The 61,175-nt window shown below is 31.9% G+C and overlaps 2 protein-coding genes and 1 long non-coding RNA gene across 5 annotated transcripts; 2 read left to right on the forward strand and 1 right to left on the reverse strand.

The window, feature by feature from the left end:
* Positions 1-9,887: 9,887 nt before the first annotated feature.
* LOC120070264 (probable indole-3-pyruvate monooxygenase YUCCA10) lies at positions 9,888-17,991 on the forward strand. Its single transcript, XM_039022160.1, has 4 exons — positions 9,888-10,581; positions 14,810-15,046; positions 16,351-16,476; positions 17,406-17,991. The coding sequence occupies exons 1-4, from the start codon at positions 9,970-9,972 to the stop codon at positions 17,580-17,582; spliced, it is 1,152 nt and encodes a 383-aa protein (XP_038878088.1). The 5' UTR covers positions 9,888-9,969; the 3' UTR covers positions 17,583-17,991.
* A 614-nt stretch (positions 17,992-18,605) lies between these two features.
* On the reverse strand, positions 18,606-19,205 carry LOC120077211 (secreted RxLR effector protein 161-like). Its single transcript, XM_039031116.1, has one exon. It carries the CDS (start codon positions 19,203-19,205, stop codon positions 18,606-18,608), a length of 600 nt encoding a protein of 199 aa, XP_038887044.1.
* A 25,660-nt stretch (positions 19,206-44,865) lies between these two features.
* Positions 44,866-48,407, forward strand: LOC120091387. 3 transcript variants are annotated; one of them, XR_005485709.1, is made up of 5 exons: positions 47,005-47,436; positions 47,553-47,580; positions 47,655-47,743; positions 47,831-48,092; positions 48,211-48,407. It is a non-coding gene; the product is annotated as an uncharacterized LOC120091387 (long non-coding RNA). The 3 variants fall into 3 exon arrangements; XR_005485708.1 differs by adding exons at positions 44,866-44,987; positions 45,126-45,168 and having other exon boundaries at positions 47,140-48,092; XR_005485707.1 differs by having other exon boundaries at positions 47,005-47,743.
* Positions 48,408-61,175: the final 12,768 nt, after the last annotated feature.

Here is a 61,175-nt window from a genome sequence, read left to right on the forward strand (position 1 = left end):
ATAGTATAGAGGGTAATGTTGTCGAAGAAAATGAGATGTTGAATCTTATAAACAATCTACAAGTTCCAATTGAAAACGAGATGTAAATGAAGAAGGGATTAAGAATGAAATGTCCTCTAATGGTCAAGAAAAGATACTACGAACTTATTCGAGGATTTAATGACCGAAGCACATAATGAATTATATCCTGGTTGTTCGTAATTTTCGTCCTTGAATTTTTTAGTGAAGTTGATGCATATCAAAGTTCTCAACAACTGGAATAACAAATCATTTAACATGTTGCTGAAATTGTTAAAAGCAGTGTTTCCAGCTGGCACCGCTATACCTACTTCCTTTTATGAAGTCAAGCGAAAATTGCATGATTTAGGCATAGGTTATGAGTCTATTCATGCATGCAAATATGATTGTGTATTGTATTGGAAAGAGTTTGCAAATTTGCAACAATGCCCCGTTTGTGGTGAGTCTCGGTACAAAGTTAATGATGGCAAGGGTAAAAAAATACCACATAAGGTATTGCGTCATTTTCCATTGATACCGAGATTAAAACGATTGTTTGCATAAAAAAAAGACGCTTCTGACATGAGATGGCATAAAGATAAGCGAGTTGAAACGGGGGATGTATTGCGATATCCAACTGATGCAGAGGGGTGGAAACATTTTATCGCCGTATATAATGCGTCGGCAGTTCGAGGAACTCCCGACACCCTATACGTGCATCGGGAGTTCTTCGACTAACTCTCGATGCCTTGTTTCATGCATCGGGAGTTCCTCTCCCGACGGATTTTTCCCGACCAAACTCCTGTCTCTTATACACATCTAGATGTGTATAAGAGACAGCTATATGTGCGTAGGGAGTTCCCCAACTAACTCCCGACGTTGTTTTAAAGTGCGTCGGGAGTTCCTCTCCCGACGGATTTTTTTCGACCAAACTCCCGACGATCCATTATTTTTCAGGAGAGGTTCTCCCGATGTATTTTCCATCCTTTTCTGTCGAATTGTGAGGTCAGAGAAGTGCGATTTCTTGTAGTGTAAGATAGTTTAAGTCGGAAAAATTGTCAAACGAGTTTGGTTTTAATTAATTACTAGTTATTAAATTACAAAAATATTCAAAATAGAATCTACAATTAATTTATTCCAAAAATACATATTTTTTAAAATCATAACAACCTTGATTTTATTGGTATTTATAATAGATTTTATAAGAAAGATACGTCCAACTTCCCAAAATAACTAAATAAAGATTTAAACATTTCAAAATAAAGAATTGAGCTATAATAAATTGCTCATTTAAGAGATGATTCTGAGGCTTCAAAATGTGGCGGCACACTCTCTCCTGGCCCGAGAGGGGTTTTAGTCATAGTTGGACTATGATCTATTGTTCATTAAAGGGATTAGTGGTACTTAAGGACTAACTCTAGGGGCATAATGGTAATTTCGGCCCAACTGTACTTATGATTTGTAAAGGGTCATCATACTATTGATTGGTTATATCCAATGGGCATAGAAATATATCTGTAGTGCGAAAAGTGCAGCCCAACAGTTAATGAATGGTGAATAATTTAATTAAAGAGTTTGATTAATTATTCATGTGTTGTTGGAGCTTCAAACTACAGATCTATGAGGTCCCCTTGATAGCTTAATAGGATTAAATGGGAATAAATTTTTGGATTAATTTGAATTGTTCAAACTAATTGAGAGATTTAATTATATATGATATAATTAAGTTATTTTAATTATATACGATATAATTATTATTATGTATTTGATACATTACAGTATTTGAGAGAGGAAATAAATATTTGAATAAGATTCAAATATTAATTATATGAATTGGATTCATAATTGTTAAATTTAATAGAAATGTAATTTATATTAAATATCATATAAGAGAGAAAAGAAACTATAGCTTCTATTGTATATGATACAATATTAAAACTATAGTTTATAAGTTATATTTGATATAACTTGTAGTTTAATATATATATTATGATAAGTTAGTTATCATATTTATATTAAATATTTTCATATAAATTAATTTTTTATTTTATTTATTTTAAAATTAATTTATTTGAATTAGGGATGGAGTTACAACTCTATCCTCTCTTTTTTCTCTCCACCCACGTAAGTAAGAGGTTATATTATATTTGACATTTTGAAAGGAGAGTTTCTTCTTCTTCACTAAGTAAGAGAAAGACAGAATTGTTTTGTGATTGTGTTGTTCTGAGAGATCAATCACAATCCCTAATCCTCCTCTCTACTCTCAATTCATTCCCTCATCCCAAAATATCAGAACCCACCACTCCTGAGTTCTCTACTTGAGAATACCAAGGTTGGCATTGTGGTAGTGCACGTTTTCAGTTTGAGGGAATCTTGAAGTTTTGACTTCAAAGTTAAGGGTTTGAAACCCTAAGTATTTTTTTTATGAGCATATTGTAATTATGTAAATGCATAATTTATGCTTTCTTTTCTATAAATTTTATTCTATAAAAAATGAGAATTAGGATGATCCCGCTTCTGCTCAAGGCTCTCTTCAATAAGATCCTTCATAGACAACATTTAGAAAGTTGGGAGGAAAGAAATCGAACAAGAAGTTAGGATCCTCGATTAACCTCTTACCTCCACTCTCAAATAAATTCTTCTTCAATTGAGCTTCATTATTTTTCAAGGAGTTGTTAAAATAGAAACTAACAATGCTCTCTAGAAGGTATCATCCCACTTACTATTTTAAATAAAAAATAAAAAAAAACTTAGTGGTTGGAAAACCATAGCAATATTAAAAAGTTCAAATGAAACAACAATAAAAGACTAGGGATACTTATTTGGAAGAACAACAAATATTAAAATCGATTCAAACATACTCAAAACAACAAGGTAATAATGTATGCTTATTTGAAATTGATTAGAAAAAAAATTGGTTTCAAAAGACCGATATATCAATTAAAATAAGGGTTTAAAGAGTTCTTCCTATGAAAGATATAAAACAACATAAAAATAGAGTGATAAATAATAAAATCACAAAATCGAAATACATACAAGAAGGGAACAGGGAAAAAATAATTAGATTAGTTATTAATTGATATTTGAAAATAGAGTCTAAAATACACACACACAAAAAATAATGTTGGTAAGATGGAACAATTAAATAAATTTAGAATCGAAAAATAAAAATTTCACTAAAATTCAAAAGACCGCTTGATCCCAAATTTTTTTTTGGGTTGAACCACCTTCATTATCAAATCTATAACCAATCAGATTTAGTTACACAATATTTACATATTATGGAAGGCATCTTGAGATTTCAAAAAAGTTTGATCACGTGGAAAATAGAAAGTTTGCTATATTTTTTAAGATTTTCTTATTTTGTTATATTTTCAAATGGAAGTGTAATTTGTGCTACATGACTCAATTTCCATACTTTTTTAGTTCAACAATTGTGGCATTGAGATTTTAAACTTTGGATAATATATGTCAATTTTTGCTAACATCTTCATTTAGGGGATATTTGGCTCACCAACATGAGATAGTTAAGTTGGTATAATATACCAACCCAGTGTTTGGTCCACCAACTTTAGGGTCTGACAACAAGCTCCCGCAACCAACTCCAAGATCACTTTCATGTGACCAATTTCTGAGTCTAACAATCACCTATGACTACAAAATCCGGCAAAAATCACCTTTGATAATAGACTTTGACGACCACCTTCAACTTCAGGCTCCAACAACCACCTCCGACGATAAACTCCAAAGACAATCACCTTTGATGATCAACTTTGATGACCACTGCCTCTAACATTAATACCAACATTTACCTCAAGCAATCATCGGCGAAGGCCACCTTTAACGATCAACTTCAGTGACGATCACATTTGGTATCCAACTCCGACAATCACCTTGGGCAACTAACTTCAACCACCAACTTTGTTGTTCATCTCCAACTATATATATGAATCACCCAAGTATGTTTTTATTTAGTTGAATTCACATATCAAATTAGTGTTACGAATTTGAAAAAATATGTATGTGATTGAAATGGTGGAACAAAAAGTTAAGCAAAAACAAATAAAAACAACAAATAACAAAGCAAAAACAAACAAAAATAACAAATAAAAAATAACGAAAGTATCCATAAAATAGAGGTTTGTTTTTTGAAACATTTTTTTGACAACAGTTAGTGAAAAATAGAAATATGTTCTATGATGATTCTCCAAATTTGGAGGAATTGAATATGAAATTTTTGAAGTAATTTGGTGACATTCCATTGGCTGCTAAGATAATATGGGAGATTTAATTCAAAAAAAAATTCATGACAAGGAAAATAAAGAACAGCAATAGAAAGAGAAAAAAGAAGAAGATGATTGTTGAATGAGAAATTTTAGACCAATCACAAGTTGCCACATCATTTACTAAATTAATGATGAAATTCCAAATCATTAAATTTAGGCTCAATTAGGAGTTGACATATGTCATGAATTGAAATTGAAGACAAATTTCGATGACGCCACGTGGTTTTATCATGACTGTTGAATCACATAAGATTAATTTGACCCAATTTGATATTATTATTTGGGTCAAAGTTCAACTAAGTCCAAAAATAGGCTGAATTTGACCCAAATGTCCAATCAGGCCTAAATCCAATTAATTGGGCTCAAAGGCCAACCCCATGAACCAACCAAGCCCAAGTCCAACTAATTGGGCCGAAAGGCCAGACCCATGGATCAACCAAGCCCAAGCCCACCTGTGAACTCTATAAATAGATAAGCTCTCCTCATTTGGAGGGGTCAGCAATTCTAAACTTCAAAGAGCTTAAAGAGAATTCTTTACAATCAGAAGACTCCTTGACTCTTGAAGTTGACCACACCTGAAGACTGAAGTCCTTCGAAGATACAAGCATCTAGAGACTGAAATCCTTTGAAGATACAAGCAATTCTATATTTAGAGAATCCAAAGAGAATTCATCAACAAGCAGAAGACTCCCAAGACTCCTAAAGCTACACTCTTAGAAGATAGAAGACCCTTAAAGACTGAAATCCTTCGGAGATACAAATATTCTTCCAAAACTTCAACTTCACAATCATCACATGCTTCGCTTCCTCAAATCAAGCGTACGCATTCAACTGAGAGAGAATCAGAGGATCAAGTACTAGAGATTGAACCACATCGCATCAAATCAACTTCAACATCAATACAAACTTAAGTTCAACTCCACGAAACAAGTTTCTTCAGAAGCCTCGTGCGGATAATAATCCTCCAAGAGGATCAATAAGCCCAAAGGCCGATCTTCCAAGAAAATCAACAAGTTCAAAGACCGATCATTCAAGAAGATCAATAAGCCCAAAGGCCGATCATCCAAGAAAATCAACAAGTCCAAAGACCGATCCTCCAAGAAGATCAATAAGCCTAAAGGTCGATCATCCAAGAAGATCATCAAGCCCAAAGGCCGATTATCCAAGAAGATATCACCCAAGAAGATCAACGAGCCCAAAGGCCGATCACCCAAGAAGATCAACGAGCCCAAAGGCCGATCACCCAAGAAGATCAACAAGCCCAAAGGCCGATCGTTGAAGAAGATCAACTAGCTTAAAGTTTATAGTTTATTTTGAAAGCATCAAAATACTGTGTACTAGAGATTGTACTCACTTTCCACAAAATTAATACAAATACAAAGTTCAAGTTCCATGAAATAAATTTCTCTTGAAATCTCGTGCGAACAATGATAATGATGAAATTTATGGTGAAAAATTAGGAATCAAAAGTTCTAATTTCTGTTTTGTTTCCAATTTTATTTATCCATGTTCGTGCAAGAAATATAATGCGTCAATTGTTGTTCATTACCAAAAAGAAAGAAAAAAAAAAGAAAAAAAGAAAAAAGTTAAAAGTTAAAAGAAAAAGAAATACAATCTATATTTTATTCAAACAAGGATAGATAGAATTATTTAATAAAAAAAAGTTTAAAAACAAAAATAGTCATCACAAAAGCAGATTATTTAGAATTCAAAAAACTACATCAGATACCCCTGACATATGAACTCATCTTTGCACCCCAAACACAGACATATGAACTCAGACAAAACAACTCTACACCCCAAACACAGACATGAACTCTCCAGACATATAAACTCCATAGACATATGAACTCCATAAAGGAACTCTTATCAAAGAGAACCTATGAGCAGAAGCAAGATCGTTAAAATTCATTATGACAAAATTACAAGCATTCACAAACATATAAGCCAGTTATGCATCTATTGACAAATTACGGCATGTTTCCATAAATAAATACAAAGGGACGAGAGACATACCTTTTGAAGAACTCTTCTTCAACTTTCTCTCGCTCTCGTGGAAGAACTAGGACCAGCAACCTCTCACTATCACTGCAATCGTCTACCCAAATCTCTCGTTGTCGCTTAGCACACGTACAATCTTCTCCACGAACAAGCAGCCTCTTGAACACCGCCACTCAGTGACCTTGGTATTCTTAGAGTGAGAATCTAGGAGGTGTGGGCTCTATTGGATTTGGTAGAGGGAAGGAGGAAACAACGATATCACTCAACGACCAAGCAAGTGGGTGTCTATCATGTAGACTGTGGTGCTTGATTGTTTAATAAAGGAACACGATCGTTTAGGAAAAATGGCTTGATCATTTACACGATCATTTAGTAAAGCTCACTTAGGCAGTAAATCTTTACACGACCATTTAGACAAAAGCGCGTGTACACGATCGTTTAGACAAACACTTGAAACTGTCATGTAGTCTCTCGTGAGCTAAACGATAGGTAGTATACTCAAATGATGCGATGCTACGATTATTTTTCAGAAAAATGAAAACATTTTTCATTTTATCCTTCAATTATGAAAACTGAATACAACTTCTCACTTTCACGCACGGTTAAGGAGAAATCACCAACAATTATCTCATAATTTTTTTAATTATAAATAAATATAATAACTAACTTATCATATTATATTTATAACCTATAGTTTTAATATCACATCATATGCAACATTTAAACTATAGTCTTTTTCTCCTTTACTTGATATAAATCATATTTATACCATTTTCCTCCAATAATGTATCTCATACATCATGTCAACTATATCATATATAATTAAACCAGCTTAATCATATCATATATAATCAAACTCCCTCTTGTCAATTTGAACACTTCAAACTGATCCAAAAACTAATTCTCAACTTGAATCCATTGAGCTATCGAGGGGACCTTATGGACCTGTAGCTTGAAGCTTTAACGGTACGTGAATAGCTGACTAAACACTTTACCACGAGATCTACCATCCGTTAACTGTCGGACACTCCACTAAAAATCGACAGTTGTACTCTTCTCACCACAGATATCTGTTTGTGTCCATCGGATATAACCAGTTAACAATACGATAATCCTTCATAGATACTCGTAAGTACAGCTGGACAAATTTACCATTTTGCCTCTGTAGTTACATCTAACTCCTTAAGTATCATTGATCCCTCTAATGAACAATACATCATAGTCATACTATGAGTGGACACCTCTCGAGCCATGAAAAGATGTGTAGCACCACATCGTTCAAGCCCCGGAATCAGCCCTTAAGGGAGCAATCTATCTACTTACCCCTACTTCGGGGAATGAGTGAATTCCATCTTGTGTAGCTAAGTTCCCAGCTCCCCAATCAGACGAATCCCCAAAGTGGTAGGTTTGAGTCGACAATCTGGCCACTTGCACCCATGCAAATCAAAAGACCACCCTCAAAGGCAAGAGTTTCCAACTCACTCAGGAATAAGGTCATGTTACCTATGGTCATCCTAGTGAAGTGAAGTCTCTATCTTGAACGACATTATATAACGAGACTAAAAAATTCGTGGTCCGGTCTTATACAAACTCCTTTGTATAGGACACCCTCGCTTGTATGTCTCCACATGAATGATCAGGATCAGACCATCTGTAGCACGTCACAACACTTGTAACTATCAACAAAACGGGTCGCATTCATACTGTCACTAGGATAAGGTTTCCCTCCTATATCCATATACTACAAACCATTTTGGTTATCATTTAAGGCATAATCCACCTATATGTCTTCACATACATGCTTAAGTTACAGCGACAACCAAGGATCTTAGTTTATTGGTTTGTGATAAAGCAATTAAAACATCGCATGTTTCATAGACAACAGTGAAGAAAATATCTCATATTATTACATCACAAGCGTTTGTTCAATACAGATGTCTATAAACTACAGGATCCAACAAGAGTTTAAGGCATCAACCCCAACACTTCAAACATTATATCTCAACTTAGTACCCCAAACATCTCCTTAGATAAAAATAAACTCTTAGAGGGTGTTTAAGGTTCCAAATTTGGGTAGGTTAAGTGAGTTATAATAACTCAATCAGTGTTTGAAGTGTGTATTAAACTAATGGGGAGTAAGGGTTATTTTAATGTTTGTTTTGCTACAGTAAAGCTATTTGCAACTCGGCGATTAAAATAGCCAACCATCACTCTCTCTAATGTTTTCAATAACTACACCTACCAACAACCAACTCCAACGATCACCTTTGATGATCAACTTGCGATCTTCTCCAGCGAAGACAATCTCTGACACCCAATTTCGACTACAACCACCTCTGATGACTAGCTTCGACAGCCAACTCAAGAAAAGACCACCTCTGACTCCCAACTTCAACGATGACCACTTTTGACGTCTAGCTCTGATGATTTCTTTCAACGACCGACTATAGTGATCACTCTGATGACTAGTTCATGGTGTTTAATAGTCTTTTTTTTATAGTAGTTTAATATTAATCGAAACACTTTAAGTGTAGAAAATCAAACAAACTTGTGTATAAAATTAAACAACTAAACCACCTATGATGTCCAATTCAGTGACAACTACCTTCGACAGCCAACTCCAATAATATCCTTCGATGAAAAACTATTCAACGAACTATATTGGCCAACTTTAGTTATCATTTTGGCAGTCAACTCAAATGAAGACTACTTCCTACCCCTAACTTTGACAACATATGTCCACCTCCAGCCATTAGCTCCCATGCCAACCTATGTGACCAACTTCGATTATCCCTCTAACGGGCAACTCTAGTGAAAACCACCTTCAGTCCCTAATTTCAGCGACTAGCCCCAATGTTCGACGACCAACATAGACGACTACCTTTGGTAACCAATTCATATTATTTAATGTCTTTTTTTTTATAGCAATTTAACACTAATATAGATGTTTTGAGCATAACAAATAAAAAAAACTCGTGTATAAAAGCACCTTTGAAACCAACTTGTATAACATTTTGAAACATAGGACTAGATGGAAACGAAACTCAAAACCTATGGACCAACAACATATTTTTCCCCTTCCTTTCTCATATTATTTTTTGTTTTTTATTTCTTTTTCAGTTTAATTTATGTTCTTAAGAAAATTAAACCAAACATGTAGGGAAATGATTATTTTTCAGATTTTTATTTAGATCTATAAATGAACAAAATAAATTCTTATACAAACAAAAAAAAGTTTAATTAAAAAAACAACACAACGTAGTTCCCGATTCCATCTCAAAATCAATTGACAATTAAAGGAGTAACTCTCTATCTTAGAAAAAGTGTGAGTCCCCTGTGGTTCCCGATTCCATCTCAAAATCAATTAACAATGAAAAGAGTAACTCATCTATCTTATAAAGAGAGTGAGTCCCCTTAATTTTTTCAATGTGGGATTCTCAACCAAAAAAAAGTTAAAAAATATTTAACGAAAAGGAGAAAGAAGAGTTTATTACGTGTGAATGTGACAAAAACTACTTAGTAGCATGCAAGTATTTTTTTGTGTTAGTTGCTAACTACCTCCTTTAGGCCTAGCATTGATTTTATAAAAGGCCTTCTAACGCACCTCTCTCCTCCATAATTCCCTTCCCTTTCTCCTTCTCTTCTTCTTCCCCCCTTCATTCCACCTTCAAACCCAAGAGTTTCCATGGCGGACACTACAGTGATAATCGTCGGAGCCGGTCCCTCCGGTCTCGCCACCGCTGCCTCTCTAAAACTCGCATCAATCCCATACATAATCCTCGAAAGAGAAGACTGTTCCGTTCCCCTTTGGCGAAAATACTCCTACGACCGCCTCCGCCTCCACCTTCCCAACCGTTTTTGCCACCTTCCAGGCATGCCCTTCCCTTCCTCCACACCAGACTACATCCCTAAGGCCAACTTCCTCGACTATTTAGACCGCTACGCCACCACTTTCGGAATCCGGCCGCTGTATCGCCGGAATGTGGAGGCGGCCGAGTTCCATCACGAGGAGAGGAAGTGGAAGGTTAGAGCTAAGAATTTGGACAACGGTGAAATTGAGGAGTTTTCCGGTGGGTATTTTGTGGTGGCGTCTGGTGAGACGGCGGAGCCTCATACGCCGGCGGTGGAGGGGATCCAAAGATTTGGCGGCGGTGTGATGCATTCCACCAAGTATAAATCGGGAAAAGGGTTTGAAGGGAAGAATGTGTTGGTGGTTGGGGCGGGAAATTCCGGGATGGAAATTGCTTTGGATCTTTCTCTTCATGCTGCTAATACTTCCATAATTATTCGAAGCCCGGTAATGTCATTTCTCCTAACATTGGTTTCAAATAGGGGTGTACATAGTTTGGATTTATAGGATTGGAAGATTTTTATGAATCAATCCAAAAATTTAGATTGGCTAATAATGAACCTCCTTTTTTGGAGGGTCAACCCAACTCAAAATTTTCGGGTTGGACCGGATTGGGTCACCGGTTCTGTTTTTTTTTATTTTGACTATTTTTTTAACTTTTTTTTTTATNACCCAACCCAACCCAAAATTTCTGGGTTGGGTCGAGTTGGGTCACCGGTTCTGTTTTTTTTTATTTTGACTATTTTTTTAACTTTTTTTTTTATATATATATATATATTCGAGTCAGGTCGGTTTGACCCGACCCTGAAATGGGGTAACCCGAGACCCAACCCGAATTTAATATTTTTAACATTTTTAATCCAATCCAACCCAAAATAAAATCTAACCGCGGTTTAGATTGGGTAGTCCGATCGGATTATCGGATTTTTTGAACATCACTAGTTTTAAATTCATTTTGTTCTCTCCACTTTCCACCTTTTATTTTCTCTATATTATTACCCATAATAAATGTGACTTTTGTTTTGTACACAGAAATAATGTTTAGTACAGGTACTTGAAGTTGTGTCATTAATTTGTTCAAATTAAAAGAAAGGTAAAACTTAAAGAATTTTATTTCTCAGATCTAAAACATATGTGTTTCGTCTCTGAATTTTTCGAATAGAACTTTTTAATTGATTTTTAAAGGAATAAATGTATTTGATCCTTAAATTTTTGAAATATACGGTCTTAGCCTATGAATTTATAATAATAGGTTTAAAAATCTTTTAGAGTAATTTTTTAAGATTTTAAATTGTTATATGACTTTCTAAATTACAACATTAATTTCTAAAAGTCATCTCTTTTTGTAATTATTTTTCTAATTTTGTTTAGGGACTTAAAAATAGATATTTTAAGAGGAATTTAAATTAAACAAATTAAATGAACATATGTCCAAAGTTCATTGATTAAATTATAAGTTTAGTATTTAAATTTTAAAACTTGTGTATAACAAATTCATGAAGTTCAAAAAGTTTATATTAGGTTTATGGAGATTCAATTTAGGAACGGTTTTAAAATTTTGTAGTTTAGAAAATATAGGATTAAAAGTTTTGACATCTATAAATTTAAATACTTCTTAAAATTTAATGATTTATTATTCATAAAGCTTAAAGTTGAGGATTCTAATAAGAAACGTTAAAAATGAATTATTGGTATTTTTAACATGAAGTCTATTCTCTTCCCATTTTTTATAATTATTGGCATCTTTCTTAAATACAAAAGCTGAATTCTTAACCAAATTCCAAATTCCAAAAACAAGTTTTTAAAAGCTATTTTTTCAGTTTTCTAAAATTGACTTGTTTTTTTAACCATGAGTAAAAAGAAATAACAAAGAAGAAATTTAAAGGTACAAACGTATCTATAAACTTAATTTTTAAAACTAAAAACTAAATGGTAATTACCAAACGGAACCGTAACGTTGTGAAGACTAAATTGAGAATGAAGTCACAACTTAAAGACTAAAAGTATAACATTATAAAACAGAAACTAAATGCAACTAAAAATGTATTTTCCCCTAATTTTTATCTACTTTCCCTGTCCTTTTCTTTACCTTCTCTCATTCATACGTCCATTTGCCACAATGTTCTCCATTTTCTTTGCATAGTTCGTTTACTTTTCTTTATTTTCCTTTGTCTTTTTCAACCTTAATAAATTTTGTTGTTCATACATTATAGAATGAGTTTCTATGTTCACACATTTTTTTTCTTGCGTTTTATCTTTCTATATTTTTCTTCATTCAAGTTTCATTTTATTTTTACCAATTTTTGTGGTTCATATTATAAATTCATTTTCTATCATTACAGGTTTTCCTCGTTTTATTTGCTTTTTCTATCTTTGTTCTCATTCTAGTTTCATTTTATTTTAGTAAATTTTTTGGTTCATATTTTAGGGTGATTTTCTATTGTTACACTTTTTCTTGTTTTATTTTTTCTATCTTTTTCTTCATTCTAGTTTTATTTTATTTTTGTTTATTTTCTCTTTTTGTCTTGTTTCTAAAATTTTGAAAATACAACTACACAAGCAAACTTTGAAAATAACAAAAACCAGTTTAGTATTTTTCTTTACGCTTTTTCATGTTCATTTTTTATTTCTTTAATCAAATACTTGTCCATTTTATTTTTTTATTTTTTTTTTTACTAAAAAAATTACCAATGCAATTATCCTATTCTTTTTTTTTTTTTAAAAAAAAAAGGAAATGGGAAAACTATTTATAATTAAATATAACATATATTTTAATATTAAAATTTCTTAAATTTAATTATGATGTAAACATTTATTTTTTCTGTTAAAATTTTGATTGAAAAAAAAAAAGAAACAAGGAAACAGGTAACAAATATATTTTTATTTTTTCTTCATTGAAAAAAGAAATAATATTATTTAGAAAAATTATTTCAAATAGTAAAACTATTGAAAATATTTACAAGATATAGCAAAATTTTAAATCAATAGCACTGATAGAAACGGCTAGAAATCTATCAGTGTCTATCAATGTCTATCATTGATAGTTTTAAAATTTTGTTATATTTTGTAAATATTTTAATTTATTTTTCTATATTTAAAAACAACCCTAGTATTTAACCTAAATTATATCTTTCTTTGAAAGAGTAAACAAGAAACAAAGGGGAAAAAAAAAAAAAAAAAAAAAGACATAATGAGAAACCATAAACAAAAACGTTATAATCGAATTTGGTTCCATTTTAAAAATATCTATCGTGACTTTTAGGGTTTACAAACACCTATTTTCCTCATTATTCTATTTTCAAAATTAACCAATTTGATACGTGTTCGCAAATTTTGAATACAAATTTTATATACAAAGAAAACTTGTTTCTTAATATGACGTTATCATGAAAATATTTCAAGAAATTTATTGTAGGTCATTGAGATGAAATTGATTAGATAAAAAAGAACACAAATGAACCAAATATTGCTACTTTGTATAAATTAAAAAAAAAATTGATATTTTGAAAGTTTAAAAACTAAAATGTACCAAAACCTAGGTATTGTTTGCTAACTATTTGGTCTTGATTTTGATTTTTGGTTTTCGAAAATTTAAACTTATAAATACTACTTCCATTTATTAATTTCTTTATTTTATTATCAACTTCTTAGAATAGTTCTCAAACACCGAGTTTCATGATTTGAAAATTAAAACAGTAGTTTTTAAAAAGCTTGTTAGAGTTTTAAAAAACTGCACCATATATCTCTGACATATGAACTCGACTATGTATCTCAAACACAGATATATAAACTTAGATAAATCTATTATGGACTCCAAATACAGACATGAACTCTAAAGATATATGAATTCCAAACATCATATCTCAACTCAATGCTTCAAACACCCTTAAGTGTTAAAGAAAGATTTAAAATATGTTCGAGAAATTAGGTAAGAAAATAAACATAATTTTCATAACACAAATTGTAATTAAAACGAGTCTAAACTAGGTCAAATTTGACGTTTTAAAAGTAGGGAGAGATTAAAATGTAATATAAATAACAAAAATAGGTTTTAAACATTTTTTAATTTAGATTTTTTTTCTCCTATTTACATTCGACGTTGACGTTGTACCACATGCTTGGTTTGTCCTTTTTGAACATGCAACGTGATCAGTGCCCCCCTCCCCAATAACATGGTCACAACTTTTCCACGTGAGTGAATTATGAATATACAAAACTAAAAAAAAGAAATTGGATGTGGCCTGACTATTACCATCTATTGTGCAGCTCCTATTATACCTAATTAAATACTACCACGTGGTAATTCATTTGTTTTAAAAAAATTATTAAAATGCATTTTTTTCGATGTATGTAAAGAAAGGGAAGCATGACCTAGACTGCACCAACGTATTGCTCAATACAAATATAGTCCTAAAGTTGTAACTTTCAATGTAAAATTTTACACTAATCAACCAAACACATTCCAAATAAGGATGTGTAATGTATAAATTAGTAAAGAAAAAAATATTTGGTATTTAAGAAGTTTATAATTTTTTTGTTGTTTGATGAGGTTTGTGTATATTTATGATATATATATGTGTGTGTGAGAGAGAGAGAAGAGTTTGAGAAAAATTAGAAAAAATAATTATTTTTTTTTTATAATTTTTTTTTCTTTTTTGGAATGAAAACACAACAGGTTCATCTTTTGTCAAGAGGAATGGTGAAGTTGGCATTGGATATGTTGAAGTATAATTTGCCAATTTGGTTTGTGGATTCATTGATGGGGATGTTGAGCAAACTAGTTTATGGAGACCTCACCAAATTTGGGATCAAAAAACCAGCTGAAGGCCCAATGTTCATGAAAGTCAAGTATGGAAAATATCCCATCATTGATGCAGGAGTCATTCAGCAAATTACATCTAGAAAAATTCAGGTGATACCTATACTTTATAATTCGATTTATTTTAGTTTATATACTTTTAAATATTTAATTTTAGTCTTTGTATTCTCAATAAATCTTAAATTTACTGTCTACTACTAATTTATTTTCGGTTTTTCCAAAAAGAAAATTTATAAATTTTGAAAACATATTCATGTTTTTTTTCCATAAAAATTATTATTATTATTATTATTTAACCAATTTCGATGAAAATTAACATCGATGTGCTAGATTAAAGATATATTGAAAGTACAAGGTCTAAAATCGAAAATATGAAAAGATACATGGACTAAAATTGAACAAAGTCTAAAGTATATGAACCAAAATAGTCTTTTATTGTAAGAAATAATCATGTTGGTAAATCTAGGTCAGTAAGTTAACAATCAATCATCTTTCTATTACTCAACTAATGATTCTTGAATCTTTTAGACCTATTTCGTAAATGTTAGGACATGTCCTTAAATCTTAGAGACCAAAAATGCATTTGACCTAAATAATAATATATGCAAATGAATGAATCCTCACTCGAGTCTCCAACCCCGACCTCGATTCCCCAAATAGCATAATGGGTGAGGATATATGGACCTAATAAATCAATTAGTAAGACCAACACTAATTTTATCATTTGCATTTATTGACCTTAAACCCTAAACCATATATATATATATATATATATATAAATAAAGGAGAGAACGTATAGTTGCTAAATCGGATGCTTTTAATACTGTCATTATATATATATTTAAATTTATTGGATGAGGATCAAAAGATCGACCTTTAAAATGATAATTATTGGTGTCTTATTCATTGAGCCATACTCGAATTGACTTTTCATACCTATGATTTCGTTGTATTACCAAAAAAAAAATATATGTGTGTGTGTGGATGCATGTGATCATATATATCAAATTTCTAATACATTATGACAAACAATATTTAGTAATATTTTGTTTAGGCCATTATTATTGTTTTAGCAAATTGTTATAGTAAATGACAAACAATATTTAGTAATATTTTGTCAAAATAAGTTTTCATATCACATAGTGTTTCTGCATAAATTGACATTTAATATGATTTGGAAAAATCAATCATCTAACCTTCCCTTTATTGATAATATTATATTCTTAAACATATAAAAATAGAAAGAAAAAAGTAATAGGAATTTGGAAAAATATATATATATTTATGCCACTTAGTATGTCATTGACATTAAACTTTTTTTTCCTTATACCTATATTATTATTCCATAGAGATATTAATCTTTATATTAATTTTTTCCTTCCCTCCTAATTTTGCAGGTCTTGCCTACAGAAATCTCAAACATAGAAGGTAATAATGTATTGTTTAAAAATGGAAAATCCTACCCATTTGACAACATCATATTTTGCACTGGCTTCAAAAGGTCAACAAATAAGTGGCTGAAGGTAAACTAGATTTACAAGTTCCAGTAATTATTTTTGGTTAAATTACACAAAATTTCCTTAAATTTTGAGGTAAGTTTTTAATTTCTGCTTCTAAACTTTGAAAATCTGAATTTTAATCATGAACTTTAAGTAAATGATGTTAAATGAATGTCACCTATCTTCCAATTTTTACACATTAGTTATTGCCTCTTCAATCATTGTCCTTTTAACAAAGAAAATTTCCCTATCTATTTTTTTAAACAATTTTGAACTTTCAAAAAATAAATGAAACTTTTCAAAATTTTCAAAAAATACAATTTTAGTCTCTAGGCCTTCGCATTTTTTAAAAATTAAAAATTTAGGTTCCATTTGATAATCATTTCAATTTTTATGTTTATTTTTTAAAGTTAAGCCTATTTCGTAGTATTTTATATTCATTTCTTACAATGATTTACATTTTATCAAATACAATTATTGAATTCTTAGTCAAATTCCAAAAACAAATGCAAGTTTTGAAAAAGTTACTTTTTTTATTTTCCATATTTTGGTTTTGTTTATTAAACTATTGGTAAAAAGTAGATCACCGAGAAAGAAATATGGAGGTGGAAATAATATCCATGGCCTTAAATTTCAAAAACAAAAAAAAAATCAAATGGTTATCAAAACATGCCTTAGTGTCGCATTAGACAAAACTCAAATTTATATCTAAAAGATCAATAAATTTAAATTTTAAAATTTCTCGAGGACGTATGTATCTATAAAGATACAAAATTGAAAGTTCACCAACTTTTATATTAGAAAAAAAATTGAAAGTTTAGAGACCAATTGAACCCTTTTGAAAGTTCAATAACCAAATTATAAAATACAAAACTTCAAAATTTAAGGTAATTTATTATTATTATGGAATTTATGAGGATTGAAATCAACTAATATAAATGATATTGATGTAGGGAGATGACTATCTTTTGAATGATGATGGACTACCCAAACCTAGTTTCCCAAATCATTGGAAAGGAAAGAATGGCTTATATTGTGTAGGACTATCAAGGAGAGGTCTCTATGGATCTAATTTAGATGCTCAAAATGTTGCTAAAGATATATCATCCCAAATCCATAAGTATGGGTAGGAGAAGGGGAAAAAAAAGGAGAAAAGAATAATGTATCTTCAACTCAAGCAGACTCTTATGGCTTTAAAGTTGAGATATTAAATTTATAACCATATGTCCAAATATGGGTCAACATGTTAAAAGCTAGCTACTTGAAGTTAAGTTTTTCTTTTCCTCCAATGTTAATTGACATTTTGTCAATCCTATATCTCGATATTTTGACGATATATATCAACGTCATTTGCCTTTATAACTTTCTATAATTCCTATTTGTCCTTCCTCAGTACTATTCGAATTGAGATGGTTACACTCGAAGTGGTGTATTCTTTTATGTAAAGGTGTGATCTAGACCATAACGGTAGGGACATGTTTGAATGAACGTCCTTTCTCCGTTATAACTATTCGAATTGAAGTGGTATATATTTTTATATATAGAGATGTGATGTAATCCATAGATATATCAACAGTAGGGACATGTTTTAATGAACAAAGACGTTCTTTCTCCGTTATGACTATCTAAATTGAAGTGGTATATATTTTCATATATGGGTGTGATGTAGTCTATAGATATGAATAGTTACGATATAATGATGGAAATGTTAGAAAAATTGTGGAGGACAAATATGAAAAATGAGAGATATATTTCCATTCAACTAAGCATGCCTTTATATAGGCTTACAAACATAACCATAGGAATGCCAATGGTTACAAAAATCTCATAACTCACATAACTCCTATAACTTAAAAATGTCATCAAATGCTTATAACTCACATAACTCCTAATAACTTAAAAATCACTATTTGTTACAAAAAACTAAAAGAAACCCAAAAGTCACACTAAATGCCACAAATAAAGTTTAATAATGACAAACGTTTTAACACCCCCCTCCCTCAAACTTGATTTGTTACACCAAGTAAACTCCTCATTTTGATAAAAGTCTCCAACTTGAGGGGCTTTGTGAAAATGTCCGCCGCTTGGTCTTGTGACTTGATATATTTGAGTTCCACTTCTTTCTTCGTAATGCAATCCCGAATGTAGTGAAATCAGGTATCAATGTGCTTGCTTCTCCCATGAAATACCGGATTTTTGGCTAAGGCAATGGCCGATTTGTTGTCCACAAAAATCTCCATTGGACCTTCCATTTGAAACTTCAACTCCTTCACTAAGTTTCTTAGCCAAATTGCATGACATACATATGAAGTTGTTACGACGTACTCTGCCTCGCATGTTGATAATGTGATTATGGGTTGCTTTTTTGACATCCATGTGAACGTCGTTTCACCAATAAAAAACACAAACCCCGTAGTGCTCTTTTGATCATCCAAATCACTACTCCAATCACTATCACAATAACCAACAATATCAAAATTGCTAGAAGAGACATAGGAAAGACCATACCCAATCGTCCTTTTGATGTAGAAAAATATCCTTTTTGCCATTTTACAATGTGTTGCTGTCGATTCCTCCATAAATCGACTAATAATTCTAATCGAATAAAGAATATCTGGTCTTGTACATGTCAAGTATCTCAAACTTCCAACTAAGCTTTTGAAATATATAGAATTTACCTTCTCTTCTCCATCTTGCTTGGTGATTTTGACTCCACATTCCATCGGTGTTCCAACTGGATTAGCATCATTCATATTGAACTTATTGAGCACTTCTTTAGCATAGCCCTCTTAGGATATAAAAATCCTATCTTCACCTTATTTGACCTCGATCCCAAGATAGTAACTCATGAGACCAATGTCCGTCATTTCAAACACCTTTGCCATCTCTCTTTTGAACTCATCAAACATGTTAGGATTGTTTCCGGTAAATACTAAATCATCAACATATAAATAAATGATTAGTATGCTTTCACCTTTCATTTTGATGTAGAGGGCATGCTCATAAGGACACTTCATATACTTCTTCTCTTGAAAGTACTTGTCAATCTTCGAATTCTATGCTTTTGGTGCTTGCTTTAAACCATAAAGTGTCTTCTTCAATCGAAGCACTTTATCTTCTTCACCCTTGACTTCATAATTCAATGGTTGTTCCACATAGACCTCTTCCTCAAGAATTCCATTCAAGAATGCCGATTTGACATCCATTTGATGTATCTTCCAATTATTATGGGCTGCCAAAGCAATAATCAAATGAATAGTTTCAAAGCGAACAACAGGGGCAAATACCTAATCATAGTCGATGCCATGTTGTTAGCTATACCCTTTCACCACTAGACTCGCCTTGTGCCTCTCAACATCGCCATTGAATTTTCTCTTTATCTTGTATACCCACTTCACTCCAATCAGTTTGTGCCCTTTTGGAAGCTTGGTCAACTCCCATGTGTCATTTTTCTCTATCGCTCGAATTTCTTCATCCATTGCATCCTTCCATTTCTTGCTTGCAATGGCTTCTTGGAAACTAATAGGCTCACTATCACCAAAAATATAATAGCGAATTATGTCATTTTGATTTTCACTTACCTCATTAAGTTCCCATAGACTTCGAGTTCCTCTTGGGCCAATTTCGTTCTCCGAATCGCTGGATGAACCTTCAGATAATGATCGATCGGTCGAATGAGGTGGCACTGGAATGGGCAAACCTTCACCCATTTCATCCCTGGTCGGCTCATTTTCATCGTCTTCTTCAAAATATGGAAGGAAATCATACTCCTCCTCTTGTATATTCCAATCCCAAGAGGCTTCCTCATCAAAAAGAATAATCACGACTAATAATTACCTTACCATTCAAAGGATTGTAAAGACGATAACCCTTTGAACTTGATCATAGCCGATGAAGATGAGTTTCTCGCTTCGATCATCGAGCTTGGCCCTTTTTTCTTCCGACACATGAGCATATGCAATACTCCCAAACACCTTAAAGTGACCAATCCTAGGCTTTCTTTCGTTCCATGCTTCTTAAGCATCTTGTCAAGTACACTTTGGTTGGTGCTCGATTTGTCAAATAAATCGCACAAGCTATGGCCTCCACCCAAAATTTCCTCGGCATCTTCTTTGTCTTTAGCATGCTTCTTGCCATGTTCAAGATTGTCTGATTCTTTCTCTCCACCACGCCATTTTGTTGCAGTGTCCTTGGGACTGTTAACGGACGTCAGATGTCTTTTTCATCATAAAATTGTTTGAACTCATTTGAGGTGAATTCACCACCTCGATCGGTTCTCATAGCCTTGATTGTAGGGTTGATTTCATTCTCCACACGTGCCTTAAATCTCTTGAAGATTTCAAATACTTCTGATTTTTCCTTCAAAAAGTACACCCATGTTTTTCTAGAAAAATCATCAATAAAGAGAAGGAAATATTTACTTTTACCATGAGATTCTGGTTTGATCATTCCACACACGTCGGCATGGATGAGTTCTAAAGGCTTCTTTGCTTTTGTCATAGACTCCTTCAGAAAACTACTTCGATGATGTTTGCCAAGCAAACATCCTTCACACACTTGGTTTGGTTTGTGAAGTGTGGTAAATCTCGCACCATCTTCTTCTTCGACAAATCTTCTAGACTTCCAAAATTGAGGTGCCCGAACCGTAGATGCCATAGCCAAGAGAGATCTTCATAACACGTCTTCAAGCATTTGGAACATCATTACATATATTCAAAGGAAACATTCGGTTTCATAGAGACTTTAGCAATAAGTCCTCATTGATTATCCCTCAAATACAAACAATTTTTTTTCATTTGAACTTCAAAACCTTTCTCTAACAATTGTCCTACACTCAATATATTATTTTTTACATTGAGAATGTAATAAACATTTGTGATATATTGATTTTCTCCATTTTTTTACCGAATGAGAATTTTATCTATTCCTTTGATGGCGACCAAAGAATTGTCTCCAAAGGCAATATTACCGTTCTCCATCTCGTTCAACTCTACAAACATCTCGTGTTTTCCACACATGTACTTCGAGGCTCTTGTGTCAAGATACCACATACTATCATGACTCTCTTCTTCTCCCTTTGAAACCATAAATAAGGTTCCATTCTCCTTTGCATAATTGGATTGCCCTTGATGGGCTTTTGATGTGCTAGCGGTTGATCGGTCCTGATGCTTTCGACCAATCGACTCTGTTTGAGATGAGTAACACTCATTCACATAATGTCCATATTTGTTACAATTATAACATTTTACCTGAGATTTATCTCTCCCGATCCTTCCACCACGTCTTCCACGACCTTGACCTCCTCTTCCTCTTGAGGATTCAAACGAGTTTTGAGAAACATCGGTGTTGGCTTCACCTCTTCCACCATGGCCTCAACCACCACGACCTCTTCCACGTCCACGACTATTCTCCTCCTTGATTTTGAGTTGGAGAAGTTGTTCAACGGTCTCTGTTTGCTCCATCCTTCTTTTCTTTTTCTCCTCATAGGCTTGTAACGAGCCTATAAATTGTTCAATTGTCATGTTCTCGAGATCCTGTGTCTCCTCGATCGTCGTGGCGATAATCTCGAACTTTGTATTTAGGCTTCATAGAACCTTCTCTATGACACGAACATCGGTGATTTCTTCACCATTCCGTCTCAATTGGTTGACGACAGCCAGTACTTTTGTGTGATATTCCGCTATCACCTCCGTCTCCTTCATTTGTAAAGATTCAAACTTACCACGTAAGGTCTGCAACCATACCTTTTTCACACGATCGGCTCCTCTATGAGTCGATTGGAGCTTGTCCCATGCCACCTTTGACGTCTCTGCATTGGCGATGGTCTCAAATGTATCTTCGTCCACAGATTGATACAAGATATAAAGGGCCTTCTTGTCCTTCTTTCTTGTCTCCTTTAACGCATCTCTTTGCGCTTAATTTGCTCTAGCTTCTGTCTCTTGGAAACCATTCTCCATGATCTCCCACACGTCTTGTGCTCCTAGTAACGCTTTTATCTTGATGCTCCAATTGTCATAGTTGAGTTTGGTAAGCATTGGTAGTTGAAGTGAACCTATCCCACCATTGGCCATTTTTCTCTCAATATTTTCTACTAGCTCTGATACCACTATGTTAGAAAAAAAACATGGAGGACAAATATGAAAAATGAGAGATATATTTCCATTCAACTAAGCATGCCTTTATATAAGCTTACAAACATAACCATAGGAATGCCAATGGTTACAAAAATCTCATAACTCACATAACTCCTATAACTTAAAAATGTCATCAAATGCTCATAACTCACATAACTCCTAATAACTTAAAAATCACTATTGGTTACAAAAAAACTAAAAGTTACAAAACCCAAAAGTCACACTAAATGCCACAAATAAAGTTTAATAATGACAAACGTTTCAACAGGAAATATGTTTTGAATGGGTTGTCCATAAATATATTTTCAATTTAAAAAAATTGAAAATGGGCCCTTCTTAGATTTGATTTTTTTTTCTTTTTAGTGAAACATGATTGTCCTCTCCTCTGTGATTGAAACCTAAATTTAGGTTTGGTTTTGCCTCTGATTCTTGCGTACAGTAGATTTGATAATGAATATCAACAGAAGTTCACAAATTTTAAGAAAATAGTAACATGTAAAGAAAAATGATCAACCAATGGATATTTATGATCGTAGATGGTATGTGTAATTGATTGACTCATGTATCTAAATGGCTTAAATCCGACCAGTTAAATAAATGGATTTAAGTAACCAATCTTTACAACTGCAAGCAAATTCATTCAAGTTTCAGCTAGCATTATGCTTTTGCCTTTCGGTCTATGAGCATGTGCATCTCTTGATTCTCAGTTAGAGTTCTATTGACCGCATGTGGCAGGGGTAGGTTCCATTCTCTATTCAGTATTTCCCTCGTTCTAAAAAAACTAACAAACTACGAGGACAATGTACTTGTATTACTCTTTATTCAAATGAGCTAACAAATAATGCATACGGGAAAAAGTTCCACACAGTGACCAGGACAATGTGACACTAACTAGGAATAAGGTAGTACCTTTCTCTGAGTTGCATGCTTCTATATGAGATGAAGAGCGGGAAGCACTGTTATTTACTTGCACAACTAGGAGGGCCATCTTCATTTGACCTTTTGGTACCAGAGGTAGGGGAGAATTCAAGAGCACATTGCTTGCCTTTCCAAAGATATAACAACCAATATAATTTTAAATTAAAGGAGAAGAATGCTACAAGACACAAAATATAGGGCCACTCTCAGAGCCCTTAACCACACCCTTTAGAAAAACTGAACAAGTATTATTGAATATTACAGTGAGGCAATTAATGATCTGAACATGAATGAAAGATATGAAACGTGGCTAATTGATAAATGATCGAAGCTACCTCCCGATTGCAGAAGGAGTCAAGGTGATGAAAGGTAACAAAAACTCATTTTCTAGTTCAACGTTATAGGACTTTGTCTTGTAACAGGATACAGAGAAAGATACTTCACCTATGAGCCTTTCCAGTCTTAAATTGAGCTGATGTTCTTCCTAGTAAAGTCTAAGGAAATATGAGTAAAATAACATCAATTTTAGACGAGGACAAAAAATATTTCAACCTAAACAGAAAAAATCACATCAAAGAATAGACAAGACCAAGTATTGAAAAAAAATAATTTAAAAAAACGAAAGGGACAAATTTTTAATGATATTCAAAAAGCTGCAAAGTAAACACTACTTTATGAATGAAATTAAAAGCTCATAAAGCGATAAGAACAACATGGTTTAAAAATCATCTACAGGTTACAAAAAGCTCACCAACAAGAATTGATCTCATAATTTCTCGAGCATGGATCTCACGGTGTGAACTAAAGAAGAAGACCGTAGAATACATTGACAGGTTACCTTCTCCCACTTACTCTAAACATTTCCTCTATTCACCTTGATATTGACCCATGAAAACACTTTTCGAAGGGAGGCTGCGCCCAGGGCGTCACAAAGCCGAGTATGGATCTCACGGTGTGAACTCTTAGGGACGTGAAAGCGTAAAAATGATATATCTTATATACCATTTTGTCCCATTAAAATATTCTAATTATTTTAGGATTTTGTTATACTTAGCTAAATTCCGGCTAATAAATCTATCTAGCTCTATGCTTATATTAACTCTTATAAAAAGGTTCCTAGTGGAGGTTACATAAACCGTCAACTTAAATACCTCAAGTCTAGATAGAAATGTATCGGTTGAGTTCCCTTATAAGCTTAATTATATTTGTCCTACTTAGTCAATTTTAAAACTATTTTTAAAAAAAAAAAAAAAAAACTAAGTAACTATTTTAATCTAATTAGAAATGTGTACTTAAGTCTAATTAATTTTATACAATTTAAAATGAATATATCTTTCCTAATATCCTATGTTTGCATGCAACTCTTTGTTAAAGGTTAATGGTTGCTAATCACTAAGTTTTATAATTATTATAAATTTTAGTGATTAGTTCTATAACATGCTCAATATGATTTGAATTAATTAACAATCATATTCTAGTTAAAAAAAATTAAACCATATTCCATGCATTTCATGACTTTAGTATAACCATTGTAATAAGTTATGGATGTGTCATGCTCAATGCATATTGATTTTCAATTAAATATAATACTTATATAATATTTCTTCTGTTGCTCTAGAACCAAACTAGACTAACCTGAATCGGCCTGAACTGGATCACCAACTTGCAAACCAAGCCAAGCCAAGCCAACCGAACCAGCAATTGAACCACAGTCGAACCAGACCCGCTTTGCTAACCCTAATTCTCTGCAGAATTGTGTAGGGATGCAGAATGTTGTCAAAATTGTGATTTTTGGCTAAATTGGTCTCGATCTTCATCGATATGAATTCTAATTCTAGACCCGGACTTACAGAGGAACGATTTACAATAATAATGCCCAAAGAACATAGGGACCTTTACATTGATCATATCAAAATTATAAATCTAAGGCCAAATATTGCAGAAACGTTCCATTACAAACAATAACATTCATAATGCAGTAAATCCCACCAAACCAATGCAAACAAAATTTAATGGCCAAATTGATAATACGATTTTAAACACTTGTAACATCTACAACGCGGGTCGTATTCGTAGTGTCACCAGTATAAGGTATCCAGCCTTATCCATCTACTACAGACCGTTTAGGCTATTATTTAAATAAGATCCATTTGTATGTCTCTACATACTTGTTTAAATTAGGATCTTTGTTTATTGAAATGAGTGTATGCTCATAAAATAACAATTATTTTATTAATAACAATTTGTTTATACAATGTTTACAAACTACGAGAGAATACAAGAGATTTAGGACACCTCTGATACAAATTGAAGGGATGAAAACCCTAAGACCCAACGAAAGCCAAAACACATAACCATTTCGTTTTATATATATATAAATTGGCATTTAAAATCAAAACAATTTTGCATTGGAACAAAAGGTAATAACGATTAAGCATGCTATTCCCAAAAAGACTAATTATACAGGGAAGAAACCCTACTTTGCAAACCTTTGGACAATCCTCACTACAACAATTTTGGGTTTTAATGTCGGTTGGAAAAAGTGAAATCGGATGTATAATGTCAGTTTTTTTTTTTAAAAAAAAAGCGGATCTTTAATGTCGGTTTTAAACCGACATTGAAGATGGGCTTTAATGTCGGTTTTAAACTGGCATTAAAGGTCTAATTATTATTATTTTTTCTTATTTTATTAAAAAAAAAAAACCCTTCTTCACACACACACTTTGATACTATCGCACGCACCGGCCCCCGATCCCATTTCTCTCTTACCCAAACCCTAACTGATCTCTTTCACCATGCGAATCATTCGTCCGTCCGTGGTTGTCCACCGGCCGCCCGTCGGTCTTCGTCAGTCTCCATCAAGTTTTTCGTCTGTCCTTTAGTCTCCAACCGTCAATCTCCATCGTGTCAGTGTTCAAATCTGTAGCCATGGGTACAAATCTGTCAATGGGTCATCGGTCGTCTGTCGTCTCTGTCGTTTAGATCTATAGCATTGCTCATCTCTGCCACAAATCAAAAGTTAATGTGTAGGTCTCTGCCACAATGAAAGTAACAATGGTATTTGATTTGTGTTTACAACAGAGTATGGTATAAAACTCAACAAATTATCGTTGATTTATGGATTAATAGGTTAATAATGTTAACTTGTTAATAGGTTAATGGTACACCTTGTATTGACATGTTATGGATTAAGAAAATCAAATACATACACCTTGTATTTGATTTGGGTTTACAACAGAGTATCGTTGTCACTATATCATGGTCTCTGCCACAATGAAAGTAACAATGGTAGCATAAAAGTTCAAGCAATCGGTTAATGTGTAGGTCTCTGCCACAATGGTATTTGATTTGTGTTTACAACCGAGTATTTGATTTGTGTTTTCTAAACTTCGAAAGGTTAATGTAGATCTTTCTTCCTTGATGGATGTTCGCATAGCATATCTAGATATCATGAGACCGTTTGCTGAATTTGTGAATTATTGACAAATACCATCATGATATACAAATTTGTGAAAAAAATAAAGGTTCTGGATTCTTATATGCAGGTTCATGACAGCAAATTATCCTCAAGACCTCCATTATTGGGCAAACATTACATGATAGTATAAATTCTTAGATTTTCTTTTTAGGATTGTTGATTCATTGTTTGAATATGTTAAATTGAGATAAGAATTAAACTATTTCAGAGTAAGGTTCTTTTGGAAAGTAGTTGAACTAGAATTTTTTAGTCAACCCATTTGAACAATAATGAAATGATTTTGAGTGAAGTTTTTCATTTGTTAGGTTCAAGTTTGACGTGTAAGGCTAAATTTTGATTCTTGAGGATTTGGAAGGAAGATAGGAAGATTGCATTGGACGTGTTTTAAGAAGGTTGACAAGTGGAGAAGGTGCACCCAAAACAAAAAGGACTTCATAACAACATTAATAACAAGTACAAGATAATACATAAGATGCTTATCTTAAAAGTCTATTTGTTCTAAATTTGTTGATGTTGCATATTTTACAATCATAATTTTATCCTTTTAAATTTTTCCTTGTTATTGTTTTTTTTTTCTTCTGTAGATTAAGTTGCATATTTTACAATCATGGATAAGTCATGGATGAAAATGAATAGAATGTCAGCTGAGTATGGTTTAGGGGTCGAGATCTTTATTAAAAATGGTCTACAACATTCAAATATACCGAATGTCATGAGTTGTCCATGTTTGAAGTGTGTGAATGCAAAGACTCTAGATGTGAACAAAATAAGAGACCACTTATTTTTTAATGGTGTAAATCAAAGTTATCAAACATAGATTTTTCACGGTGAATCATTACCGATTAAGAGAAACAATAAAAATGTGTCTACTAGTAAAAGAGATGAAGTTAATGAGGATGATGTTGATGTTGATGACACAATTGAAATGTTTGAGGCTGCATACAATAACTATTTTAGTGAAAAATCCGATAATTTTGAAGAATTATTAGATGATGTGAAGAAACCATTATACCCAAATTGTAAAACTTTTTCCAAAATATCTACATTGGTAAAGTTATATAATTTGAAAGCTAAATTTGGATGGAGCGATAAGAGTTTCACTGAGTTGTTGGAATTAATTCATGATATATTACTTAGTCCTAATGAAATTCCAACTTCTACTTATGAAGCAAAAAATATGTTGGGTACTCTTGGAATGAAGTACGAGAAGATTCATGCATGTAGAAATGATTGTTGTTTGTTTAGAAAAGAACTCTCTAATGCAAATGTATGCCCCATTTGTGGTACGTCAAGATGGAAGCTTCAAAAAAATTTAAACGAAAGGGCTAAGAATATCCCAGCAAAAGTCATGTGGTATTTTTCCCTAATTCCAAGATTTGAAAGAATATTTCGAAGTAAAGAAACGGCAAGTTTATTGGCATGGCATGTTAAAAAAAAAAAAAAGAAACAGATGGTTTATTAAAACATCCCAAAGATGCCCTATCGTGGAAAAAATAGATAATTTGTGGCCAAAGTTTGGGTCAGAACCTAGAAATCTTCATCTTGCTCTTTTTACAGATGGGATAAATCCACATGGAGATCTTAGTAGTAGATATAGTTGTTGGCCAGTGATATTAGTGACGTATAATCTACCTCCATGGTTGTGCATGAAGCGAAAATTTTTATGTTGACTACACTAATATTTGGTCCTAAACAACTGGAAAATGACATAAATGTTTATTTAGCTCCATTAGTAAATGACTTGAAAATACTTTTGAAAAATGGGGTAGAATGTTACAATTCATATGAAGAACAATGTTTCATGTTTAAAGTCATTTTATTATGGACCATTAATTATTTTCCTGCGTATGGTAACTTGTGTGGTTGTACGGTTAAAGGATATCATGCATGTCCAATTTGTGGAGAGAATACTTCATCCACTTATTTACCAAAAGGGAAGAAGATGGCATATCTCGGGCATTGCAAGTTTCTACCCCGATATCATCCATATAGGAAACAAAAGAAAGCTTTTAATGGCGCACAAGAATTAGAATTTGGTTCAGAACCATTGGGTGGGGAAGAAATTCTTGCAGAAACAAGTAAGTATCAATATTCATTTGGTAAGAAAACTATCAAGGAAAAGAACAGTGAAGATAGCACTTCAACTTATTGGAAGAAAAAATCTATTCTTTTCGAGTTAGAATACTTGAAGTATCTTGATGTGCGATATTGTTTAGACGTGATACACATTGAAAAAAATGTATGTGCAAATCTTATTGGCACATTGCTTGATATTCTTGGTAAAACAAAGAATAGAATAAAGACTCAATTAGATTTGGTGGAACTGGACAGTAGATCAAAGTTAGCCCCTCAAGTAGGAGAGAAAAAAGTCTTTTTACCTCCCGTATGTTATACATTAACACGAGCTGAGAAATTGAGCTTTTGTAAGGTACTATCAAAAATTAAAGTACCTGAAGGCTATTCATTGAACATTCAAAGTTTAGTGTCACTCACAGATTTGAAACTTTACGGACTTAAGTCGTATGACCATCATGTTCTTATGCAACAATTATTACCGGTAGCCATTCGTGATATTTTACCCAAACATGTAAGACTTGAAATTACTCGTTTATGCTTCTTCTTTAATACTATATGTTGCAAGGCGATCGATTCATCTCAATTAAAGGATATGCAAGAGGATATCGTTGTCACTCTATGCCTCTTAAAGAATTATTTTCCACCATCATTTTTCACAATAATGGTACACCTTGTAGTGCATCTCGTAAAAGAAGTTGAGTTTTGTGGACCTGTTTATTTGAGGTGGATGTATCCTTTTGAACGATACATGAAAGTGTTGGAAACTTATCTACGAAATAGAAATCGACGAGAATGATGTGTTGGAGAAAATTATATTGTGTAATACAAGAAATATGGGAGTTTGACTATCATGGATTATCATTTATTTTATTCAAATGTAATTGGGTTGAGAATAGAATTGGAGTCAAAATAGACGAGTTTGGGTTTACTATTGTGGACCTCAATCGTATTGGATATAAATCAGACCCATTTATTTTAGCCTCCCAAGCAAAACAAGTGTTCTATGTAAAAGACCCCGCAAATTCGGGTTAGTCAATTATTTTAACATCTCCACAACGAATAATTGAGGATGATTTTTATGAAGATGAAATAAGAGATATGCTACAAGAGTGTGGTCATGGAGGTATGTAAAGAATGCCCAATGTTGATACATCTATTGAGATTGATGATACAACATCCACATACATTAGAAATGATTGTGAGGGTAGATGAGTTGATAAATAATGTTTTAAATATGGTATGTCATTTACTATGGTTATATATATTTAAATATTAAGATTATATGTTTTTTGTGTGAGTAATGATTTTTTTTTTTTTTTTTTTTTGCAAATTGACATGGAAAATTCAACAAGTAGCAGCGAGGATGATAGAAATATGATCCCACAAAAATATAGCAAAATAAGTATTTCACGTGGCCCAACTACAATGTCTGAGTTGGCACAAATAAGAACATCTAAGTAATGGTTGATCAATGATTATAATGAACATGGACAATTGATTGGATTTGGAGCAAAGAAGATGTAAAGTTATATAGGAGTTTGTGTTCAACAACAAATACCTATAACATATAGTTCTTGGAAAGAAGTTCCAAACCATTTAAAAAAACAAACTTTTTTATTGTGTAGAGGTACGTTTTCTAAAATTTTAATTCATGTGCATAGTAGTTTATTAGTTTATTGTTTAACTACTTTTTTCATTGTGCAGATGTCATTCAATGTGGACTTTAAGTCCAAACATTGTATACTCATGTCTGCATCTAGGAAGTTTCGGACTTTCAAGACAACATTGACTCAAAAGTTTATACTTTCATTTAAGGATGAACCCTCAGTCTTACAATTTCTTCCTCAACAATATTCTCATACAAAGCAAGATCAGTGGACATCGTTCATCAATGAACGATTGAGTGAAGAATGGGATGTAAGTCATTCACAATAAATTAAATGTCAACATTATCATTGTTTTGATAGGTAACTTCAACTAGATTTGTTATACAGGAAATCAGTCATCTTCAAAAAGAAAGATGTGCGAAATGTGTATATAATCATCACATTTCTCAGAAGGGTTACGTGAATCTTGCCTAAGAATTAGTAAGTTTTTCGACTTAAATTAAATCTTTTATTCTAATATGTTTATGCTAATTAAATATGTATGTTCATGTAGAACCTATCGAATGATCCTTTTTATCAGGTGACTTTATGGAAAGAAGCAAGAAAAGGAAAAAATAATGATAAAGCTACTCGAGAATGTGCCAGTCGGATTGTAAGTTTATATTGTGTAAAGTTTAAAATGGCATATATATAATGTTTAGAACTTGTGATGATATAGATATTGTGTGAAAATTGTAATATGTTTTACAGGATAAATTGGCTGAAGTCTATGAAGGTGAAGATATTCTGACCAAAGCATTAGGTACAGAGGAACATTGGGGACATGTTAGAGGAATGGGTGATTTTATTTCCTATTCCCAATATTTCAAATTAGTAAAACCAAAGTCCTCAATGAGCCAAGAAATTGAAGGAGGCTCTAGTGAAAAAAATGTTCGACATGGTAAAGTGTCAAAAGAAAGAACTCACAGCAGACAATCTCATCAGTCCAAATCATCTGTTGGAAGTGTTGCACTAAGTGCCATTGAAGAAGAAGATACTGAGAAGATACCTAAAGAAGATTTGGAAGTAATTTATTTGTTGTGACTTTTAAATTTTAATCATATTGTACGTGCTTAGCCATGCATGACATAAGTTCTTTTAAATTTGTTAAGAGGACATTATGCCACTTGTCTATAAGAACTGTAGATAATATTGTTGCAGTAGCCACAACATTTGATGATGATGTGTCATGCTTAACTGTTAAAGTTCTGATTGACATTGTCATTGGAGAAGATTTGCCTATATCAATTCCTGTGAAGGGTAAAATAGAGTCCTTAAATCAAGCAATGAGCAACTTCGTAAAATGGTCTCATAAACTTGTAGTTATGGTTGACGAGAAAAAAGTATGTCTCTTTTTTAGTATATGAGTTGGGTTATTTATTATTTTTCCTACTTTGAATTTTTGTAACTTTGGTTATGGTATGACCATTCAACAATTAAGAGTTTCAGCCAGTCCTCCAAATATACTGACGTCAATGATACCATCAAACTCTTGAACGGACATGCAATGCATAACATGAACGATGTAGACATGATCTGTATCACTTTGGACGAGCATATATTTGGAAAGACGAATTTATTTATTTAGGCCGCGATGATCTGATCCAATATTGCAATATGGTTGAAATAGGCTACATGTGTATTTTGACATACATTGCATAAGTATTACTCATCTAGATTCACTCATGTATACTTTGTTTCATGTTTAAATAATAACTTTTACTTTATTTAGGTATCTTTGGGATGAATGTGGTCCTGATATTGCGAAGAAGTTTTTTATAATTGATCAAGCAAGAATATCGCCACACGTGAAGTCTCAAGATATTCGATCAACAAATTTAGCCAATCAACTAGAATTAGCTAATTTAGACCAATTAGTCCTTATTCCATATAACATAGGGTAAGTAAATACAAGTTCTTAAGTTATTTTAATTTGCATTATACACGTACTAATATTTTTAAATTGTTGCTTATTATAGTTATCATTGGATATTGATTGTAATCAATCTACAAGAAAATTGTGTTTATGTTTTGGACTCTCTTCGAAGTAAGGTTCAAGAGGATTTTCATGGAGTTATAAATATGTAAGTGTAATTGAACTTTCTTAGCTCTTAATTGAAGTATCTATGTTTAACTAATGTTTTCAAACTATTTAGTGGATTGAAAACATGGCAAGCCAAGCACGATCTCCAACACCATCGGTCTTCTCCAAAATGGAAATCTGTAAAGGTAAATTTGCATTCATTTTTTAATAATTTATGTTCATTCGAACATAAGAATAATTGTTTTCAACTTCTTTATATGCAGTGACCCCATCAATTAGATTCTGTAGGATGTGGGTACTATGTGTAAAAGTATATATACGAAATAGTGCATAAGCCTACTACTCCCATTATTAGCCTCGTACGTAAATTATTTATTTTTTATATAATAGCTTTAATTTAATAATTGGACGTAAACTTATGTTGAATTTATCTTTTTTTTTTTCCTCTTTGTAGTTCAATACAAAAAATGCATATACCGAAGGAGAGATTGACGTAATTCGAACACAATGGGCAAGTTTTGTTGGTCGATTTGTGTAAAGATGTAATTCTTGTTTTTTGTCTCAATAGAATGTAAATGCTAGCTTAAAATGAATGTAAATTTATCTAACCATGATCTGTTTATTGGAAGATTTATGTATAATATTTTTGTGTTCATGGGGTATTTGGTATTAAGTATTCATGGAATTAGTACTAATTGATATTTGTGAATGAGAGAAATGATGTCTTGGTGTAAGTATTCTATGAAAGTTGTTATGCAAATGTTGGTGATAGTGTGTTTATTTCATATTTTGATGAGTATATGTAATGGATTGGAAATATTGATTCTTGTTTTTGGATAAATTCATAGGTGGAAGACAAATATTGATGGCTTGCCATGCAATTTTTTTTATACTTTTTAATAAAAAAACAATGACGGACATTTCCTGACCCAACACGAGACATATAATGTCGTTTTTAACTTCTTGACCGAAAAAATGGATTCGGCTATGGAATTTAAAAAAATGGACAATAATTGATCAAACGGACAGATTCTGAGCTTCAATGTCGGTTTAGAGAGTTTTATTTGATTCATGGTCTTCAGTTGCAACCGACATTAAAGGGCTTTAATGTTGGTTGCAATCAACATTGAAGCCCTTTAATATCGGTTGAAAATTCCATTAAAGGGCTTTAATATCGGTTGCAACCGACATTGAAGACTGTGTTATTAAAGCCCTTTATTGTCGGTTTAAAACCAACATTAAAGGCAACCGATATTAAAGGGCTTTTATAACACTATCTTTAATGTCAGTTTAATTCTTCTAGTGGCACTATAATTCTTGGAGTATTCTCTTCGTTCTTCTTAATAATCTTCTTTGTTTGAAGTTTTCTTTTGTGAAAGTATTTGAAATTACATTTAATCATAAAAGAAGAAACATGTTGAAGTCTTTTCTTTACGTTTGGCATCATCAAATCAGATTTGTTTAGTTCATTTGAATTTTGGTAAATCTTGACATTCTACCATGAATTGTAAATAGATTTTTAAAAGACATGTTACCTTGCAAGAATCAAAGGTTGAGGGATATTGGTGGGAAGTGATCAAAGTGTTCTTGTTTTTAAACTCATAATGAAAAATTCATATTCTGCTTAGGTAAGAAGTAAATCTATCAGTAATATTTATGATTTTACTCTTTTTTTTTTCCTCCATGACTGATTTTTAGCTTGTTTGGCTATTAAGAGAATAGGAAGTAAAATCTTGATTGGTACTAATTTAATTTTTTGTGGGTCAAGAAGCTCTCAAGATAAATTCTTTTCATTCATATGCACAATAACTAACATCTTTAAACTATTAATACTCATATGTTTGTTTTGGGTATAATTAGAATAATGTGGAAAGTTTCTTTTATTTATTTATTTATTACAATGTTATTTTGGTTCAAATTTCAATGTGTAGTTTTGAACAGATCAAATTATTCTTTTTGAAATTCAAAGTTATTGTTGTGTTTAACATGTTTTTGTTCTTCCAACCATGAAAAAGAATCTCAACCATTAAAGTCAAGCCACCAAAAAGAGTTGTCTTCCTAGTTATGCAGTCCTTCAGCACCCAACTGTCCCATCTTAAGGTACAAATATAGAATAGAATCCATCTCTTCTCATTGGCTCTATAGTCTCTTACTCGACTTTAGTGTTATATATGATTTGTGCAATCGTGTTATTTTGGGCTTTGCTGAATATTGAACATGTCTTGTTTTTTTATATATATTGACATATTGGAAGACTTAACCTCTATAGCCTTAGAACTAGCCCGATTTAAGGCTTTAATTTGGCTATCCGGGACTTTCTTATTGCATTTTCTCTATAGTTTAGATGTCTCTTCAATACATAACCATATTGTACAATGGAAGATGTGGCATACAAATAACCAACCCCATTAATTTTAAGTGGCTGATGTATCGATTTCTATGGAGTTTATGTTGCAATACTTTACTGCATTCAGAGCAAGGTTCTATTTTTAGATATACATTGTGAACATTTAGAGAGTAGGTAAAGAGATAATGTGGAATTTTCATATTAGGGTTTCCAACCAAGATTACAAAGGGATCAAAGAAGATCCTAAATACTAAGTCAAGGCCCAATGGACTTTTACACAAGTAAATGAACCTAAGCTAATTAACAGATGCTATTACATTAATAGTAAATACACATTAACAGTAATTACCATCATCCTTAGCCAGGATTTTCAACAAATATACATCAATAATATTTGACTCATTTATCAAATGTTGTAATCTCCTCATTTTTTTATCATAATCCTATGTATACTAGTCGAAGTTCTCACCCACTTCTTCACTTGGATCATCAACATTATCAATAGTGACATCTGAAACAATGGATGAGCTAGTATACCACTATCATTAGTAGGAATAGATGTTGTACTGTACTCTTGAAAGAGACTCCTCAAACCTAAACTTGTGATATATTTAATAATCTCTAGCACAAAAAAAGTTGCTAAAACAATAAGATAGCTAGAAATTTCAATTTTTTTAGGATTCAACACAATAGCAACATACAATAATTCATCGTTATTTTCATTATTACCTCAATACTTCTCAAATTTAGCCTTCATACTATTAGTCATTCCAACTAGCATTTTATATTCACTACTAGAATTCAAACGTACCTGAATTCTAATGGAAAACCAAATTAGAAGGGTATACAAAGTAAAATTTTCAATAAAGTAAATAAGAAAAATTGTAACAAAATGAAAAATAAATAAATAATAATAAACAAAAGCATGACTTTAGTTTAAGTTTGCCAGAAACTCACGTAATCACTCAATTTTGGCAACAAATATATAAGGATAAGGTTCTGTACACTGGTTGAGATAGTCTCATTTCAGTGAAGGGGTACTTGATCACCCTACAATGACTTTTATCCTATCTCACTGAAACATCATTGTAAAATAGATGTCACATAGGGTGCATTATATTATTTTGTTAAATTTGATTGGTTTTTCAAATGAGTAATTCTAGAATCCTAATATAAATAATTTATATGTTTCAGCAAATTCATTATAATTTACGCAACATTAAATATATTTGTTGCCGACAAACTTAACGGCGAAAACTACACAACTTCGAAAAATACAATCAACATAATTTTAATCATTGATGACATAAGGTTTGTCCTGATAGAGGATTGTCCTCTTGTTCCTGCTCAAAATGCTTCTCGAAATGTTCAAGAGGCATATGAGCGTTGGATAAGGGAAAATGAAAAGGCCTGGGTGTATATCTTGGCAAGCCTTTCTGAAGTCTTGGCAAAGAAGCATGAGCCTACGATTACTGCCCGTGAGATCATGGGGTCCCTACAGGGGATGTTCGGATAATCATCCGCACAACTTAGGCATGATGCTCTGAAAACATCTTTAATGCCCGTATGTAAGAAGGGTCATTTATTAGAGAATACATTCTCAACATGATGGTCCACTTCAACATGGCGGAGATGAATGGGTTTGTCATCGATGAAGCCAATCAGGTTAGCTTCATACTGAAATCTTTACCTAAAAGTTTTCTACAGTTCCATAGCAATACTGTTATGAACAAGATTGACTACAATCTGACCACTTTGCTCAATGAGCTATAGACTTTCCAATCCTTGATGAAAATCAAGGAACAGAAGGGTAAGGCAAATATTGCTTCATCCTCTAAGAAGTTCTATAGAGGTTCGACCACTGAAACTAAGCCTGTGCCTTTTTCTTCCAGCACCAAAAAGTGGAAGAAGAAGAAAGGTGGAAAGGGGAAAGCTAACCCACTAGCTGCTGTCCAGAAGAGAAAGAAGGCCAAGGCTACAAAGAGAATCTATTTTCATTGCAACCATGAAGGGCATTGGAAATGGAATCGCCCCAAATACTCGGCAGAAAATAAGGTCAAGCAAGGTAAATATGATTTACTTGTTTGGGAGACTTGTTTAGTGGGGAATGATGATTCAGCCTGAATAATAAATTCAGGTGCCACTAACTCTGCTTGTTCTTTATTCCAGGGAATTAGTTCCTAGCAACAACTGGAGACTGGGGAGATGACAATGCGTGTTGAAACTGGGCACATCGTCTCAGTTATGGTAGTAAGAGGCTTCGACTCTGCTTACAAAATTCTTATATTTTATTAGATAATACAGACTTGAAAATGAACATGATTTCTGTAAAATGTCTTCTAGAACACCATTACTCCTTAAATTTTCAAGTAAATAAAGTGTTTGTTTACAAGAATGGAATATATTTGTTGTACTAATCTTGAAGATAACTTATTGTGCTAAGACCGTTAGCAACTAAAGCTCTCGTAAATACTGAACTGTTTAAAACTGTTGTAACAGATAATAAAAGACTTAAAATTTCTTCTAAAGAAAATGTCCATCTTTGGCACTTGAGATTAGGACACATAAATCTCAATAGGATTGAGAGATTGGTCAAGAATGGACTTCTAAGCAAGTTTGAAAAAAATTCTTTACCTGTATGTGAGTCATGCCTTGAAGGCAAAATGACTAAAATATCTTTTACTGGAAAAGGTCACATCGATAAAGAACTCTTAAAACTTGTACATTCAAACCTCTGTGGTCCAATAAATGTTAAGGCAAGATGAGGTTTGGATATTTCATCACTTTTACTAATGATTATTCTAGATATAGGTATATTTATTTAATGTAACATAAGCATGAAGCCCTTAAAAAGTTCAAGGAGTACAAGGCTGAAGTTGAAAATGCATTAAATGAAACTATTAAAATATTTCGATCTGATTGAGGTCAAGAGTATTTGGATATAAAATTCCAAGACTATTTGATAGATTATGGAATTTTTATCCCAACTCTCGGCACCTAGTACACCTCGGTAGATGGTGTATTAGAAAGGAGAAATTGAACTTTGTTGGACATGGTTTGGTCTATGATGAGTTATGCGTCCCTACCGGATTCGTTTTAGGGTTATGCAGTACAGGCTACGACTTACATTTTGAAACGTGTTCCATCCAAAAGTGTTACTGGAACACCTTTCAGGATCTGAGCTTGCCCAACACATGTGCTTGAGAAAAATCCTAAGAAATTGGAACCTCGTTTAAAATTCTGCCTATTTGTAGGTTACACTAAAGGAACAAGAGGTAGTTACTTCTACAATTCTAAGAATAATAAGGTGTTTGTGTCGACAAATGCTAATTTTTTAGAAGAGGACCACATAAGGGAGCATAAACCCCACAGTAAGATTGTGTTGAGTGAACATTCCAATGAAACTACTGAACCTTCAACAAAAGTTGTTGAAGAACCCAATACCTCAACAAGAGTTGTTGATGTTGGATCATCTAGTAGGTCAAATCCACCTCAAGTGTGGAGGGAGCCTCAACGTAGTGGGAGGGTTTCAAACCCATCTATTCGTTATATGGGTTTAATAGAGACTCTGACTATCGTAGCTGATGGAGATGTTGAGGATCCATTGTCTTACAAGAAAGCAATGGAGGATGTTGATAAAGATGAGTGGATCAAAGCTATGGATCTTGAAATGGAGTCTATATACTTCAGTTCTATTTAGGATCTTGTAAATCAACCTAATGGTATTAAACCTATAGGTTGCAAGTGGATTTACAAGAGAAAATGAGGTGCTGATGGGAAGGTGAAAACCTTCAAGGCTAGACTTATGGCAAAGGGTTATACCCAAGTTGAGGGAATGGACTATGAGGAGACTTTCTCACCTATTTCTATGTTGAAGTCTATCCAGATCCTCATGTCCATTGCCTTATATTAAGACTATGAGATTTGGCAAATGGATGTCAAGACTGCTTTTCTGAATGGTAATCTTGGAGAGGCCATTTATATAGGGCAGCCTGAGAGATTCATAACCCAAGGTCAAGAGCAAAAGGTTTGTAAGCTTAATTGGTCCATTTATGGATTGAAGCAAGCTTCTCGATCTTGGAATATAAGATTTGATACTGTGATCAAATCTTATGCCTTTGATCAAAATGTTGATGAGCCTTGTGTATACAAGAGAATCATTTGTTTTATGCGTACTTTTATATTGATATGACTTTTATGATGTACATTCCATTAGCTTTAGAACAAATGGAAGTTTGTTGGTGTTGATGCCCTAAATCTCGTGGATCCTGTAGTTTTTAATTGTAATATACAAATATTTTATTTATTTAATAAGATATGAAATGTTTTATTCATTATTTAGTAGCATTAACCCATAAACCAATAAACTAACATCCAAGGTTATCATCTGTAGGTTAAACATGTATGGTGATAACCCAAATGGTCTGTAGTAGATGGATAAGGTTGGGTACCTTATCCTGGTGACACTACGAATATGGCTCGTTCTATACATGTTATAAATGTTGTAAAGTGCTACAAATGATCTAATCTTGATCATTCATGTAGAGACATGTGTGCGGGAGAATTCTATACAAAGGAGTTTGTATAATACCGAACCATGAAATGACTAGTCTCATTATATAACACCATTCATAATAGAGACTTACATTTCACCAGGATGACCATAGGTGACATGACTTGAATCCTTAGTGAGTTGTGAACTCCTGCCTATGAAAGCGGTCATTTGATTTGTATGGGTGAGAATAGTTAGATCGTTGATTCAGTAAGCCTACCATTTTGGAGATTTTTCTGATTCGAGAGCTGGAAACACAGCTACACAAGACAGAATTCTCTCGTTCCCTAACGTCTGGGTAAGTAGATAAAGTGCTCCCTTAAGGGTTAATTTTAGGGCTTGAACAATGTGGTGCCACGCCTTCTCTTTTTCCCGAGAAGGGTTTGGTCATAGTTGGATGTAACTACAGGGACATAATGGTAATTTTGGCCCAACTGTACTTACAAGCAATTTTTGATGGGTTATCGCACTGTTAATTGGTTATATCCAATGGACACAGAAATATATCTATAATACGAAAAGTGTAGCTGCCGGTCTTTAATGGAGTGACCGACAGTTAATGGATGTTGGATAAAGTAAAAGAAATTTCATTTACATTTTGTGTGCATGAGTTTAAAAAGAACCCTTGTATTAGAATTGTCTCTCTCCAATGCAAGTTAGGTATTCTTTAGATCGATAACCGAGCCAGTGTAGGATGAAGAGGAATTGAGAGTCAAATATAGCCTTTCTACTAGTTTTAGCTTTTAAATAAACTAAACTGAGTAGTGTCTTCTTTTATGGCTATACAAGAAAAAGATGTTTTCTTTTCAAAAATAGGCTTCAATTCTTTGTTAGAAATTTTTTTTAAAGGTTTAAATGTCCATTTGTATCATTCGTTTGCTTGATTGTTGAAAAGAGAGATATGAATCAAACTTTTTAGTAAACCACATGAACATATTAACATTTTTTAATGACTCCTCTGATTGAATGCACAATTGATATTCATGTTTTTGCTTGAATGTATACATATTTCTAGTTTAGACTTGCTCGGGACGATCAAGAGTTAAGTTAGGGGTGATTTGTTATGTTTTTAAAGGATATATATTTTCTATGTTAATTTTCCCAAATCGTGTTGATTATTTGCTTTTATTACTAATTTTGTAGGTAAAACGGTCCCGAGGTGTTTAGGAGTCGTTAAGAGAAAATTGGGCCAAAAATATTTTTTAAAAAATGACCAAGAAAATCAACTAAGTTGAAGAGAATCGAAAAATTACCAAAATGCCATCGAGTACCATCGAGTATTCTATTTTTTTTTTAATGCCATCGACCATCGAGTAATTGAGTATAATCGAGTAATCGAGTATAATCGAGCATCAATTACCATCGAGTATCATCGAGTAATTATCAAAAAGGCTATCGAGTAAATGTCATCGAGCATCAAGTATCGAGTAAAGGCCATCGAGCATCGGTTATCGAGTTTCACTATCAAGTTTCAGTGTCACGACCTTAGGAGAAGCGTCGAGCAATGCTTGAATACAGAATGCTCGCTTTTGCTGCAAAATAGGGCAGCATTGCAACGCTCCCCACAATGTTGCAACACTCCGAATTTTGACTCAATTCATCCCACGCGTGTCTCGCGTAATGCAACGTCAAGCACCAACGTCACGTCTCAAGCTCAATGCTTCTTTTCTTTTTGCGATTTAGCGTTGCAACGTTGACCTCAGTGTCGCGACGCTACCTTACAAGTATAAATAGTTTTTCTTTCATTTTTGCTGAAGTGAGGAAGCACGATTTTGATGGAGGCCGGAATTTCTCTCTGTATCAATTAGTCTCTATGGTAATTGTGTTTCCTACTTAGGCTATATTTTGATTTCTTTTTTAATTTTAATCAATAACTTGTAATTCTTCATGAATTTTTCTATGGATTTTTGAAGTAATTCAATCTTGTTTCTATTTCAAGAGTTCTTACAAAATTCTTTTGAGTTTTCTCACTAGAAGAAATTCGGGCTTTAATGTCAGTTTTAAACCGACATTAAAGATAGTGTTATTAAAGCCTTTAAGGTCGGTTGCCTTTAATGTCGGTTTTGGCTTCAATAACACAACCTTCAATGTCGGTTGCAACCGACATTAAAGGGCTTCAATAACACAGTCTTCAATGTCGGTTGCAACCGACATTAAAGCTTCTTTTTTTAAAAATTCTTAACCGACATTGAAATCCAAATCTATCCGTTTTTTTAAATTCCGTTGCCGAATCCATTTTTTGGTCAAAAAGTATAACATGACACATCATCATCGAACATTGTGGCTATGACATATTAATTATGTATGGATTGCAAATTTATTACATTTAATCCACAAATTTTGCTATAAAATTATAATTTAAAAGGTCGTACAATAATTCAGCCCTTGAAAACACAAATTACAAGTAATACAAACATTATGATTTTACAAATATTATGAGTTTACTGTCCCTCTTCACTTGGTAAGTATGGATCCCTTCATAATTCTTCTTGAACAGACCCCCCCCACCACTACCTTCAGTAGTGTCTAGTTATAGGCATCTTTGTCTGACCACTGTTGTTCAAAGGATCACAAACAAAAAAGGTTTAAGACAAAGGATTGAAAGTGAAAATATGATCAGAATTCATATTCAACTAACCGTGTTTATTGGGAATGTGTATAAATGGTACATTCAAGACAAAATTCTTTACTAGAGTTCCCCAAGAAAAAGCATAAAGAGGTTGTGATACCAAATCTTTATTCCTTTGTTGCACCTACAAAACAAGAAAACTCAATAGTTGAATAAATGAGAGAATCTTCTTTTTAAAATTGTGAGTCATCAACTAAAACTTATTAAAACTGTGAGTCAAACATTCTTTTAGTGTATTTAATTAGCATAATGCACATGTTCTCAAGACAATCAATTGTTTAGTTCCTGCATCTATCGCTTAGCTCCAACGGCCCTTCGTGTAGCTCAATCGTTTAGTAAACGATCTCACGCATAGGCTATCATTTAGCTACCATGCCCATCGTTTAGCGCTGACGCCTTATCATCTAACGCATTCGCCTATCGCTTAACGTCATAGCCTATCGCTTAGCATTCTACCTATCATGTAGTGTGTCTACTCATCGTCTAGCGCAGCACGGCTATCGTCTAGAACTCATGCCCATCGCGTAGCGCCATCGTGTAGTCTATCGCTTAGCGCGCATATCTACACGATCGTCTAGCACATCGCTTAGCTCCGTGCATCTGCTATACGATCGTCTACCTCATCGTTTAGCTCCCTGCATTCCTACATGATCGTCCAATGCCCGCCTACACGATCGCCTACCTCATCGTGTAGCGCTACCCATTTGCTACACGATTGTCTACCCAGTGCCTTGCGTTCAACATTTCGCTTTCACTGCTCTTGCTCAGCATACCCAACGCAGGAGCAACTCTTGGCAACGTCTCTTACCAATATTTCAAGAAATATATCATATACAACAAAACCATTAATCACGAATTTCAAAGGCTATAGATACATGAAAAGTAGGCCCAAATCTAGGAGCAGAGAGAAATATTGAAGTGAAACCGCAGTTGGCTTTCATTGAGACATTTACATAAACAGTTGAGAGGCGTAACATAAGAACAAAAATTGTTGTGAGTTTAGGAGAGGAAAGAGAAGAAGAGCATACTGATTTGGACGAATGACGAATGGCGAACTTTAGATCTTCAGATCTGGACTTCTAATCGAACGACGAACAGCGGCACACGGATCAGCGCGTCTGCTCATCGTCTAGTGCTCATGCCCATCGCGTAGTGCCATCATGTAGTCTATCGCTTAGCACCCGCGCATCTGTTATAAGATCGTCCAGCGCCTGCCTACACGATCCACGATCGTCCAGCACCCGCGCATCTGCTATACGATCATCCAGCGCTCACCTACACGATCGAAGATCGTCCAGCGCCCGTGCATATCTACATGGTCGTCTAGCGCTGAGAGGAAAGTTGAGAAACGTAACATTGAGACATTTACACAAACAGTTGAGAGGCGTAACATAAGACAAAAATCGCTGTGAGTTTAAGAGAGGAAAAAGAAAAAGAGCATACTGATATGGACGAACAACGAATGGCGAACTTCAGATCGAACACGACGAATGGCGGCACACGGATCCGAGCGACTGGGTGCGGTGGTGCGGGTTGCATGACGAACAGACCTGCACGGAAGCCAGATCTACACCTCGACAGACCTGAACGGATTGCACGGCGGCGCGGGTTACGCTACCTATTGGCAAGGGTTTGGAAGAGAGAGAAAAAATAGGGGCTGAAGAGGGAAGTGTGAGAATGAAAGGAAAAAGAAAATAGGGGGAGAGTGAAGAGGAAAAAATTAAGCGGGTCTTTAATGTCGGTTTAAAACCGACATTAAAGGTACCGCTACAATTTCGGTTTAAAGTCGACATTAAAGATCCGCTTTTTAAAAAAAAACAAAACCGACATTATACATCCGATTTCACTTTTTTCAACCGACATTAAAGGCAAAAATTCTTGTAGTGTCTACTTTTCTTTATCATTAGCAATCTAAATATAAGCATTCTTGAATCCGTTTTTAATTCTTGAAGCATGTTAAATGATCTATATCTTGAACATGTTTAGCCTAGATGCTTGATTTTGTCACATTCACTCATGATTGAATGTGTTGCTTTTAATTTGTTCGATAGAATGTCTAGCCAAGATCTCTAAGAGGCAATTGTAATTGTGTGTTGAACAGCTATCCTATGATGCACTAATTACTAGATTTGAAGAAAACTCGGTTAACTGAGTAAGCTATCTTAACAATTAATCGACGCAATTGAATCCTAGAACTTAATGCGTGTGTCTTCTCTTCTATATAGCCGCTATCGAATCCAATTGAGGTAGAAGCATGTAGATAGATTAGGATTAAGGTTATCCTACCTTAATTGTTGAAACAAGTCCTTAAAAATCAAATTGTATAAAAAGGACCCAGTGTGTTAGGCAGAAAATCATTGCACTTATGCTGTAGAAATAGAATAGAATATCCACTTTGATTTGCCCATAAAGCATTGGATTTTGAACTTGTACTTGAGAAGTCCAGGGGACAGATGATACAGTTGGAAAGCAAAGCTGAAAGTGAAAGGGCATTAAAGAATGCAAACTTCGAACCACAAGTTTACCCAAAATGTTTGTGCTTTTGGAGCTAAAGAAAAGAATAAAAGCACTTTCAACAAAACCACCGACCAAAACAAAGCGTCCCTTTTACACTTGTATTCATAAGCAATATCCAGGAATCTTGCTTGCTTTCTCACACTATAAGAAATACCTCTTTTGATAGCCTTAGAGGATAGCCATTTTTAAATAAGGTTAGTGAAAAATGAAAAAAAGAAACTGGGACCAAAATTAGTTTGCCTATCGCCTTCCAATTTGAAATTTTTCTTTAAAGTTTTGATTTGTTCACTTTGAACTAACATCCTGATTCTTTTTTTTTTTTTTTTTTCCAGCCTACAAAGCTTGTGTGGTTCGGACCTCAGAGTCTACTTTAAGGTACGTAATTTATTTCACTTTGTTACTCTGTAATCTTTAAGAAAAACAACCAATTAGAAGTACTAGATGTTATAAAAAGTTTAATATGTTGAAAACTTATAGAAATGGGGTTGAAAACAATCTCTCAACCCTTTTGAATTTTAACAAGTTTGGGTAAATTTTGGTATAGTTTTGGCCTCGATTCTTGCCCATAATGTGGCTTTATTTGATAGATTTATTGTCCTCAATTATCTTTTTCTTCTTCGTTTTTAGCCTTAGTTTGGGGGCATACGAATCTAAGAAAATTTTCAATGTTGATGCAATCTAATATAAACCGTTTTCTAAATCTATAAATGACTACTTACTTACCACTCTTCTTTCCGAAGAGATGTTAGATATCACAGCGAACTTGAAGTTGCTATCTAATATAAACCCTTTGATTGTTGCCATCGCTGCCTTTTTAGACTCTATTTGAATTTGAATTTTGGTTTATTTGTTTTTTTAGCATTAATCAATTAATATGAGAAAAATAGTTAATATCTCATTGTCCTAACTCTTAATATATGTTTGCTGGTTATTGCTTTGTTGATGTGTACCTCCTCTCTTAAATAATATATATATATATATATATATGTTCAATGTTTTATTTAAGTGATCTCTTGTTGGCTTGTTGACATTTGAGTAGTGATTTAGTTGAAGTAGGAATTTCTAAATGTTGTGAATTTTTGTTGGTTATAAGGCATGCCCCCTCCCTCCCCAAATGGCTTATTGACTTTTTACCATTTGAATGGTTTTACTATGATTTTTTATTAGGAGCGTATTGAACAAAAACATGTGGGAACGTCTCGTTCGAGTAGTATAATTGACGACGCAATTAGTAGAGTTTTCGATCCTGATAATTGCCATGTATGGGGATTAAGATTTGGTGTGACTAGATCGAAGGTGTCTACATCAACTCAGAAAGATAAGACTATTGCATCTCTTGAAAGAAAATGCAACAACCTAATGTCAGATGTAGATGAACTAAAAAGTGTTGGGTTTTATGTCCTAAAACTCGCAGTTTGTAAAAGTTAAACATATTCTATTATCAATAAAAGATGTTATTTAACATTTCTTCAACAAAGGTATTGAATCTATTAATTGCATTCATAGAGTCTAAATTCAATAAACTAAGATCCATGTAGAGACATAAAAATGGATTAAGTTCGAGTAAATAGCCAAAACGGTCTACAATACATGACTAAGATTGGGTGTCTTATTCTGGTAATACTATTGAATATGGCCTACGTTGTAGCTGTTATAAGTTGTTGTAAAAATACTACAAACGAAGTGATCCAAATTCGTTCATGTAATGACATTAGGAGTGGGGGCATCCTATGCAATAAGTTTGCATAAGATCGGACCAAGAAATAAGTCACTCTTACTTTATAACATTGTTTACTATTTAAGACTGACTATTTCGTTTAGATGACCTAGGTAACCCGATCTTAATCCTGAGTTAACTATGAATTGTTCAAATTAAAATTAGGTTTTTGAGTTTGAATTAGTTCAAAATCAAATTAGGGTTTGCTTAATTATATTAGATATAATTAATGTTTAATTTGTTGAAATTAAACAAAATTGGAGTGTATAATATTTAAATGTTAATTTAAATATTAACTACATGAATTAAATTCATATTTAAAATTAGGTGTGTGATTAATTTAATATTTGATATTAAATTAATTAATTAATTAATTAATTATGTTTAATTAATTATAACTTCAAATTAATTCCAATTTTTAATTCAATTTAAGAAATTGGATTTTGATTTAATTAAATTATGAATTAATTAATTCAAGATTTTAATTAATTTAGAATTAATTAAAATTATAATTGGAAAATAGGAAATTTGGAAATTTGAATAGAAAGTGGGTTTTCCCCACAAAACCTCTTAGTATGAGGTATGCTCCATGCTTAATCCCACCTAATTTCACTAATATCTTGAAGTAGCTGCTGACCAAAGCTTTGGCTGATGGTATCTGCATCTTAAGAGTAATAAAACACTTCCAATTTTGCTGAGACATGGAGGATTGACTGAGATTTTGGATGCTGAAAGTTAGTTTCTGCACTTCATCTTCTTCTCTCTTCAAACCCACAAAATACTCATCAAATTCCTTTAAAATCTAAGTTCCACCACTCAAATTCAAGGTTGAGAATAGTAGAGAAGATCTCTTGGTGTTTAAGGACTAATTTGGAGTTGAATTGGAGTAAATAGTAGCTTGGATTTGAAGATTTCATCATCAAAAGGTATATAACTTGAAACCCACTTGAATATGCATACTTTAGAACTCAAATTAAATGTAATTAGAGTGCTTATTGATTCTGTTTGCTTCCGTTGCATGCTTATGTATCCCTTCAAAAAGCATGGTATCTTCCTTAATAAAGGACAAGGTAAATTTGTCATAACTCTCTTTATCTATTTAAATTGTGTTTTATATAACATTTTGAATATGTTGTTTCTATAGGAAAAAATGAATGAAAAAAAAATTCTAATAATCTTGTTAAAGTATCAGCATCGGCAGATATTCCAGCTCTAATCCTAAATTCCCCACCGGTAAATTCATTTATAAATTTTCTATTCATTTAGTCTTCGAAATTATTATTGTTTGAAAATTTTCTAACCGTATTATTGGTCAAAAAGAGTGTAACTACCAACACTCTCCATAAGTGTTTGTTGCTAGATTGGATCAGTTTAGGAGAAGTCACTGCTGAAGGTAGATGATCTTTCAATGATCCATCAATCTTTGTCCATCACATACCTCTTGGCCTGAATGTAGTTCGTGTATGGGTTGATACGATAAAAATATCAAATTCCTTCTTATGGAGGCCTATATTTGATATTATTCTTATTGAAGATGTCGTGGGCACTACTGTTGCATGGCCAATGGATAAACTCAAACTATGTAAGAAAATTTATTTACAACTTTGTGAACTAAGTATTTATTTAGTTCATTAACTAATCTACTGTTAGAGTTAGATCATGATGATTTATGAATGCTATTTTATTTTATTTTTTATTAGGTGATTGATATGATGACAAACATTGAAGCTACATATTTTTGTGGGAGAATTTTGGTATCACTAAATCTAAACATCTCTTTAGATTGTATCAACTTTTTGGGATTATATATGTAGTCATTTTATTTGGATTAAGAATTTATAATTTGTTCTATTAGGTAAGAACTTTGTTGGAACATACTTTTGATGACTATATCAAAGCTTTTGGATGAATATAGCGTTTTATTTCTTTTGTATACTATATATTTGAAGATTTTTTGTCATAATTATGATGGTAGAATTGGATGAAATGTGAATTACATCTTTCTTTCTCTAGACAATAATATGGGCAAGCGACTTATATAAATATATGTGTTTAATTAATTCTACAATGATATTTGCAAAAGAAATTGTAAAATCTAAAAAATGTTATTAACAACTGCTATTAAGATCAATTATAGCATTGCTTTTACTAGTACAAAAAAAAATGTTATAGAAAGTTCATTAACATTAAAATTCATGCTTGAAGATGGGGTATTTATAGCTTTTTTTCTCATTACGATGAGAAAATGCTAATGAAAATAAAGGACTTTCAATAGTGTGTCTAAAATCGCTATAGAACGTCTTTTATAACATTTTTTATTGCTATGAAAACTTTTGACGGTATTTTTTCCAATACAATGAAACGTTTCCTAACATTGAATTAAAGCTATCATATATTAACTTTCTATAGCGATATTAATAGCATATAAAAATTCCATGGGAAGTCGAGAACTTTTAATAACATCAACTACGACAGCATTTATAAGACGTTATGAAAACTCTTTTATATTGTTTTTACAATGTTATTAAAAATGCTATTGAAACGTTTTGATAGCTTTTTAATAACGGTGGAAAAGCACTATCAAAATGTTTCAATAACGTTTTCTTAGCATTGGACAAACGATATTGAAACGTTTTGATAGCGTTTTTCTAACGCAATAGAAAACACTATCAAAACGTTTCAATAGCGTTTTTTTTAACGCTATTAAAATTTTTATAGCATCATATATCCGTTATCAAAATGGACTGTTTATAGCGTTTTTTATAACATTGAAAAAATAGTAAGGAAAGTCATGGACTTTCAATAACATGGGCTACAACAACATTTCTATTATGGAAAGTCTATGATAGTGTTTTTTAATGCTATTGTAAGTGATATTTTTTTGTAGTGTGCATGTGTTATGCAAATATTGTTTAGTTTTCCTTGAAAATCGAGTATGTATAATGTGTTGTTAGCATTGTTCTCTTGTATGTTGTTTGGTGGCTCATCAGATGTGGGTTGCTTACTAGTATAAGTTTGTATTGGCCTCCCATCAGATTTTGTAGGTACTAACGAGCATGATGAACTTGGTGATACTGAGGAAGGAGCTTGAGAAAGATCAAATCTAGATTTATGTTATTGTTCTTGTTATGAGCTTATTTTATTTTGAATATTTGAAATTTGAAACGTTGTTTTAGTTATAAGTTGGACTTCATTAGCAGGAGATGAAATTTGTAAAAGGTTTTGTTAGTTACCTTGTTGAGTTTGACATTAGTCGAGATTGGTTAGCGTTTGGTATATTTGTTTGAGTCTAAACTAAGTAGTTGTTTGATTATTAGTGTTCTAGAAACTCTGAGAATTGTGTTTGAAAAGAAGATGTGGTCTGAATTTTATTGGACCGTGTTTATTTGAAACAGGTGTAGAGAAAAAAAATTGGTTTTGGATATTATGCTGTCGAAATTTCTTTAAAGACTAGTTAATGAAGGTTAGGTTTTTAGTAATGGTTCCTAGTTTAGTGTGGAATTTGGAGTCGTTACATAATATACTAAATAGAAAAATCTCTGGATAAACAACATCTTAGGCACATTCCTACTATTGGTAACATTTCACATCTACGATTTGAATCACACTCATATGTAAATGGATGTGTCGATTCAATGTGCAATTATCACCTATATTTATGTCATATCTCACATTATAAATTGCAACTATTCAATGAAGGACAAAATAAAAATTTATTAAACTTGTAAGGGCAAAAAAGGGAGTAAAGATAGGATGTAAAGATTCTCCTCCTTAGCCCCATTTATGTATAGTATAGATGTAGATATGATGACATAAACAAATCTACTGAAACGAAAATTAGTTAATTAAGGTCTCATTTGGTAACCATTTTTGTTTTCGAAAATTAAGTTTATAAATACTACTTTTTCACCCATTGATTTCTGTCTCGTTATATCCAATGTTTTAAATAATTTAAAAAATTAAGTCAAGTGTTGAAATTTTTTAAAAATCTTTTGGTTTTTGAATTTGGCTAGGACTCAAATGTTTATTTAGAAAAAAGAAACTATGATAAAGAAATTATAAATAAAAAAAAACAAAAAAACAAATTTTAAAATTCAAATGATTATCGAACGAGGCGTAAATATTTTTCATTTATGATAAAGCCACTCATTAATTTAGATACAATAGTAAGACACTGATCCAAATGATTATCAACGGGGCTTCACGAAGTACAATTATCTTAATGGGATAGTATCTTAAAAACTAAGGACTTGTTAATCCAAGCTTTCCAACCATGGCTTTCCTTTACTGTACTCATCATCTTTTTCGTATTTTTATCAGGCAATGGGGATGATATGCCTGCCTTCTTACACAATACAAAGTTTCTTGCTTGCTTGGATCCTATGGTTTCCCTTGGACTAAGAGCTGCACAAATAACAAGTGAAACCATATTATTAGTTGTGTATGCTCTGAGGTAGTAAAACCCATAAGTTATGTTCGACAATTATTTGAAACCATGTGTGGTAGGTCAAGTGTTAGGTTTTAAAAATTATGTTAAATGATTCAAAGAAACTCAATAAAGAGAAAAAAAAAACTATGTTTTTTTAAATAGGTGATATTATTATACAACAACAAGGAGATCCCACAGCCCGGGATCAAGGTATCAAAGCAACAAACCACAAACAAAGACAGAGCAACAAAACCAAAACAAAGCCAACAATATAAGGCCAAACAAAACCAACACAAACTCGCAAATCACCACCAAAACCCCACAAACTAGGAACAACAACAAAACAAAGAACAACTTAAAGTTCAAAAAGAAAAAACATCCGTAAAGATAAGACCAACGTAAAGTTCAAAAAAAACTATTTAATATTAAGTAATTAACATTGCATTAATGCAAAGTTAGCTCGACCTAATACTCAGGGCTTAAATTTAAGGAACTTTTCACATATAGAAAAAATGTATAACTATTTATAGAAATAGTAAAAAAAAAATACGAATAAACATTAATAGACTTTTATCATCGTCTATTAGCTGATAGACTTCTATTAAATTGTATTACTGATAAACACTGATAGACTTCTATTTGTCTTTATTAGTCTCTAACAAAGAAGACTAAAATTTTATTATTTTGTGTAAATAATTTCTCTTATTTTTTGATTTTTAAAAATCTCCTTAAATATATATTTGGGGATTTCGAATGAATTAATCTAACCTTTTGAGCTAACTTAAAGCTTACTAGTTTGGTTCTTTTGGATCAACCCCATTTTAATAGTTCTTATTTATGTTTTTAATACTTATTACATTATTATTTTTTGGATTAAATTTTCTTTCAGCTATTATATGTGTGTGTATTTTTATATATATAAGTCACAAAATACAAGGAATAGTTTTTTTTTTTTTCTGGGGTTTAATAATCTAAGAAATATTTGTGTTAAGTACAGGTAGGCCAACCCATCAAGGGTTGACTTCTAGATTAGATCTACATATACTGGCCATTTGGAAAATTTGATGAGCCCTAATTTAAAAGTCTAAGAAACAAAATATAAAATTTAAGTTGAAAGAATAATTTGTAAGGTTAAAAGTTTAGTACTTTGAATAAACCTTAAAATTAGTCACTTTGATAATTAATTTCTATTGGAATTGATTAAATAATAATAATAATTCTAATCTAAGAAAAAAAAAAAGACACGATCAAGTGAAAATATTTCAAAATTTATAAAGAAAAAACTAACAAAGAACTTCTAAATTTTTTTTTTTAAAGAAAAAAAAAAGGACACGATCGAGGTGAAAATATTTCAAAATTTATAAAGAAAAGACTAACAAAGACCTTCTAAAATTTAAAAAAATAATAATAAAAAAAAAAATTCACACAATATAACTCATAACANCAAAATTTATAAAGAAAAGACTAACAAAGACCTTCTAAAATTTAAAAAAATAATAATAAAAAAAAAAATTCACACAATATAACTCATAACAGTAGATAACATCTTCAAGATTTACTAAAGGGTATAAATAGTACCCGAACTAAAACTTATCAATTTAAAGTTTCATGTATCAAAACTCATCAATTAGCTATAAACAATCAATCGAAGAGACTAAAAGTAAGAAACTATGAAAAATTAATATGATAACTTTTTCAGTCCAATTTAATGCTCTAACGATAAGTTTTTTTCGAGTGAACAGCTAAGTATTGCTCATATATATAAACTAAAAAGAAAAGGTCAGAGAAAAGTACAAGCGTGTGGGTACTCGGAATTAGAAGAGTAAAGAAGAAAGTTGGTAGGATCATTGCCAAGAAGAGGAAGACGAGCTTGATGAGCATAAGATTTGAGAGCAATATGAATAACTTCACAAACTAAAGCTTCTTCATTCACCACAAATCTCAATGGACCTGAACTTCCCATAACATTTATAGTGATCAACACTCTCTTCATCCCCTTCTCATCATGAACTCTTCTATGTTTGCTATTATTGGACAAACTTCCCTTCATTAAACCTTCTGAATTTTTCCCTTTAATATATCAGAAACCAAATGAAGAGATGTAGGAAGAGAGAAGTCAAAAGAGTTAATGTGTGCTCTAAGCCACTCAAAGGTTGAATGGAGTGATTCATTATTGTGGGGGAGAATATGGGAATACATATACTAGAATTTTGAATATTTTATGTGTTTTTTTAATAAAAATATTTATGACCTATATTACATAAAAGGAAAATTATTTCAAATGGTAAAACTGTTGAAAATATTTATAAGATATAGTAAATTTTTCGAATTATCAATGATAGACACTGATAAACTTCTATCGGTATCTATCAATATCATTGATATAAATCTATCTATCCTTGATCGTTCTAAAATTTTACCATTTTTTATAAATATTTTGATTTATTTTTCTATATTTAAAAATAGTTCTACATAAAATACTCATGAATATTAAATTAATTTAATGGGTATTGTTTGTATTCGATTTAAGCCCAATTAGTGAAACCAGTTCCCTATGACACTTTTCTCATAGATTTTTGTCATTCATATTTATTTTTGTTAATTTCTAATTTAACTCTGATTGTATTTTTATCCCTAAATAAACTCGAACGTTAGTACTACTCATGGTCCTTAAGTGTACTAGAATAATATAATATCGTTAGTTTTTAGTTTAGTCTCATTTTCTATTTATCTCTAAATAAAATCAAACGTCAGTATTCATGGTACTAATTAAGTGAACTAAAATTAATTATGATATTTATACTTGACTTATACACTACTTATGTAAGGCATTTTTTCGACCATGAGTGCTCCACATTTTATTATATTTATAATTAATTTATTCTCCAACCCCTTCTCATCAATGGACTCTTCGGGATGGAATGGAAGAAGGGAGGAGATTCTCGAACGAAAATAGAACAATTATGATATTTTACTATTATTTGTAAATCAATAATTAAAAATAAAAAAGATAAGTCAAACTTTTTTTTCTCTTTCTTTTTTCGTGCTCAAGTCGATAGGAGAAATTCTAATTCTTTATTTTAAAGTTATATATTTTAATCAATTGAGTTTTATTTATGTTGGTAAGAAGTGGGACATTTACATAATTATAAATTTTTTTATGAGAATAAATATAGCAATTATTGAGAGAGAGGATAAGATTTTTGTTTTTAAAACAAAAGATAATAATAAATTGACTACCTTAAGCTATTTGTAACTTGAATAAAGAAGGAAAAAAAAATTATTGAAAAATAAGCATAAGTTTCAATTATTGACATTGTTTAATAAAAATGGTCGTCGTAGTTGGAAATTCCAATAATTGGTTGACATAAAAAATGTTGAAAATGTCATGTGTATGCATTGTAAAATGGAATTATAATTCTCTAAACATGCCCCTTGCCTTATTGTTTCATGACCCAAGTCAACATGCCCCTTGCCCTATTGTTTCACTACCTAAGCCTACATTCTTTCTATACTAATAATTACAATTTTTTTTGTGATTAATATTTTTTATAAAGAAAAAGACAATTTTAGTTTTAAAAAAGTAGCCAAGATAAAAATAAATAAAAATAAAACTCAAAATACAAAGACCAAAATAATATTATAATTTGAATCATCATTCGTTGGTCTAGTGGTAGTGGGAACATAAACAAAAAGACTAAAGGATTAAGGGAAAATTTTTTATTTTGTGCAAATAGTTTTTCTTACTTTTTTTATTTTTGAAAATTTTCTTATTAAAAAAATAATAATATTTTAATTTGAATAAATGAAATAAACATGGGTGTCTTAGCTTTAAGAATTCAACTTCTTATTTTATCATTATTTCAGATAAATTAATGTAAGGTAAACGAGAAAAAGAAAATCTAAAGCTTTCTTCTCCCTTAGAGAGGCAAATATAAAAGTGAACGATGAGAACATAAACTAATTATAATAATTTATCATTACATTTTAATATACTATAAATTCTAAATTCTAAATTGGTTTAAAAAAATATTGAAGCGAATGATGTCACTTGGGCCCTATAATTTTGTATATTCATCAAATGATGAGAGCATAAACTAATTTATTATATAGTTTAATTTTTTTTTTTTATCTTAAACAATTAATAATTATCAATCCTTTCTCTGCGACACGACACCGTATTTGGCCATATGGTCTTCATTTTATTTTTTTAAAATGAAATAATAAAACAAGCGGACCAAATCTTCTAAACAAAACAAGCGGATCTGAAGTTACCAAAAGTCAAAATCAAGTACATTTGAGGTCCGTACGGAAATGGCTATCCAATCAGCTGTCTTGTATTTATTTTTCATTAAAAAATATTTCTAACCTAATTTATTATTGACCATATCATTAAAAAAATATTTCTAACTTAATTTCTAGCCCTGGGAATCATTTACAAAAAATACAAATTAATGAAGTATTTATTAATTTATTTATTTAAATTATCACAATACTACTAACTAACTAATATTATACGGATCATTATTGATTCTTGTTTTCTAGTTATCTCGAAGAGTTTTTTTTTTTTTTTAATTATAGAAAATATATCACTTCTTTCAAAATTTTTAATTATACTTTTAGATTTTAAAAAAATTAAAAATACTCCCACCTTTATTACTTTATTTCAAAAATATCTATAAATTTTCAAAGTATATCAATAAACTAAAAAAAATGTCAATATATAGACGAAAACTATTAGTACCACATTTTATAAACATCTTTCAACTTTTAATATTGAGTTGGGCTTATTATATTTTTTAACAAATAAGAGTTAGAGTGATTGGGTTTTTATTATTGGATTTTTTTTACTTTTAAGCCCATTAAGCTTTTAGTCTTTTGTTAGTGAAATTTTTATGCATTAAATCCTTTCTATTTCTTATATTTCATTATTAATTAAAATTTTGTTTCTAATATTCCATTTTCATTGTTGAAATCGTGAACTTTGTTGGTTGATTTAGTAGGCTATTTTGCAATTTTAGGGGATTATGTTTCTAATGTTCCAATTTTATACTCTTTTTTAAAAGGATATTTATTAAGTTTTGTTTATATATTTATTTTTGTTTACCTTTTATGTATAATATGAGGTTATTTTAAATATATACAATGTTATTTTAAATATGTATAGGGTTATTCCAAATGTATTTAGAGGAAGTACAAATTTAAAATTATAGTATCGTTTTTATTAGAATATATATTCTACATACTTTGTCACATATACACATGTATATATAGTTATTTTGCATATATATACTTTTTTTTTTCTTTTTTACAGGTTTTGGATTTTGCATATATATATACAATTGATGCAAGATTTATCATAATATCATTTCCTTGATTTTAGGTGTTTTTCTTTATGAAAGATATTATCTTTTTAAATTCAAAATCTTCAATTTCGGTGGATTTATTTAATAAAGAATTATGGTTATAAATATTTGTTTTCATCTATGTTTTGTTTCTTATATATACATACGACCTTTATTTTCAAATATATAAGAATTATATTTAAAAAAATATTTAGAACTAATACATATTTAAATTATATATATATATATACTTCATAAAGTTGTTATGAGATAATAGTTTATAATTTTAAATTAATCGACCTACTTTAAGTTAAAGTATGAAATCTCATGAAATCCTTCAAAGTTATCCCAAAATAAAAATCTTCTCTCAATTTTCAGCAAATAAATATCATCTTCAATCATGATGAATAACTTTTCTTAATTGATTACTATAGATAGAAGTTTCATGTGGTGTATTTGTGCTCAATCGTGTTATCAATAATGTAAGGATAATCTCTAAAAATTAAAACAATTTTTTCTCTTAAATAACACAAGTATAAACATTTAGGAGGTAATCTCGATGAGGACCGAGGTGGAACACGAAATTTTGATTAAGTGAAAGACAAAATTAATTAAAGATTCTTTACTATTGATCACAAGGATGTATATATTAATTAAGGGTAGTATGAGTGATGATATGTAAAGCATTAACTAAAGAAATGCATGTAAAAGGTGGAAGGTGTAGTGATGAATGTGCAATGATGGGTGCGTGGTAGTGAATGCGTAGCAGAGAAGTGAATCAAGGAAAGAAGAACATATGAGAAAATGGAGTTGGAATAAGTAATCCTTAAACCTTTAAACCTAATGATAAACTCGTGTTTATATTCATAATCTTTAAGACTCCACCTCTCGGTGAGTCAGCCACATAAATCATTAATCTCACCGAAATGAGGATTAGTTCATTCCAACTCACAAAAGATTTAGCTACTCATGGAAAGAAAAATAAAAGTGGAAGGAGATGAAGATGAAGTCATTATATATATTAAAATAGGCAGAATTCGTTACAATGTAAGATGAACTAAAAAGAAATGGAAAACAAAATACAAAATGATATAGAGATAGATGAGGAGATGAATGGGGGAGATGATGATTGCTAGCGTTACTCTCGTGCTTTCCATGATCTGATATGGATGCTATTTTATGCTCTGTGATAAAGGGATAAAGAATATCCTCCTTCGAGTCTTCTTCTCCAGGGTGGTGTTGTGTGCCTGGTAATTCTCTTGAACTCCACATGTATATGAAGGTCTCAAATCTCATTGATTCTTCCTTTCTGAATGAATGAATCTTTCTTTTTTTGAGCAATAATATTTATACAGTTGGACGTGCGGACCATTTCTGCCATACAGAATAGTGGCACGCACTTCAGGTAACTTTTGCACATTTGTTGTTGCAGTTATCGATGATCCCCTCAAATGGGTTTGACTCTAATTTATGTTACTAAGTAGTTTCGCACATGGCTTGCTTTTGGATTTCTCGCTTTGCTTTGTGAAGTAATGCTTTACCGCATAGTTCATCTTTGGTTCCAATGCATGGTTTATCTTTGGGTGTCCAACGTATGGCTCCTTTTCCTTTATTTTCGTCTATATTTCTACATATTCAATTGATTAGTGATGCAAATTTAATCAAACCTTTCATTTGAAGTCATTGAACGCATAGAAATGAATTTTATAATATTCTATTATGATTTCAACGCATTTCATCTCAATTACTTCTGAATGTTCTAACCTTAAGAGAGAAGAACTTGTACAAATTCAAGTTATCAATAGACTAATTTGATCTGCAAAATGGATCAACAAAGTCTCCATTGCTCCAAAATTTGGTGATACACATGTTTTCTTTCTTTCCCCTCTCATTAGTTGTCTTCAAAATTATTACTCAAATTTTTAATGTGTCTTTCTTTTCGTGTAGTAAATCTAACAACAAATTAAATTCATACTAAATTACTAACGTACAACCTTATTAGAAAACATTTAAGTCCTATGATTCCTTAGTGGTTTCATTATTCTTCTGTCTTCTTGCTATAGTCTATATGTCTTGATTGAAAAGTATAGTTTTAGAAACTGGAAAATAGAAGAAAGGGAGTAGATAGTATTGAAAAAGAGAAGTAAAAAGAGAGAAAAAATAGGAAAGTGCTAAGTCATAAATTGAAACAAAGAAGATAGGAGAATATGAAAGAGGGAGGTGATGAGTATAGATAAATAATTTTGGTCCATATACTACAACGGTAAATGTCATTTGTTAACTTTTTTTAAGAGATGGGAGATATATCTAATGATAAGGGTATTTTTTAAAAATTCGACCTTCTTGAAAGTGTAGGAGTTTGAATGAGAAATTTGAAAGTTTAAACTTATTTTTTTAAACAAAACACTAATTTTTTTCTATATAAAATAAAAACTAATGATAAGGGTACTTCTTAATATTTTTTTTTAAGTTTAATGGTATTATTGAAACTTTTGAACATTTAAAGTAATTTTTAAACATATTACAAAGTTAGAGTATTATCTAAAATTTAACCTTTTCATACACAGAAATATGATGAATGACAATTAAATAAATAAATGTAATATTGCAAATGGTGCATGAACATAGTCCTATTGAAACACTACTAATATATTAAATTACAGATACATTAATTATATACTACCGGCATATTTTGATACGCTTCATTATTAAAACATCATTGATATACTTTATATTGTAATATATCATCGGCATAAATATAGTATTGATATACTATTAATACATCAATATTATATATAAAATAAATTTTGAATGAGTATTGGTATATTATTGATGACGCAGTACTATTTTATACTTGAAGTTATTTTTAATTGGTATTAGTATATTATTGATATACTACTAATATATTACTCATACATTTCATTATTAATACGTTATTGATATACTTTATATTTGTATAAATCAACGTTATACATATATTATAGATATGATGTATATACTACATTTTACTATTGATTCATCATTGATCTATCTATGATTTGTATGCTACTATCGTTGACATACTTTATATTGAGTATGTTAATGACATAAATACATAATAATTATTATTAATATTTGAACTAACTAAATACATTATTATTATGGTATATTAATTATACACCAATGATTTATCATGAAAGAAATTATGAATAAAGACGGTTAAGAATGGAAACGGTTCGATTCGATTCGGTTTGATGGTCAAATCGAACCGAACCAAATTTTTTAAAATGCAAACAAATGAAAATTGAACCAAACCGCATTTTTAATATATATATATATATATAATATATATATATATATATTATATGCGGTTCGGTTCGGTTCGTTCGTTTTAAGTTTGGTTTTGTTCTTTAAATTAAAAGCAGTTCGGTTTACTCTTTTTATAAATATATAAATAAATAAATATATATATTAGTTAAAAATGATTCGGTTTGGTTTCAAATTCGGTTTTCGAAAGTGAAACCGAACCAAATCGAATTAATTCGATTTCAAAATTTCTTTAAACCGGATCGAACCGCATTTTTTCGTTTCACTGAGTTTTCAGTTTGATTTTTAGAAATGGTTCGGTTTTTGTGGTTTGAATGACTACCCCTAAAGACTGTACACGAAGTTGTTTGGTCGGTCCTCTTCCGATCGATTTGGGTGCTCAAACAGTATGCTGGGTTGAAGCCCGCCGGTGAGGGGCCGGCTGAAGATTAATGTTGATGTTGAGAGTGTGGGGAGGAAGATACAGTCAATGTCTTTTTCTCTTTCCTCTTTTTTATACCTTGATGATTAGATTGGGAATTGTGGGCTTTACTCACATCTCTCCAGAATTTGGTCAACCAAGCTTTTGTTTTTGCTCCTCTAGTCTTTGAACTGAGGATTTTTCTCATTGGTTTTCTCATCTTGTTGGGGTTGTGTTATATTTAATAATCCACACCATAACTACACTGTTATAAATAATTCATGAATTTCGTAAATCCCCATCAAGTTTGGACAAATTTTCATCAACAAATCCAAGTTTGTTTTTTACTGTGAACCCTTAAAATCATAACACGACTCAATGAAGTATATATAATTAGACTCTATCAACAAATCTAAGACGGGTATAAGATTTGTACTATCAGAGTGATGAAGAAAATAAAGGTTCAAATATTGATCAAGAACTGAGGAAGAAGATGGACAATTTGCCATTAATATTGAAGTAAAAGGATTATTAGGAAGGTCAGTCATGGAAAAGAGGAGAAAATTTTTGAAAAGCCTTGAGAGAGATTGAAAACATCTGATGAATTGGCTGAATAAATAGACAGTTAGAATACAGATGGTAATAATAATAAAATAATTAACTAACCAATCAAAAACTAATTCTAATAATATACAATCTTTATAGACTGTATTTGGTCCAGCTCAGTTATATTATAAAAGAAAAATGAAAGGAAAAATGAAAATTCTTTCAAAAATATCTTTCTTCCTAATGTTTGAGTATTTCATCTCTCCATTTTTTCTATCCACAATCTCAGCATCTGAGGTATAACAAACAGGTTGGGTTCATGAACTTGAAGCAGGGGACCATGACAGTAGAAGAGTATGAGAAAAAGTTTGACAAATTGTCTTGCTTCGCCCTTGATCTAATGTCTACCGAAGCAAAGAGGGCTGAAAGGTTTGTGCAAGGACTCCGGGACGGGGTGCGAGGTATTGTGCAAGCTCTCGAGCCTTCCACCTATGCCGCAGCCTTCCAAACGGCAGCACGCAATGGTTGTCCTTCAAGGATAGAGTTCCTGAAGTCCCTGACGGAGGAACCGACCCCTGACCAAAAGAGGAAATTTGAGCCGAAAGCTCCGGGACCTCCGCAGAAGGTCTAGAGTACAAG

Source organism: Benincasa hispida, chromosome 1 (genome assembly GCF_009727055.1).
Source record: "Benincasa hispida cultivar B227 chromosome 1, ASM972705v1, whole genome shotgun sequence".
Classification (NCBI taxonomy): Eukaryota; Viridiplantae; Streptophyta; class Magnoliopsida; order Cucurbitales; family Cucurbitaceae; genus Benincasa; species Benincasa hispida.

What these genes read in the sequence shown, in the direction of transcription:
- LOC120070264 (XM_039022160.1), top strand. Translation starts at nt 9,970, where the DNA reads ATGGCGGACACTACAGTGATAATCGTCGGAGCCGGTCCCTCCGGTCTC. An exon ending in CCATAATTATTCGAAGCCCG is followed by an intron (nt 10,582 to 14,809) that starts GTAATGTCATTT and finishes AAAACACAACAG; the next exon opens with GTTCATCTTTTGTCAAGAGG. An exon ending in CAACAAATAAGTGGCTGAAG is followed by an intron (nt 16,477 to 17,405) that starts GTAAACTAGATT and finishes ATATTGATGTAG; the next exon opens with GGAGATGACTATCTTTTGAA.
- LOC120077211 (XM_039031116.1), bottom strand. Translation starts at nt 19,205, where the DNA reads ATGAATGATGCTAATCCAGTTGGAACACCGATGGAATGTGGAGTCAAA.